At 56.9% G+C, this 64,415-nt stretch overlaps 8 protein-coding genes across 10 annotated transcripts; 2 read left to right on the plus strand and 6 right to left on the minus strand.

The window, feature by feature from the left end:
* Nucleotides 1-4,629: 4,629 nt before the first annotated feature.
* On the minus strand, nt 4,630-10,011 carry SCN2B (sodium voltage-gated channel beta subunit 2). Its single transcript, XM_041458168.1, has 4 exons — nt 9,788-10,011; nt 6,576-6,742; nt 6,205-6,415; nt 4,630-6,097 (listed from the first exon to the last, which is right to left on the minus strand). The coding sequence occupies exons 1-4, from the start codon at nt 9,855-9,857 to the stop codon at nt 5,898-5,900; spliced, it is 648 nt and encodes a 215-aa protein (XP_041314102.1). The 5' UTR covers nt 9,858-10,011; the 3' UTR covers nt 4,630-5,897.
* A 1,607-nt stretch (nt 10,012-11,618) lies between these two features.
* LOC121348527 (junctional adhesion molecule-like) lies at nt 11,619-16,934 on the minus strand. Of its 2 annotated transcripts, XM_041458167.1 has the most exons (8): nt 16,803-16,934; nt 15,125-15,343; nt 13,721-13,878; nt 13,138-13,363; nt 12,934-13,045; nt 12,573-12,633; nt 12,271-12,366; nt 11,619-12,095 (listed from the first exon to the last, which is right to left on the minus strand). In XM_041458167.1, exons 2-8 carry the CDS (start codon nt 15,198-15,200, stop codon nt 11,934-11,936), a joined length of 891 nt encoding a protein of 296 aa, XP_041314101.1. In that variant the 5' UTR covers nt 15,201-15,343; nt 16,803-16,934; the 3' UTR covers nt 11,619-11,933. The 2 variants fall into 2 exon arrangements, with proteins under 2 accessions (XP_041314101.1, XP_041314100.1); XM_041458166.1 differs by lacking the exon at nt 16,803-16,934 and having other exon boundaries at nt 15,125-15,845.
* Nucleotides 16,935-18,598: 1,664 nt separating this feature from the next.
* MPZL3 (myelin protein zero like 3) lies at nt 18,599-25,776 on the minus strand. The gene is made up of 6 exons (XM_041458155.1): nt 25,695-25,776; nt 24,463-24,629; nt 23,803-24,013; nt 22,446-22,611; nt 21,673-21,736; nt 18,599-19,535 (listed from the first exon to the last, which is right to left on the minus strand). Exons 1-6 carry the CDS (start codon nt 25,774-25,776, stop codon nt 19,509-19,511), a joined length of 717 nt encoding a protein of 238 aa, XP_041314089.1. The 3' UTR covers nt 18,599-19,508.
* A 1,246-nt stretch (nt 25,777-27,022) lies between these two features.
* Nucleotides 27,023-31,822, minus strand: MPZL2 (myelin protein zero like 2). Its single transcript, XM_041458154.1, has 6 exons — nt 31,536-31,822; nt 30,005-30,171; nt 29,452-29,662; nt 28,829-28,973; nt 28,338-28,425; nt 27,023-27,830 (listed from the first exon to the last, which is right to left on the minus strand). The coding sequence occupies exons 1-5, from the start codon at nt 31,588-31,590 to the stop codon at nt 28,365-28,367; spliced, it is 639 nt and encodes a 212-aa protein (XP_041314088.1). The 5' UTR covers nt 31,591-31,822; the 3' UTR covers nt 27,023-27,830; nt 28,338-28,364.
* Nucleotides 31,823-33,956: 2,134 nt separating this feature from the next.
* On the plus strand, nt 33,957-37,178 carry CD3E (CD3e molecule). Of its 2 annotated transcripts, XM_041458148.1 has the most exons (8): nt 33,957-34,038; nt 34,135-34,234; nt 35,195-35,215; nt 35,477-35,491; nt 35,617-35,817; nt 36,056-36,208; nt 36,558-36,604; nt 36,892-37,178. In XM_041458148.1, the coding sequence occupies exons 2-8, from the start codon at nt 34,186-34,188 to the stop codon at nt 36,946-36,948; spliced, it is 543 nt and encodes a 180-aa protein (XP_041314082.1). In that variant the 5' UTR covers nt 33,957-34,038; nt 34,135-34,185; the 3' UTR covers nt 36,949-37,178. The 2 variants fall into 2 exon arrangements, with proteins under 2 accessions (XP_041314082.1, XP_041314083.1); XM_041458149.1 differs by lacking the exon at nt 33,957-34,038 and having other exon boundaries at nt 34,066-34,234.
* Nucleotides 37,179-38,412: 1,234 nt separating this feature from the next.
* Nucleotides 38,413-40,085, minus strand: LOC121348519 (T-cell surface glycoprotein CD3 gamma chain-like). The gene is made up of 5 exons (XM_041458157.1): nt 39,956-40,085; nt 39,482-39,685; nt 39,028-39,159; nt 38,859-38,899; nt 38,413-38,619 (listed from the first exon to the last, which is right to left on the minus strand). Exons 1-5 carry the CDS (start codon nt 40,026-40,028, stop codon nt 38,557-38,559), a joined length of 513 nt encoding a protein of 170 aa, XP_041314091.1. The 5' UTR covers nt 40,029-40,085; the 3' UTR covers nt 38,413-38,556.
* Nucleotides 40,086-40,548: 463 nt separating this feature from the next.
* Nucleotides 40,549-49,242, plus strand: ZW10 (zw10 kinetochore protein). Its single transcript, XM_041458188.1, has 16 exons — nt 40,549-40,671; nt 41,225-41,359; nt 41,849-41,950; nt 42,322-42,399; nt 42,502-42,661; nt 42,839-42,988; nt 43,405-43,596; nt 43,787-43,950; nt 44,135-44,317; nt 44,495-44,733; nt 45,496-45,567; nt 46,174-46,343; nt 46,902-47,032; nt 47,269-47,400; nt 47,604-47,806; nt 48,003-49,242. Exons 1-16 carry the CDS (start codon nt 40,555-40,557, stop codon nt 48,121-48,123), a joined length of 2,349 nt encoding a protein of 782 aa, XP_041314122.1. The 5' UTR covers nt 40,549-40,554; the 3' UTR covers nt 48,124-49,242.
* Nucleotides 49,243-49,354: 112 nt separating this feature from the next.
* On the minus strand, nt 49,355-53,740 carry TMPRSS5 (transmembrane serine protease 5). Its single transcript, XM_041458094.1, has 11 exons — nt 53,716-53,740; nt 53,367-53,489; nt 52,898-53,033; nt 52,540-52,653; nt 52,326-52,369; nt 52,040-52,202; nt 51,168-51,340; nt 50,550-50,648; nt 50,252-50,394; nt 49,514-49,666; nt 49,355-49,363 (listed from the first exon to the last, which is right to left on the minus strand). The coding sequence occupies exons 1-11, from the start codon at nt 53,738-53,740 to the stop codon at nt 49,355-49,357; spliced, it is 1,182 nt and encodes a 393-aa protein (XP_041314028.1).
* Between the last annotated feature and the right edge of the window lie 10,675 nt (nt 53,741-64,415).

Genomic DNA, 64,415 nt, shown 5'->3' on the forward strand with positions numbered 1-64,415 from the left:
GGAAGCCCGGGGCGTGGTGCGGGCAGGCAGAGCCTCACCTCCGTGCCCAGGTCCATTAGCTAGCGAGCCCCGTGCCGAGAGCGGCGTTTGCGGGAGGTGCCGTGTCCCAAAACAGCGGTGACGGGAAGGGGAGGAGGTGCTGCCGCACTCCTGGAGCAGGAACGGCGCTGAATTTTCTCTGGGCTGCAGTGACACAGGGCACACGTCCTGGCAAAGCTCACCCCAGGGACCGGGCATGGCTTCCCCGAACTGGACTGATTGGTTTTTGGGTGTGAGAGCAGCTCACCTGCAGCGATGCTGCCTGCACATCTAAGGTGCCACAGCCTGTCACCTTCAGGGCCCCTTAAATGCTCCCCATCCCCATCCCGCCCCCTCTGCAGCGCTCCCGGCCCGCAGCACGAAGCAGCAGAGAGGAGGGGAAGCAGGAGGCTTTGCAGGGCACGGGGACATCCCAGGGGAGCCTGAGAGGATGCCAGCAGTGCCTGTGGGTTGAGGCGTTAGGGCTGCAGAGCTGGCAAGAGAGGCAGGAAAAATACCGGCGGAGCGGGCAGGGCAGCGCTGCGGGAGCGGCGTGCGCGGCTCTGCTGATGCAGCAGAAGGTGCCTTGGCGGGCGGCGGGGAGGGATTCAGGGAGGGGAGGGATTCAGGGAGGGGATGGATCCAGGGAAGGGATGGATTCAGGAAGGGGAGAGATTCGGGGAGGGGATGGATTAAGGGAGGGGATGGATTCAGGGAGGGGATGGATTCAGGGAGGATGGATACAGCAAGGTGATGGACACAGCGAGGGGAGAGGAGCTGCAGGCACTGTGTGGGGACGGAAGGAGGAGCGCAGCGTTTGCTGGAGCATCACTAATTGTGAGGGGGCAGGCAGAGGGATCCTCGGGGCTGCAGGGACGCCTGTCACCCCCGCAGGGCTGCCTGGTGGCTGCTGGGGCCAGAGGCACAGGTGCAGGTGAGTTTGAGACCAGCATGCAGCACACAGGACCTGCAGCAACGGGGACCTGGAAGAGCAGCACCCCTACCCTGGTGCAGGGGAAGGTGTGGTGCAGCCCCTCACAGGATGCTCAGGTGCCTGCCAAGTTCGCTTGCATTTGGGATGCAAGTTGGGATGCATTTGGCTAAACTGCCACTGAGAATCTTGCCAGCAGAGCCCTAAATCCTTCTCGAGGCAGGAAGGCTGGGAAACCTGGCTGCAAGGGTTGGCCAGTAAACATGACAGAGCTCCTGCGGGCATGGCACAAGCGGGGTGCACTGGGCAGGTGGGCACCCCGCTAATTCCGTGCTGACATGGCCCTGCAGCCACATCTCCCTGCTGAGCAGGGTGGCAGCCTGGCATCCCCGTGCCTGGGGAGCTGTGCCCATGCAGCCCCGGGGCTGGCAGCAGGACGCTGGCTGTCACCAGCCTGATGGAGCTGTCACACTCGGCAGCTCCAGCCGGTCTCCTCGGCCGACTGATCCCGTGGGACAGCTGCCACTGCCGCGGGCCGGGGCAGGGCTCTGCTCTCCCCAGCCCTGTGACAGGAAGGGCACCGGCAGCAGCTGGCCCTGGCATTTCGGCAGGACACAGATGTCCGGTGTGGGACCTGGGGCTCCTGCGGCTCAGCGGAAACTTGTCCTGCTGAGCCCAGCACCAGGCTGCTGCATCTGCTTCCAGGGAGAGCGAGCACCCTGTGCTCGGGCACTGTCACCTCCCGGGGGACAGGAAGGAGGGCTCAGGGTGTGCTGCCAGCTGGCTCACAGCCTGCCGGGGGCACAGTGGCTGCCTGTGTACCCTCAGTCCCTCTCACCTTGCACTGGCGGGGCTGGGAGGGTTAATGCCTGCTCTCCGAGGAGGGCTCCTGCCTCCCTCCACGTGGCCACCGACCAGGTAGGGCTGAGCAGAGCAGTTGGGCTGCAGCTCCAGCGCAGCAGGCACAGCGCTGGCCCCGGCTGCCCTGGAGCATCCCGCTTTCCCCGGAGGACAGCCCCAGCCTCCTCCCAAACGTGCCCGAGCCAGACGATGCTGTGCTCCCGGAGCAGGCAGAGCCCTCCTGCCGATGGAGGGGGAGGAGGAGGTGGCAGCGCTGGAACAGAGCTTCCCATCAGCACCTTATATTTACTGCAAGGTCCTCTGGCTGTGACCTTTAAAAGACAAAGTGGCCTGGCATCCCGGCAGCTGGCGGTGGGCAGGAGGCACCGCAGGGATCAGGCTCTGCAGGACTGTCCTGGCCGGGCTGGAAGCTGAGCGAGAAGTCCCGGGCACAGACTGCGGGTGAGTACCCGGCTGCTGCTTTTGTCATTCCAGCTCTCGGCTGCCCGCAGCTCTCCCTCGGAGCGGTGCTTTCCCCTCTCCCTGCGCTGCCGCTGCCTGCTCGCCCCCGCCCGCGGAGCTGCCTGCCCTCCGGAGCGCACAGCCTCCTCACCCCCTTCCACCGGCCCTTTGAACAGGCAGGGGAAGAGCGGCCGCGTCCCCCGGCAGCCACTGCAGAGCATCTGCAAGAATCGCTCAGGCAGCCCTGCTGTATCCCAGGAGAAAGTTTGATCCTGACCCGGCAGAGCCCGCGGCCACCTCCACAGAACCCTCGCTATTCTGTCCCCTCAGAGCTGCCCTTCACACCCCTCACTGCCCCGACCTCACTGCCCCAGGCTGTTCCCTTGCCAGGTGCTCTCTTTACTTCCCAGCCCCTTTCCAGGTGCTCTGTTTACTTCCCAGCCCCGGGAGCAGGGCAGCGTTGCAGGGACCGTGGCTCTGGGCTCTCCCTGAGACACCCCAGCAGTCCCCTGTGACTGCACAACACCAGGCAGAAGTCCCTGCTGCCTCCCAGCCCCTCTCGTGCTCTTTAACACCTGTAATCCCAGCTGGCCCAGGGAATTTCAGTGTTCTGTAACAAGGAATGTCCACGGTTCTGGAGAAGCTGTGAAGCCCCAGTGCTGGGGGGTTCTGTCACTGCCCTCAGTCCCCTGCAGTGAGGGGAACTCACCCTTGTTGTGTCCCACGGGGTCTCCTCTGTGATCCCACTGCTCTCCTCAAGTTTTTTGCCAGCAACATCCTAACGAGCATCCTAAAAGTGCTGAGGGGTCCCCCACCCCTTTGCCCGTGGCTGTATTGACCCCTGAAGCTGGGTGGGGATAACCCCACGTCCTCCTCCCTGCATGGCAAAGTTGTTCCAAGGGATCGATTTGCTGCACTCCCCAGCGCTGCAGGACTGTGTCAGCAGGACAGTAGAGGTGATTTGGGTGCCCTTCCTCGGGGAGGGAGAGGTGCCACGGGGAGCTGGAGGTTTTCCGCAGCGCTGACCCCACGCTGAGGTGCCCAGAGCGCAGTGCCCGGCAGGGACAGGGACAGGGACACCGGGAGAGCTCATCCCACTGCCACTTCTGCTGGGGACGTAGGGGGCTGAGCGAGGCAGGGGGCTGGGGAGGGGGCAAGGCAGGGCTGGAAGGTGGTAAGAGGTGCTGGCAGTGCCTTGGGGCCAGACCCTGCCTGTGTGAGGAATTGGGATGCACTGGAGCCCGGAGTGAAGGGCAGCAGAGAGAGGCAGGGTGGAGGGCAGCTCTCAGAGCTTCCCTCGTGTCTCCAGGGTGGCTGAGCTGATGGATGTGTCCATTAACTGTGCCCCAGTTGTGTCGTGCTGCTCCGGAGCATCCCCACGGCGTTGCTGGAGCAGGAGAACAATCAGTTATGGGTGTCCATCATCCAGTGCATGCCCTGGGCTCTGCTGGAGCTTGCTGAGCCTTACCTGCCACGAGCTGCCATCAATGCCAGCTCTGTACAAGCACAGTGGAGAGGCTGACAGGCCACAGGTCCTGGAAGCCCCACAGTGGGTGTGGAGCACCCCTGGAATCTCCCTGTGGGAAGGCTGGGGCAGCACTGGCTGCGCTCCCACCCCCGGGGCCACCTCCCAGGGACAGAGCTGTGGACACACAGGGTGCCCTGGGCTCCCTCAGCACCCAAAACACCCCAGCAGGACCAAGCTCCACTCCGGAGCGGGCTCACCCCCCAGGCAGAGCAGGTGAGGGGCCTGTCCTGCCCCTCCAGGCTGCGTCACAAAAGCATCGAGGGCAAAGTCGGTGTTTTGTTGTTCTTTTGTTTGTTTGACTGTACAAAGAGCAATAAAAACATCCCACGCTCGGCAGGGTGCTCGGCCAGAGAAGCCTGGGGAAGGCGCAGAGGCAGAGCAGCCCCTCCCGTGTGAACAGATCTGTATTTGTCAGCTCTGCTGGGCACAGCCACGTACAGACAGATGCATTGGCAAGTTGCAATCCAAGGATAGTGCACGAGAAGAAATGAAAGGCAGATGCAAGACTGGTCGTGTGCAACACTCGGAGGCCTCCGTGCCCCCGAGGTGCTGGCTCAGCCCACCAGGAGCCGGGGACAGCCCGGTGCTGGCGGAAAGTGGCGCGGAGCCCTGCGGCACCGCTGGCACTGTGCGGGGTGGGGACAGCCCGGCCCTCCCGGGGCAGCGGGGCCCAGGGAAGGGAGGCAGGCGTGGGACACGGCACATTCCTGCTGCGGATGGGAGGGGAGCAGCGTGGAGCTCAGCGGGGTCGAGTGGGATGGACGGGGCACGTGGGGCCGGGGTGGAAAGCGATGGGGCAGAGCGGGGAGGGCACAGCTGTCCCACCATCCCTGGGGCCTGATGGCAGTGCCAGGGTGGCACCTACACAGGGACGTGGCAAAGGTGTCCCTTCTCCCCTGGCAGTGCTGCTCGTGGGTGACAGGACCTCCATCACCTGTCCCTGGGCAGTGTCCCCTGTGGCTCCGGGCACTGTCCCCCTCCTGGCAGCCACGGGAAGAGAAAAGCTCAGGCCTGGTGCCACAGGGGACACTGCCCTGGGTCATTCCCTGCTTGAAGCCCCGTTGCTGCAGCCAGCATAGCTCACCTGCCAGGTGAGGCAGGTGGCACAGGGGGCTGGGCACGCTGGCAGTGCATTGCCATGGCAGTTACAGTGTGCAGTGCTCTGCAGGGAGGCTGCAGGAGGCAGTCTCAGCATCGCAGGGCTGCTCCAGGGTGACAGAGCTGTCCTAACTCTGGGCCTGCTCTTGTGCCCAGTCCTTCCCAGCAAGTGCCCAAAAGCTCCTCTCCCTTTCAGCAGCTCCTTGTCCCGAGCAGCCTCACCCCAGGACTCCCCACCACCCCAGTTTGACATCAGCAGGACATTTTCCACCACAATCACCCTTCCCAAGAAGGAAACGAGCACAAAAAGGTCAGCCCAGCATCTTGGGCTGAGATGCTCAGACCCCAAACCAGCCCGAAAGGCGGAAGGGTCCATCCCTCACACACCAAGGGCTGTTAATGGTTCCAAAACACTGCAAAGATCCAAGACACTGGGTGGGCTCATGGCCTTGACTCCTGAGCGGCCCGGGACAGTCCCTGAGGAGCACGAGCTTGCAAGGAGGAGACTGGCAGCTCTCAGGATCCCTCGGGATGGGAACACCAGTGCCAGTGGCTCAGGCACAGCAGGAGCACCTGGGGATAAGTCCTGACCCCAAGGGCAGACTGCTGGCTCCTGCTCACATTTTCTACTGGGACAGAGAGCAGACAATGGGGCACGGGGCTGGCCAGACCCCTCTGTCCCTCCAGGCACCCCCTGCTCCAGGCCCTCCATGTGTGGGGGCTGCACAGGGCCCCCCCTCACCCACCCCAGCCCGTCCCCAGCACCTCCTCACAACGCTGGCACTCAGAGCAGGGGACAGGCTGGTCCCAGCTCAGCCTCAGGGGCTTCAGCCCCCCTCCCCAGCCCTGCCCAGCACAGCCAGGCTCCAGGGACCTTCTCTCTGCGCCCTGCTCCAGGCTGGGTTGGGTGTTTGCATGGAAGGAGGGATGCTCTGGGGAGACAGAAATCCTTGCTCTGGGAAGCACATCAAGAGGGTCACACTGTACAGGGGACAGGAGGGAGGGGCGGGCAGGGGGCCTTTACTTGGTGCCCTCATCCGGGTTGCCTTCGCCGTCCGTCTTCCCTTCCTCCTCTGTCTTCTGGTCGTCCGTGTTGAGCCTCTGCTGCTTTTTCCGGCGCACGCATTTCACCACCATCAGCACCAGGATCACCACGGCCAGGAAGCCGCCCACCGAGGCGCCCACGATCACGGCCACCGTCGAGTCGTGCTTCGGGGGCTCTGGGGACACAGGGCACGGGCTCAGGGCGCGCAGTGGCCGTGGGGACACCAGAGCTCTGCGAGCAAACCCTGCCCCCGCGGGTGCCCCCAGCGCGGGCACCACTGACCTTTGGTGAGCACCTTCAGGCTGATCTTGCCGTGGCCCCGGTGCCGGTCCGGGGGGTTCAGCACGTAGCAGTTGTAGGTGCCCTCGTCCTCCAGCTGCACGTTTTTGAGGGTGAAGGACACGTCGTACTTGGCGGGGTTGCCAGTGAACTCCACGCGGTTCCCGAAGCGGTCCAGCTGCTTGTTCATGATCTTGGTGCGGAACTGCAGGAACTGGGCAGCCGTGGGGACAGCAGGTGAGGCAGCGTGTGGCACCCCACGGGCTCATTTCCCAGCCAGCACCCCCTCCCTGCACATGCTGCCCTGTAAGAAACCCTGAGCAACGCCCCTCGAGCTGGTGCCAGGACCCCAGCAGATCCCCAGTGAGACTCACCAGCTCCTCCGAGCAGTTACTGCACTCCTGGTACGTCCAGTTGAGGGAAAACTGCTTGTTCTCCACCTTGTAGCAAGAGTTGAAGGTGCAGGAGAGCTTCACAGAGGAGCCATTCAGGGCATTGATGATGGCAGGGGCCATGACCTCCATGCCCAGTCTCGGGGGCGCTGCCGAATGCAGATGGATTTGGGGGTGTCACAGGCAGCCACCCTGGCAGCTGAGCCCACGTCCCCATGCTGCCCTGCCTGCACAGAGCTCTCCTTGGGGCCTGGCATTGCCTTCCAGGCACACCCACACACTCTGCATCCAGCCAGGACCGGAATTTCCCTCCTCAGCAGGAACAAGGGGAGCAGCCCTGGCACCGTCCCCGGGCTGGACGGGCAGAGCATCGTCCCTGCCGTGCCAGGGCTGATGACCCTGCTGTGCCATGCCGGTGCTGCCTGCAGGCCAGCCCTGCTCCCGGCCGTCCCCCGAGGCTGTGCTGCTGCGGGATCGATGGCGCTGTGCGAGGCTGCAGCGTCAGCACGCGGGGCCGGCGCCACAGCCACAGGCAAATGACGGCTGAGCTCATCACATTGCATTCCCAGCAGGACACAGCGAGGGCTGGCATCTGCCAGGGCCGCCCCCGGCGCTCCCGGGGAATGCAGATGCTTTCCTCTGCCAGCAAGGATTCTCCAGCTGGAAATGACCAGCAGGAGATCCAGGTCTCTGCTGGGGAGCAAGGCCAGTCCCTGATCCCTGGCCTTGCTGGGGAACAAGGCCAGTCCCTGATCCCTGGCCTTGCTGAGAAAGAGGGGCAGTACCTGGTGCAGCTGGCAGGGCAGGACTCACCTGGGGAGGGCAGGGATGGGGGTCTGTGCCCTGCTGCCTCCTCCACTCCTTCCCTGCAGCTCCCCTCAGCAGCACCCAAACCCAACACCTGCATTGGTCCCCAGGCTGGGCAAGGGGAACAGGCTCCTGTGCAGCCAAGCTGGCTGCAAACACCAGGCCAGGCCCTGAGGAGCACAGGGACACGGGGACAGCGAGCCCTGGGAGGGACCAGAATGTCCTGGGGGGGCCGTGACACCCTCCAGGGCAGGCACAGGGACACTGCCACCGGGTGCTTTATTGATCACCTCACCTCTCCCCTTGGGCTGCTGCTCTTTGCTCTCAAACCTTCTTGCCGAGGCCAAGCTGGGCGCATGTCAGGGCTGCTCCGCTGCGCTCCGCCTGCAAGCAGGGCAGGAAAGGGGCCAGGCTCTGCAGCCAGGGACAGGAGCCTTGCCTGAGCTGCAGGCACAGCCGTGCCAAGCAGCTCCCACTGCCACCCAGCAGCACCCTGAGGCTCCTGGGGGCACAGCGGTGCCCTCGGGTATGGCCAAGCCCTGGGATAGCTCCTGGCTGTGCTGGCAGCCATGGGGACACCCCACATCCAGCCCCAGAGCAGGGAGGGCTCCCACGGGGCTCAGGGACACAGGGATGGGCACAGCTGGTGAACGGGGATGGGTCACAGCACCGCAGGCAGGAAGAAGTGTCCCGAGGCAGTGTCACAGCCTTGCTGCCCCGTGGCAGCCACCGCCTTTGATGCCTCCAAGAAAACCTTGCAGGTATGGGACAGAAGAGCCAGGAGCTGGCCTGTCCCAGCAGGAGTGGTTGGAGGGGATCCCTGCATGGAATCATTGTCTGAGTGGCCCTGACACGGGGCCCTGTGTGCCTGCAGGTGGGTGACCTGGCCTTGTCCCCTGTCCTCAGGGCTCTACAGAGGGATGAGGTGCCACCAGCAGCAAACCTGTCACCACTCCAGGCAAGGACACTACGGCCTGGCAGGACCTAGGGGCACCCAAGTGGGTCCAAACTTTTCTACTGGCCAGGCACTCAGCCCTGGGGGACAACAGAGGTGGGGGAAGAAACCTCCAAAACCGATGGGACAGAAGAGCCAGGAGCTGGAGTGGTTGGAGGGGATCCCTGCATGGAATCATTGTCTGAGTGGCCCTGACACGGGGCCCTGTGTGCCTGCAGGTGGGTGACCTGGCCTTGTCCCCTGTCCTCAGGGCTCTACAGAGGGATGAGGTGCCACCAGCAGCAAACCTGTCACCACTCCAGGCAAGGACACTACGGCCTGGCAGGACCTAGGGGCACCCAAGTGGGTCCAAACTTTTCTACTGGCCAGGCACTCAGCCCTGGGGGACAACAGAGGTGGGGGAAGAAACCTCCAAAACCCCAGGGACCATCCAGGCCGTGTCCTGCAGCGCTGTGCAGGCTCCCAACGCTCTGTCAAGCTGCACCCAGGCTGGGGGGACAACTACAGCAGCCCTGACCGGGTTTTGTACCCTCCTTTCCCAGGCTCTCTCCTCGGGGACAAGCAGCCCGGCAGGAGCTCCGGGATGGTGTTCAGAGGAGCGACCGATGCGGCCGCGGAGGGAGCTGCTGACACAGCGCTGCTGCTGCTGCTGCTGCTGCTGCTGCTGCTGCAGGGCATGCACAGAGCACGGCCCCAGCACGGCCACCAGCCCGGGGACAGCCACAGCCACAGCGCCCCTGCAGCGCCCAAAGGACAGCCACAAGGCAGCACAGCCCACCTGGCAGCACCCAAAGGGCTGGCACAGGGCAGCACAGCCACTGCCAGCACCCAAAGGACAGCCACAAGGCAGACAACCCACGGGCAGCCCCCAAAGGACAGGCACAGGGCAGCACAGCCCCCAAAGGACAGGCATAAGGCAGCACAGCCCGCTGGCAGCCGCGACAAGGCAGCAGAGCCCACCTAGCAGCACCCAAAGGATGGGCACAGGGCAGCACAGCTCCCAAAGGACAGGCACAGGGCAGCACAGCCCCTGGCAGCACCCAAGGGACAGGCACAGGGCAGCACAGCCCCCGAAGGACAGGCACAGGGCAGCACAGCCCCTGGCAGCACCCAAGGGACAGGCACAGGGCAGCACAGCCCCTGGCAGCCCAGCCCTGTCCCCACGCAGCCCGCTCCCCTGGCCGGCACGCCAAGGGCTCTGTGCTCTGGACGCAGGGCGTTTTCAGGAGGAGATGCAGTGGCAGCAGAGCCCCCACCCCGCCCGAAAGCAGGTCACCCTGGCTGGTGGCTCTCCGCAGGGTGCACGCCAGACCACCATCCCCACCCCTGCGGCACGGTGCCACCCGGGCTGGCACACGGGCAGGGGCTCCTGGCCAGGGCACGGCTGTCTCCCCACCTGGGCACATGCAAGGGGGCTCAAGCCGACACTTACCCAGCGAGAGCAGCAAGGTGAGGCCAGTGAGGAACAAGGTGGGCTGCGGGAGCCAGGCTTCCGGGCTCATTTTGACGGACTTTTGTGTGTGGAGAGGACGTGGTGTTGGTGTGGATTGTGGAGGTGGTGGAGGTGCTTTTTCGAGCCCTGCCCGGGTTATTTGCAGGTGACATAGAACATTAGAGCCGCTCGCTCCCCACAGCCCAATATGGCTGGAGCGGTGCTGAGGGGAAAAAAAGCAGTAAATGCTGTGGTTGGTGGATTGCAGCCGCCGGAGTGGGAGGGCGGAAAAATTTTCCCCTGAACTGCAGGCGACAGCTCCTGGCACTGCCAGCTCCCTGCTCTGTGGCACACGGTGGGTTCTGAGCCCCCGGGGGACACTGGGGACATGCAGGGGTGTCCCCTGTGCCCCGCTGGAGGCTGGCGGCCAGCCCTGCTCACACCATCCACGGCAGCAGCTCCTGTTCTGGAGAGCCCCGGGGGCTCCAGAGGGTTGGAAATGCCCTCCTGGAGGCAGGCAGAGGGCAGAGGGGCTGCTCCAGGCTGGCAGCAGCAGAGCGGCCCGAGCAGCCCAGCCAGGATGCCCCAGGTAGGCTGCAGCAGGTGGAAGTGCTCCTGGTCACCTGCCTTCTCCTGGACAGCTCCATCGCTTCCCAGGGCTGCCAAACTGCTGCAGGTTCCTTCCCCTTCTCCAGCAGCCTGTTGTCCCGGGATAACAGCTCTCCTCTCCCAGCCCCGGGACCGGGAGGCTCTGCCCAGCAGCAACAGGGCAGGAGAAAGTCTCTGCTCCCCTTTGCAGCCCCAAGGAAGCCTTTGGGCCCTGGGCCCACACCTGGGTTCCAGCTGCAGGGATGGGGGCAGGAAGACAAGGAGTGACCTCCTGGAGCCCAGAGGGGCAGTGACAGCGCTGCTCAGGCCCCGGGACACGGCGTGTTTGCTGGGACAGCATCCCTGGGCACAGAGGCGAGGATTGCCCCAGAGCCAGGGCAGCGCTCTGTGCAGCAGAGCCAGGGAGGCAGGAGGGATGCAGAGGGGAGCGATGCAGAGGGGAGCGATGCAGAGGGGAGCGATGCAGAGGGGCTCTGCTGCCTGACCACAGCCAGGAGGGGAAGCAGGACAGCCGGGAGAGGAGGCACGGCAGCGTCCTGGCAGCGCTGCTCAGCAAACACTGCACGCACAGCACTTTGCCACCCGTCCTGGGCAGGAAAAGCCCGCTGTGCTCTGCTGCTACGGCTGCCACGACCCTCCAAAGGCCCTGTGCGACCCCCGGCCCCCGACCCCCAGCTCCGGGGCTGGCTGCTCCCGAACTGGGTCCCGCGGCTGCCTGCGGGAAAAGAGAGCAGGGTGTCAACGAGAACCAAGGAGCGCAGCGCGGCGCTGCAGTGAGGCGGCGGCGGTGCGAGCTGAGGGGTCCCGGCTCCCTCCGCACCTGGAGGTGTCAAACATCTATAGATAGCGCCCGGCTCCCGACACAGCGCCCGGCTCCCAGAGACAGAGCGGGAGCAGCGCCAGCGCCCGCCCCGGCGCTGCCCCGGGGCCCCGGGAGGGGCGGCCGCGCTCCCCCGGCCTGCGCTGCCCCTCACCGGCGGCTCGCCCGTGGGCAGGGGACGCACGGCGGGGACCCCCGTGTGCTGCTCCCCTCAGTCCCCATCCTGCTGCCACGGCACCCCTTTATTGCTTTATTGCCCCGTTTGGCTGTGCTGCCGCCTGGGGCTGGCGGGTGCCCCGTGCCAGGCTGCGCTTGGGTTCAGGGGCTCCCAGGCCCTGGGCCAGGCAGATTTTGGCACGCTTGGACATCACATGCTCAGGCTGGAGGTAAAACGAAGACGGCATCAGGGAAGGCTCCCTGAGTTTTATTATCTACAGAAAAATACTGTGACGGCTCCTGCTGCGTCTCCCGCCTTGGGGATCCTCACCCTGGGCCAGGATCAGAGCTGGAGCGTGAGCTGTGCCCACCCTCTCGAGTCCAGGGGGCAAGAGCTGGAGGGACAGGGGTCCCCTGGTCCCCTGCAGACAGCTGGGGTGGGCTGTGCCCCAGCAGTGCCCTGGCACGGGGCACACAGTGACGTGTCACCAGTTCTCAGTCCTCACAGGGACAGATGTGTCTCGGGCACACCTGGAAAGGGGCTGCCATGCCACAGCACAGCTACTTCTGCCGCTCTGGGGGCTGGGGAAGTGCCTCCTCTGGCCTGCTGTGGGGCTCCTGGCTGTGTCCATGCCCCTGTGCCCCCTCTGCCATCCATTCTGACGGGATGGCCCTCTTGGCCAGCTCCACGTAGACGCCGTTGTCCCGGCAGTGAGATGGGTGCTGCAGGGAGCAAGGGAAAGGTGTGAGCCTCACCACAGGTACCAGGGTGACTTTGGAGGGGGCAGGGGGCACGGGATGCTGGGGCCTGGCACAGGGAGTGAGGCCCTGTGTGCCATGGCCCTGACGAGGGGGGCAGTGGTGTGGGGGTCCCACCACGCCTGCTGCAGCTCCTCACCATGGTTATGTACGTGTCCTCAGCTCTCCTCTTCTTCTTTGCTTCCGGCTCAGCCTTGGGCACCTCGGCTCCAGGGATTGAGGAGTAAAGTGCTTCCTGCGAGGGGCAGATCAGGCTCTTTGGGACTGAGCAGCCCCCAAACACACAGGGGCTGCCTGAGCCCAGCCACAGGACAAGCTGCAGGAGCCATGGCTTGAGCTGGCCAGCAAACGGCCCCCGGTGCCTGGGCAGGGTGGGATCCCCTCCCTGGCCTCCCCAGCCCCGAGCTCACACCCCCAGCCCTGTGACCCCTCAGCTCTCACCTCTGCTTTGCCCTTGCTGCTGCTCTTCCCCATCCTCTCCAGGGCTGTCACGGTTGCGAACCTCGAGGGAAGGCAGCGGCAGTGTCACCTCCGGCCAGAGCATCACCCGCTGCTCCTGTCCCTCCCTGCCTCTCCCGGGACACTGACATCCCTTAGCACACGCCCGGACCAGGCTATCCGTGCTGCTGGCACAGCCCAGGAGGTTTGGGAGCCGAGGGGACACGCCGGGGCACGGTGACACTAGATGGCAGCAGGAGGCTGGCACCCCAAACCTGGGGAGCACCAGGGCAAAGCCTGGCCGGGGAGGGAGGGCAGCAGGGAGCTGCTTCCTCACCCCCTCAACCCAGAGCAGCGTTTTTACCTCTTCCTCACGCACAGCCCGGCCAGGAACGCCACCACCACGGCCACGCAGCCACAGCCCACCACTGCCGGCCAAAACCCGGAGTCTCTCGGGGACGCGACATCCTCGGCACCTGCCGGGGGGACACCGAGCGGGGGATGGCACCGCGGGGACGCGCAGAGCCGGGGCAGCCCCGGGAGGCGGCGGGCGGGGAGCATCGCGCACCTCTGGGTGCCGCGGGGCTGACGAGCAGCACCGTGCGGCTCCTGAAGACGCTGCTGGTCTCCAGCAGCCGCAGCTCGCACTCGTAGGTGCCGCTGTCGTTGAGACGCAGGTCCTGCAGCAGGATGGAGCCGTCCCAGCGGGAGGTGTTCCCCCGCCACTGCACCCGGTGCTTGAAGCGGCCCGCGGGGACGCCGTGGTTGCTGTAGTAGAAAAACACCATCTCCTCCTGCCAGGGCAGGTGCGGGATGGCAGGTGCGGGATGGCAGGTGCCTGGTCCTCCTCAAGAGCTCTCAGTTCACACTTTCTCTGTGTCCCGTGCGCTCCCAGAGCCCGGCACTCCCAGGGAAAGCCCCAGGATGCAGCACCCGGAGCGGAGCTCCCCGTCTGCTGTGAGAACTGCCCCCACACGGGCACCCTTCTTCCTCTCATGAAAACTTCCTCTCCTCATGGCCTGGTGACCACGATGGGCTTCCCCACAGCCTCCTCTCGGCTACTTCCCCACAGCCTCCCCACGGCTGTCTCACCCTCCCTCCCCTGCCACCAGCCCCGTGTCCCCTCTCCTGCCAGCCCCGTCCTGACCCACCTGCGTGCCAGCTCCTGCCTTGTGCAGCCAGTCCACCTTGTGCAGGGTCCATCCCTTGCTGTCGGGGTCCAGGAAGAGGCACTGCAGCAGCACGGAGTCTCCAGCCCTAGCTCGGAGCTGGGGCTCCGTGAACACCTCGGCAGCGCTGCTGCACCGCCCTGCCGGGGACAAGGACAGCAGGATGAGCCCAGGGAGGACGGCCAGCTGCAGCCTGCCTGTCCCCATCGCTCTCTGCTCTCCAGGGAAGCCTGGGGCTCACGGCCCTGAGCGGGGCAGAGGCCCGGCCCGTGCCTGACCCCTGCTCGTGGCGTGCCTGGGATGTGGGGCAGCACATCCTGCCGCCGCCACACCAAGGGCTGCTGCCCGTGATGCAGCCGAAGGGGAGTTGGGAAGCACAACCCCTGCCCTCTCCACGCCTCGGAGCCAAAGCCTGCAGCTCCTGCAGGGCTGTGCCTGTGACTCACAGGCTGGGAGAACCTGTGCTGATCTCATCTGCACCAGGCCAGGGGCGATTCGAGGTGCTTCACACGAATTTCAGTTCCTCCCTCACTACCCATTTGGCTTCTTTCCCCTTTGCTCACAGGCTCCAGACCTGGGCTTGTGCTTGTCTGGCCAGGTAGCAACAGCTTTCTAGAGTAGCTGGACAGTGGGGAAAAAAGCAAACCAGGGGAACATCAAAGAGCACAGAGCTGACAACATTCACAAAGCAGCTGCGGCTGACTGGGCTGCAGACTGTGTGGCAAGAAGGGGATTAAAAGTCTTCTCTGTACCAGAAGATTTTCTGAAATGACTGGGGCAGAAAACGTCACTGGAGCTCGTCAGCCCCACCTGCCCCAGCCTGCAGTGGCCCTGCAAGGGGGGATGAGGCTCTGGTGCTGTTTGCTGAGAGCTGGCTGAGCTGATTCAGCTCAGGGGAGCTGCTCAGACAGGTAGGCTCGTCCTCGTGGCTGAGCCCAGCCTGTCCACAACCACCGAGGGCTGGGCCCTGGCCAAGCACCAAGTGTTTGTCTGAAACCCTGTAAATAATGAACGCAAAGTGCTGCAGCTTCCCAAACAAGTTCTGTTGGTCTTGACCAGCTGAGGAGCTGAAAATGACAAATATTTGCCAGCGGTGAAGACCAAGGGAGCTGCCTGCCTCGAGCAGAGCCAAAATCAATACCTTGGAAACCTCTCCCTGTGTTTAGACTTGGTGAAGCAGTTCTGCTTCTTTCAAAGCCTTGGAGCCTCAATCCAGGGCACGTCCAGGGATGGCAGTGCAGTTTGCAGCACACGCAGGGCCAGAGAGGGACTGGCACCCAGGAGAGGAGCAGCTCCACGGGGTTCTCACCACAGGAGGAGAGACACTGATGGCTCTGAGAGCAAAGGCAGAGGGGAAAGCAGAAGGGAATAAAACTCAGAGCTTACCCAGCCATGTCAGCACCAGGGCCAGGCTCAGCAACACCTTCATCTCCCTCTGAAAAGAACAGCACAGGTGACACATGCTCCAGTGTCCCTGGGGCAGGACACCGAGGACTGGCAGCCAGCTCAAGGTCAGAGGAAGACTCTGGTGTGCAACCTCCAAGGCTGGGAGGTTGGAATTCAGCACAGCACAGAGGGCAGGGACAGGGCTCTGGTTTGTGAGACCTGGAAAGGAAGAGTGAACATGGGGGACAGGGCTCAGCCCCCTCATCTTTTCCTCTAAGTAAGTCACGATGCTTTCCGGTGGTTTAGTGGTCAAGCCTCTGACATCTGAGCTGAGATGTTCACAGGTGTTGACTGTGCTCATCAGAGAAGCTGGGTCCTAAATCAAGACCCCCTACTTCAGATCTAATCCTTGCTCCTGGGTGCTGCACACCGTGACAGGCTCTGCTGGAGCAGCGCCACGTCTGATCTCTGGGTTCAGAGATCTGAGCTCCACATCTCTCAGGATAAAGCTGACATCTTTCTGCAGCCTGGATTTACCCTGCAGCCCGGGGAAGGACTGGCTGCCACCACCAGGAGCGTGCCAGGCAGTGTCCCGAGGCAGGCAGGGCTCAGCACCCTGCTGCCCTGTCCCTGCTCCACGACTCCCAGCTGTGCCCTGCTTTTAAGGGTGAGTGGTTACTGAGAGCAGCTCTCCTGCCTGAGAGCCCTCAGTGGAGCTGCAATTGAGGCTGCATTACAGCAGGTATTTTCCAATAATGCAGAAATGAAATAATAGAAAGACAAGAGCTGAATCATCTCTGGCATTTTGGTGGCTTCTCTCGTTTTGCTCCACTGTGCGAGTGAGAGGCTCAGACAGGGATTCCAGACTCAGAATCAGCTGCTGGGGACCCTTGGATCAGTTCTAGGCTGAGAAAATCACTACAGCTTTGCACCTTCATCACCCTGCCCTTTGCACAAACAAAAAAATCCTGAGAAGTGGCAGCAAACCTTCTGGAATTCTCTGCCATCTGCCTCTCCAAGCACAGGACCCCTCTGGGCTGGGTTTTTGCGTGCTTTGCTGTGCTCTGTGCAGCTCTGCCGTGACACACTTGGCTGCACAGCCGACCTACAAACACAGCTCCTGCTCAGCCCCAGGCACAGCACCCTGCTTTCCCAGAGCCACTGCCAAAACCTGCAGAGCTGCACCTCCCAGGACCACCCCCCTGCAGCAGCCAAAAGAGCAGCCAGCTCAAACCCAGTCCTGTCTGACTGCAGAGAGCTGAGATTTCTGTACCCAGAGCCTCCCAAAGCTCCCGGGGCTCTGGGCTGTATTTGCCACCGGGTCCTTGCTGGATTTATTGCCCTGGTTTCGAGGAGGATTTCTGGTCCTGGCTGGGAGCACGTTTTTGCAGGGTCTCCCCCTGTGACACACAGCAGGGAGAGGGTGCTGGGAGGCACCAGCTGGAGCCAGCACCCACTCACCAGGCTGCTCTGTGTGTGCCAGTGCTGACACATCCAGATTGCCTCTCCCAAACAGACTGGGGGAAAGGGGCACAGCCACCACATGGCCTTCACATCCCCTGCTTTTGCACATGGCACCGAGTCACCAGCACTTCTGCTCCCCCGGTTCTCTTCTCAGGAAAAACAAATGAAAAAAAAAAACCATCCAGAAATAAATATTACAGCAAAAATCACTCACCTAGAGTGGCCTGGAAAAGTCAGCTCGCCTTGCGTTCTTCAGCAGCTGATTCAGTGTCTGAATTGGGAATATCTGAATCAGTTGCTAAATCATCAGGAGGTTGCATATGCAAGGTCTTTCTTGGCAGGTTGTGTCTGATGGTCACTTTCACACGCAAGAGGAAGCAGAACGAGAAATTAGGATGTGCAACAGAGAGGGGAAACCAGCTGCAGACGCATCGGCCCGAGAGGGGTGATGGGGCAGCTCCAGGAGGCACCTGACAGGGAGAGCTGGGGCTCAGGCCCGGCTGAGGGACTGGCCTGACCAGTCACAATGACCAGTCCTGGACACAGAGGTTCCTGGCACACACCCTGTGCTCCCTCCTGCGTTGTTTTGGGACCGGAGCTGCTCAGAGAACTGTCAGTGCTGCACCCTGGATCCTGTCCCAGTGAGGCAGCAGCTCTGGGTGACGTGGCTGTGCCTTCCTCCTGGGGCTGCCAGGGCCCTCAGCCTGCCTGGCACAGCACGGGCAGCTGCCTCCTTCTGAAACACAGCCCAGACTCTGATTTGCCTCTGCTGCAACCCCCCTGGCCACTTTGAAAGCTCATTCTCACCCTTCCTTTTTCCTTGAAACACCAGAGCAGATGCTGTGTTCCATTCCAGCATCCCACTGTTCCCCATTCCAGAATCCCCTCCCTCCATTCCAGCATCCCACTGCTCCCCATTCCAGCACCCCATTTTTACCCATTCCAGAATTCCCTCTCTCCATTCCAGTACCAGTGGCTCCCATGGCACGCTGCTGCAATAAAGCAGACAGGACTCAGTTTTTTTCATGCAGAAAAGCCCCTTCTTTACTCACATAACTCATTTTTCACAGACCCTCTGTTCAGTTCCAACTGGCTAGCAGATTCCTTGCTACATTCCTTGGTTGGTAAATGGCATTTTACCTTTCCATCAAATCTCTCTATTCTTGGAATGTTTACATATTTTGTTCACTGATTCTCACAGGACAAATTTCTTGTTATTACAAGTGCAGCCTGTTTTCCTCACTAGAATAGGTTGTTTGGTTAACTTATGAGAACTTAGGAGCTAGCTGCACTTAGGAGTATCAGGCCAGCTGGTAATTTAGCCTGATTTTAGGTAATTTAGGCCGGATTTTCTAAGGCCTTTCTTTTATAATATCTCTACTTGTATGCATCACCACACCAAGAAATCTCCATATGGGTGGCAGAGGAGGAGAAAGCCCAGCACCACTCACAGCTCCAAGGTGGCAGCTCAGCTTTGCACCAGGAATATTTGCCCAGAATCCACACACTCATGGCCAAGGAGGCAGAGCTGAAATGCAGCGTTTTTCAGCAAAAAAAGAGCCTTTGGTGCCCCAGGGGAAGTCGTGAGTGCTGAGAGGGGAACAAAGCCACTTCCCCCGGGCTGTGTGATCCCCCAGCAGCCTTTCCCAGGAAAGTTTGGCTGACAGAGATGTGTCACCAGCGAGCACAAACACTTGAAATATTGCTTTTTTAGTAGACAGGGGAAAAATGTATTTATCTGGAGGCACAGATCTACAGCTGACCTACTTCTCAGGGAGAGCTTCACCACACCTGAAAGCTGCAGAGATGCTGAAGGGGGGCCTGGTACTTGCCCTCTTTAGGGTTAAATCTGCTCCCTAAAAATCTTTACCCATCATCAAACCATTTGTATAATTTTTACACCTCAGCATGGAAGTTTTATGGGTTCAGCTGTATTTAGCCAAATGAACAGACCCACAGCCCAGAATGGAATAATGCAATTTATTGGTAATTGCACAGCAAAGTCAGCAGTAAACCTGGAGCACATCTGTAAAAAGAGAATATTTGACTGATACAGAAAGAAAGCAGCTTTTTAGGGATTGAGTGGATGAATTCCACTGCTCTCTGCCATTCCTTGGTGGATAAGGCTGTTGAAAGAGGAAATGCCCTTCATTGAGGGGAAGTAATGCTGCACAGTGAATCATTTCCCTAAAACAGGTCCTAGAAGGGAGGAAGAAAACAACTACTGCAAAGAGAACATTCCTTTGGGCAGTGCTTGAGTCCGTGGCTGAGGTAGATGGGGTTGTGTGTCCCCAGAAACAGAGTCCCCATTTGCATTTCTGATTTCAAAAAAGAAAAATAAATTGGTTTTTAATGAATTGTGCTTCGCTTCTACAGGTAGAAGGAGCGGTAGCCAGTGATGCAGCTGAATAAAAAAATAAAAAAATACTTCAAAAGCAGTAGGTTCTCTTCACTCCAGCACAGAGGATGCCAGATATCATTTCATCAAACTGGTGTGAGTCAGCATGTTCCAAAAACCTGAGGATAAACCTTGGCAGTGCCCAGAGAGTTGGAGCAACCTTTACTTCAAAAAGTTGGATTTCCAGGGCTCAGGAAAAGAGAGATGTCACCAAAAAACCAAACCAATGAACCAAAGCAGCTTGCAGGAAAACCAAGGCACATTGGCACTGCAGGCCCTGGGGCTTCTCTGGGCCCCACAGATCCGAGGGCAAGAGATTTTCTTTTCCCCAGTAAATGAGAAAGATTCTTAGAAAATCGTTATTTTGTGTTTAAATAGAAGTGAATTATCCCATCAGCATTATTCCTCCAATCCACCAAGAGCAGAGCACGTCCTTCAATCTGCACTGGTTAGCCAGCAGCCTCTGGGGGGTCTAACCACGATTTTCAGTGCTGTAATTTTAGTCTTTTTCCACAGCTTCAGTCAGTAGGGATCTTCCTCATCTGTGTCCTAAACGGGGAACAGGAGAGAAACTGAGATTATGTGTGAAGAAATGAACCAAACCATGAGTTCAGCCACAGGCTGAGCCTGGCTGGGCTCCTGGCAAGAGCCTAAACCCTTCCCAAAAATCCTGCTGTGCTTGAACAAGCCAGAGGACTTGCAAAATCACTGGTAGAAATAAATATAAACATAAATATAAATATAAAGCTATAGAAATATAGAAATATAGACACATAGAAATATAAATATAGATATGAATATAATTATGAACATATGTATAAATATAAACATCAATATAACTATAAATATTAATATATAAATACAAATATATAAATATAAATATAAGTAAAAGCACTGAATCTGTTTGACCTCTCCCAACTATAGAAATATAGAAACATAGAAATATAGACATGAATATAATTATGAATATAGATATAAATATAAAGATAACTATAACTATAAATATTTATAATTATATAAATACAAATATATAAATATAAGTAAAAGCACTGAATCTGTTTGACCTCTCCCAGACACAATCACCATGCTGTAACCCACAGGTGAAAAGTGTTTTAAGAGAAGCAGCAGCTAAAGATGAGGCAGAAAGTGCAGCACAGCCCTGCAGAGACAGCCCTGAGCAGCCCCAATTTTTGGTTTTCAGCCACTTTTAGAAGCCCCCGGTTGCTGTGACCACAGCAGGTGTTTGATGGTGTCCCCACAAGCAGCTCTGAGCTGGGAGCTCACCCAAACACCTCAGCTCTGCAAGGCTGACACTGACACCCCGACATTGCAGGCTAAAGAGATTTTCCATTGGCTTCACGATTTTAATTGTTTGGTCACATACGAAGCACGAAAAAGCACATTAGAGAAACCTCAAAACTGCAGGATTGTTAAAAGTGAGAGGGCAGCATTCTCAGACCTGAGCAGGTAAATATTTCAGTAGCAGACAGCAAAGGATCACACCTGACAGAGCACTGCTCTCAGGGTTTTATCCCTCCAATCCGACTCCTCCCAGGGGATCAGAGGACAGTTTTCAACTTTTAAGATCTCCCATGTCCTGACGGCATTTCCTCACCGAGCTGGGGCTCCATCCTTCCCCCTCTCTCCTGCGGGCACCTCCCTGATCCCAGAACATCCCCTGGCACAGCCCTCCCACCTCCCGAGGCGCTTTCCTGCATCCCTCACCTCTCCAAAACCTCGTTCCCAGCCCCCAGCTCTGCGCCTGCCGTGTCTCATGCAGAACTGTAAATATTTCATGTACAACTTACGTAATTGCCTGTTTTTCATCCTGTACCTAATAGAAACCATCAGCACACGCCTGTCTGAAGGCTGGGGCATTTAGGACGTTTAAAATCACTGGCATTAGGAGAGAGGATCAAACAACACATATTTAAACCCTCCTTAACTCACGTCCCGAGCGTGTGCATGAGAGGCAAAGGTGCCCCAGAGGGAAATGTGCCCTGTGGGACACCCAAAGAATGAAAGCCCTCTCGAACTGGGCATTACTCTGGAATGTGGCTGCCCATTCCAGCAGGCAGGACTCACACAAAACAAGGGCAGCAGCTGGCAAAAGCACTCAGGGGCTGGAGCACAGGCACTGATTAACAGGAGCTGCTGCTGGGCTGGGGAGGGAAGCAGCAGAATTAGAAGGCGCGACAGACAAAAGGCTTCAGAGAGCGCGACGAACAAAAAGCAGAAACAAACAAACAAACCGCGAGGGTTTCGCAAGGCTCTGCTGGATGAGAAGGAGGTAAAAGGAGGAAGATGTGCAGCAGCTCTGCAGAAACACAGAGGGCTGGGGGGTCACTGCCTGCCTTCCCCACCACAGCACCGCCAGCCCCAAGCTGCTCGGGCAGAGCCCCTGAATAAACCCCAGAGCAGCTGGCACTTCCACCCTGATTTGTCATCTCAAAGTGGCAGCTTTGACTCAATCAAGCCCAGAAAAATCGGTTTGATGGATCTCAGGACAGCTTCCCCAGCAGTTCCACCAGCAGCTCTCACTCCCTGCAGCCGAGGAAGCTCCGAGGAGCCTTTGGCACAGCCTTGGACACCCAGAGGTGTTGGGACACTCCACCTGCCGCTCTCAGCACCTCCTCTGAGCACCCAAGTTGGCAAAAGCGCTGTGAAAACACCAACTTTCACTTACCACGCAGTTCAGGCACCACTCCTTGAGTTTCCCCCCGCAGCCAGCTGTGTCTGAGGGCTCAGGCCTGCAGGGAAAGCACAGCATCAGCTTGGACTTTCCCCCCAGACACTCCAGTGCCTCCTCTGGACTGTGAATTCTGGTGGCACCACACGGAACCGAAGGTTTTCCATGGTGAGGAAAAGCCTTTAAGTCAGCACAGCAAAGCCAAAAGGACTGAGAGCTGCCAGGTGTCTCATTTTGAAGGTGGCACTTCAGTGCCACAAAGATTCAAACAGAAGTTGCTTTTTGTCTGGTAAATCTTACACCACCAATCAAATCATTAAAAGACTGCAGTAAAAAAAAAAATAAAATCATTCTGCAAGGGGTTGAGCAGAAGGGAGTTCAGCACCTGGCATCCCTGCTCAGCCCACCACAGACAGCTTTATTTGGTTTATTTTGCTGTTGTGGGGACTTCACCCCAAAACGCAGCACACAGAGCACACACATGCAAAACACCCTGCTGACTCAGGCTCAAATAAACCTCATTACAGAAGTGAAATATGTCTGACCCCAAACTGCCTCAGTTCCATGGCATTCCTCACGCCAATGGCAGCAAAAAGGGGATGTGCAGCACTTGGTCTGGGCTCCAGCTCGGGGATCTCCCAAAGCTGGGTGAGCAGCAGACACCAGTGACTGAACTGCACTCGGTTTGTGCCGAAGGACGGTGGGGAAATCATCCCTCGTGCCTGAGCCAACACCCCAAAGTGGAAATACAGGCTCCAGCCGGGACTCACTCATCAGACACTTCGATGGAGGATTTCTTGTAGCCACATTTTCCTTTCTCCTTCAGCACCCGGCATTTCCTCCTCATCCTCAGCAGCAGCAGAATGACCACGAGGGCAGAAGGGAGGAACACCAGGATGGACAGCAGCTCAGCTGAGCTCAGCTGGAAGGTCAGGCCTGAAACACAGCGAGGCACGGCTTGGCTGAGCCTCTGGGACAAACACAGCCAGGGCACAGCCTGGTGGCCCTCCCATGTGACACACGGGGCTGGCAGGCTGCAAACAGCCTGTCCCCACACCTGCAGGGCTCCTGTCCCCACACCTGCGGTCCCCAAACCTGTGGGGCTCCTGTCCCCAAACCTGAGGTCCCCAAATCTTAGGGGCTCCTGTCCCCACACCTGTGGTCCCAAAACCTGAGGTCCCCAAATCTGTGGGGCTCCTGTCCCCAAACCTGAGATCCCCAAATCTGAGGTCCCCAAACCTGTGGGGCTCCTGACCCGAAACCTGTGGTCCCCAAATCCGTGGGGCTCTTGTCCCCAAGCCTGCAGTCCCCAAATCTGTGTGATGCCTGACCCCAAACCTGTGGGGCTCCTGACCCCAAACCTGAGGTCCCCAAATCTGTGGGGCTTCTGTCCCCAAAACTGGGGTCCCCAAATCGGAGGTCCCCAAATCTGGGGCTCCAGTCCCCAAACCTGAGGTCCCCAAATCTGTGGGCTCCTGTCCCCAAACCTGTGGGGCTCCTGTCCCCAAATCCGCAGTCCCCAAACCTGTGGGGCTCCTGTCCCCAAATCTGTGGGCTCCTGTCCCCAAACCTGCGGAGCTCCTGACCCCAAATCTGCAGTCCCAAAGCCGTGGGGCTCCTGTCCCCAGCCCTGTGTTCCCCAAACCTGCAGGGTTCCTGTCCCCAAGGCCAGCCCAGGCTCAGGTGCAGAGGGAGGGAGCTGCAGAGGGAGGCACGCCACAGCTCCATCAGCACGGCTGAGCTGGGAATTTGGGGCAGGGCTGGCACGCAGGGCAGATGAGGAAATTGGTACTGACAATCAGCGCTGTGATGTGGAGATTATTTTTAGGCCAGCGTTTCCTCAATGTTTAACTTGTTCTGCCGCAATTTGCGGAGGCTGAAAACTTCTGAACAAAGGGACACTTTTGATTTCTGCTGTCACCACAGCTCCCCCCGTCCCTTCCTGCCCCAAATCAATTCAGCAGTTCACAAAGTTCTGGGCTCAGAGAGCGGGGCTGAGGCAACCCCTGCTGAAACTCCAGCGTGGAAGTCCAGGGAGCATTTCCCACGTGATGCTCAGAATTCCGAGATCCCACAAAGCAGCTCTTGTCACAGAGGTGAGGCCAAAGAGAGGGCAGGGAGCCTTACCCCGCTCTGTAACCACCAGCACGGTCTGGGGAATGTTGTGATAAACATCTGGAGGGTTCTTCACGCTGCAGATGAACGTCCCGTTGTCACTGAGCACTGGGTTCAGGATGGCGATGGAGGCGTCACCATTAGCAACATTCCCGACCCAGGAAATCCTGTCCTTGAACCTCCCCCCTGTTGTGGGGTGTGGGACGGACTGATAATGAAAAACCTGCGAGGAGGGAAAGGCAGGGATTGTGGCAATAGAACACACAGAGCGAACTGCTTTTGCATTGCAAAAATGAAGGAATTTTGCTTTGTAAAAAGAAAGGAATAATGTCACATTAAGAAGTCAGGAAGAATATTTCCTATATTCTTCTATATTTCCTTATATATCCTATAAGAGAAATAAAGCAACAAACTGAATTTTTACAGCTATCCTGTGCAGTGCCCAGTGCAGCACTTGTGACAACCCCCTGAATTTATCTACTTTAGCATTATTATGCTATTTTGTATTTACCTGCAACATTTTTTTCCCCCGAGAGAACACCAAAGAAATTTTACAGAGGAAAGAAGACAACAACGAGCATCCCAAACCGCAAAGCGAGGCAGCAGCCCCGCAAAGCAAACAGAAAATTCCGATTTTCAGCATGCCCAGAGGCCTGGCCCTGTTCCACCTACGGTCTCCATCTGGCCCCCAGTGAGGGGCCGGTAGGTCCAGTCCACCAGCAGGCTCTCGGTGATGGGCGAGCTGGATTTGAAGGAGCATTTCAGCAGCACTTGCTCACCCACAAAAGCTCGGACTTTAGGACTGGCTTTAATTTCCAGGGAAAGAGCATTGCAGACACCTGATGGGACAGGCACAAAAGGCAGGGATTCATTTCTTGCTACCTGAGAGGTGCAAAAATCGTCCCAAAAATGTGCAGGTCAGCCAGAATTCAGGGACTAAAGCACAGCAGTGTTTCCTCCCCAGCACTGAAATTTGCAGAAAAGCAGAAAACTTCCCTGCCCTGTTCTCCGTGGAACTGGAACCGGCTCCAAATGAGGTACCGGGGCAGCACCACCGGGGGTGTTTGGATGTGGAGACAAGGAGCTGAGAAAGGGAATCAGCTGGGTCTCTGACGAGTTACCAAGTACCAGCTTTAGGGACTTAAAGCAATTCTGCTCTGCGGTTCTGGCCACAGCGCCTGAATTTCACCGGCAGAGGTGAAATTTACTCTCCCCACAGCAGCAAATACTCTCAGTTCTTGTTTCCAGGGTGCGCAGCCGCCTCTGTCCCGTTCAGCTCCGGCCGTTCCCGAGTCTCCCTCCGCCCCGGGACACCCGCCGCTCCGGGCAGACCTTTGCCCGAGCCTCCCACGGCTCCGGGACGGCTCTTCCCGAGCTTCCCCAGTCCCCCAGAGTACCGGGACCACCCTTCCCGAGCTTCCCCAGTCCCCCAGAGCACCGGGACCACCCTTCCCGAGCCTCTCCAATCCCTCAGAGTACCGGGACCACCCTTCCCGAGCCTCTCCAATCCCTCAGAGCACCGGGACCACCCTTTCCGAGCCTCCCCCTGCCCCGGGACCACCCTTCCCGAGCTTCCCCAGTCCCCCAGAGCACCGGGACCACCCTTCCCGAGCTTCCCCAGTCCCCCAGAGCACCGGGACCACCCTTCCCGAGCCTCTCCAATCCCCCAGAGTACCGGGACCGCCTTTCCCGAGCTTCCCCAGTCCCCCAGAGCACCGGGACCACCCTTCCCGAGCCTCTCCAATCCCTCAGAGCACCGGGACCACCCTTTCCGAGCCTCCCCCTGCCCCGGGACCACCCACGGCCGCCGCAGCCGCATCCCGAGCGCTGCCGGCCCGGCTCCAGCGCGGGACCCCCGGGCACCGCCGCTCCCGGCCCCTCCCGGCCCCGGAGCCCCCCGTTACCGAGCAGCAGCAGCAGAGCCCCCCGCGGCAGGACGAGGAGGAGGAGGCGGCCGCGGGCCCCCGCCGGCCCTGGGCGCCGCATCCCGGCCGGGCTCAGCCCCGGAACATGGCGCTCACCTGGCGCAGGTGAGGGCGGGGCAGCCCCGAAATGGCCGCGGCGCCTGGGTACGGCTGGGAGGGAACAGCTGGGAACACCTGGGATGGAACACCTGGGTGGGAACACCTGGGTACACCTGGGATGGAACACCTGGGAACACCTGGAAGGGACCACCTGGGTGGGAACACCTGGGTAAACCTGGGAACATCTGGGTGGGAACACCTGGGTACACCTGGGAACACCTGGGAGGGAACACCTGGGAGCGAACACCTGGAACACCTGGGTACGAACACCTGGGAGGGAACACCTGGGTGGGCATACCTGGGCACACCTGGGCAGCCCTGCTGGGAAAGGCCAGCGCAGCCACCGTGGTTGTCCCCAAATCCCTGAGGCTCCTGTCACCGCCAGCCTGCTTGCTGAGCTTTGGGGACTTTTTTGGGTGCCCACAGATCGAGGAATGTGTCAGGATTACATTACTAAGTCAGGATGTTCCTCGCTGTGAGATCTGTGTAGATTTTCAAGCACAATCAGGAAAAAAAAAAGAGACCTAATCAGGGGAACAGGGAGCATCCCTTAGCCAAGGACACCGTGGAACACACAAGTTTTAGGGATGCAATAAATCAAGATGTTGATGTGTGTCTGTGTGTACATTGCAAACTGGGCTAAACACCCGAGGTTTATATATCCTAGAGCTGAACTATCTTGGTTATAATACCAAAAATCACAGCTACAGGTCAAAAAGACCCCGGCCAGGTGAAGAGCCTGTCCCTGAGCAGGGGTAGAAGTTGGCTGGGGTGACACAACTTGTATGGGAATTAATAATCCATTGTAAGAGAGGGGCTGGAAACTTGTATGGGAACTAATAATCCATTGTAAGAGAGGGGCTGGAAACCTGTATGGGAATTAATAATCCATTGTAAGAGAGGGGCTGGACTTGGAGAGTTACTAACTCTGAATTCTGTGCACAAATGGTGGTAGAAGTCCAGTGGATGTGCTGGATTTGTGGGACACCACCAAGCACCTGGGACTGGGCTCCTCTGCAATCAGTAATCAATGTCTCCCTGAAGTATTTCATTATTGGTTTGTTGCACACCGGGTAACAAATCTGATTTTGGGGACAAACAGTGCAAATCTGCTCATTTCAGGTGTCAGGGGTCCCCAGTCACAGCCCACTCCACACCAGCACAGCTCTCAGCAAGGTGCCTTTATTTACAACACAGGCGAGTGCAAATGAAAACAGACAGCCAGGGAGGAGCCAGGGAACGCTGGCACTTCACAGGTTATAAAGCCATAAAGACACTCTACAAACAAACAGGCCAATGCTGTGATTTGGGGCTGGGTAAATACTGTAACAGGATCGGTTTGGGGCTGCTTAGACACCGTTAGAAATCCATGGGTTCCAGTTCTGGGGACCAGAGGGGAGCACTGGGATAGCAAGAGTGGGAATGGGAATGGGGGGGAGCTGCTGAGCCCAGGCAGAAAACTCCCCTCAACCCCCAAAGCTGCCAGAGAAGGATGTGCAAAGCACCCTGGCTGGTGAATGTCATCCCTGATAACAAACAGCAGACCTTGCCCAGCTCTAACACTGTCCATCTAACATACAAAAGGGATTCCAAGGACGTTTGTTGCACCAGCTGAGACCTCACTGCTCAGTCTTCCTTCTCAGGATGCCAGGGAGGAGTGTCAGGGAATAAAACCAGGGCAGCACAAAGGCACGTTGTGGTTTCTAAGGTGCAGGAGTGCATCTGCTCAAACACCTCCCAGCCCTCTGTTCAGTCAGCCTTGGCACTTTCATCTTCCAGAGGAGCCGTGCTCCCGTTCCACAGGTGAGAAGATGAAGGGAAGTTCTTTGTTCATGGGGCAAGATCCTCCTGCTTTGCTTCACTGGAGGGAATTCACAGCTCATGTAAAGTCACCCTCTTTCCATGCAAGACTTTCAGGTTGAGCAGAGGTTCCACACTGGCAGCGTGGGGCGTCTGTAATCCAGCTTTGTTCTAACACCCCAAATTACAAGCTTTCACCAGCTGCTTTGGAAGAACCTGAGAAGAAAGATTGGAAGAAAAACAAACAGCCATTACTCAGGGTTATTGTCAAAAACCAAAATAATAGAGGCAACTGCTGACCTCAGAAAGTGTGGGTAAAATTTGTGCTGACATGTTTAAGCAAAGACAATGAATATGGAAACAGTGCCAGACTTCCTGTTGCAATTTTAAAACAATAAAGGTTAAAGTAATCAAAAAGCAGATTCTACACTGACAAAAGGTAAGTTATTCATCCCTGTTCACCTACAAAGCAGGCATGCCATGGAAAGCAGCAACAATGGCTTTCCTACAAATGCTCCTCAACGCCAGGGTGGAGAAATCTCTTGTACATGAAAAGGCTGTGATTGTTCAGGGATTGTGCAGCTGTCTCTGAAGGATCCTCAACAGCAAAGTGTGACTGTGGCCTCAGTTCTGACTGTGAACAGCAGGGAAATACCCGAGGGAATGTCTTGGGGAGTCCACAGGAGCACTGAGACATTAATTAGAGAAGGTTTGGATGGGTACCTGCATTGTGCACACCAGCAAAGACCTTTAATCTTCCAATGGAATGGGTTCCTTTTCTTCCCCCATCTTCAGGCTCTCCTTTTCTTTACTGTTATAAAAATGGAAGGAGGAAAAAAAAAAAAAGAGAAAAAAAGCCCAAATCAGTGTCAGGCAGATCAGCAGGATGTCCTGAGTCACACACAGCACACCCAAGGTGATATGGTGAGTGTGCCACACGAGTGGTGACCACAGCTCGGGGGACAGGGTGGTCATCTGCCTGCCACCACCTCAGCAGCTGTGTCCTTCTGAGTGAGGAGCCACTGAGAAGGGCAAGAGGCAATGAGGATCCAGAGCTTGTCCATCCCGGGGCTCTGTTCTGCCTGCACGCCGCCAATTATCGCTAATTGGGTTGGCAGTTTCCCATCCGTGCAGGGTCCACGCCAAGGATTCAGAAGGGCCGTGGAGATAAATTCCAGGCTGTCCCAGGAGCCTCCCCCGTGCCGTGGCCTCACCGCTCGGTGTCTGCCGCCTCCAGCCTCCTGTCTCGCGCCTTCCTGCGGCGCTGCCGGCAGATAATCACGGCTGTCACCACGATGATCATCAGCGCCGAGGCAGACCCGATGGCCACGGCCAGGAAATGGATTTCTGAGAAGCTCACTGCGTGGGGAGAGACAGAGGAATGAAGCAGAGAGGCGCACAGGAGGAACGAGGCTGGGGTCCTGTATCTGTGAATAAAACCTGTCCTCGGGCTCCTCTTTTCCCCTCGTGCTTTCTGCTTACCACCCCTTTTCTCCCATGATTTCCACGTGGGAAATCCATGTGGGAAATCCCACGATTTTCCCAGGTGTGGAAGAATCACAGAATCACACAGAATCACAGAATATTGAGGTTGGAAGAGACCTCTAAGGTCTTCAAGTCCAACCTATGTCCCAACACCTCAACTCAGAATCTAGACTACAGCACCAAGTGCCATGTCCAGCCTTTTTTTAAAACACATCCTGAGATGGTGATTCCACCACCTCTCTGGGAAGAGCATTCCAGTGCTTTATTATTCTTTCGGTGAAAATTTTTTTCCTAAAAGAATGCCACTCTGCTTAAACCCACACGACCCCTGGGGGGTTTCTTGGCCTCTCACCTTTCTGCACAACCCGGAGTCGCACCTCCCCGATGGTGCCATAGACGTCTGGCCAGTTTGTCACCTGGCAGGTGAAGGTCCCGTTGTCACTGGGCTTCAGGTTCCAGACGATGATGGAAACGTCGTGGCGCTCAATGTTCCCATCCCAGGTGACTCGGTCCTTAAACCTGCCCGAGGGGGGCTCGTAGGGCTCCTTCAGGTAGTAAAATACCTGCAAAAGTCACAGGAACATCCAATGGCCTGGGCTGGAAGGGACCTGGGAGATTCCTGAAGTCTCATCAGGTGCAGGATGTCACCTAAGACAGAGCTCAGCCGTGGTGTCAGCAGGTCCAGCTTTGTAAAGCCACAAATATTTTAACCTGACCACCCAAAACTAAACATGAGAGTGTTTTTTAGGCAGAGTCTACAAACAGGACTCGGATTAATCACCGCAAGTGACGAAGGCCCGGGTGTACCTGTGGGTTTGGGTGTGCCTGTACCACTCACTGCTCACCCAGCGCTGGGTTTTGGGGTGAGGGGAGCCCCTGGAAGGGAGCACGGAGATCTCACTCACCGGCTCGTGGGCGCTCAGGTCCTCGGGCTGGAAGTTCCAGCTCACTGAGAGCTGCTGGCTCACGGGGCTGCTGCTGGAGAAGGTGCATTTCAGCCGCTGGTTGGTCCCGTTCACGGCCACCACCTCCTTGGCAGTGTGAACTTCCACTGCTGCCGCCAGCCACAGCGCTGCAGGGCAAACACAGGGGGAAATCACAGTCCGGAGCGAGCTCATCGCTGCTCTTATCAGCTTTAGCTCCCCGGGAGCCTCATCTGTGCTGGCAAGGGATCGCCTGAGTGTCTCATGCATTCCAAGGGGGGTGGTCCTGCCGGTTTATTCAGAAAAACCCTTTCAAACTGGACTGGACCCACCCAATAATTGCTATTTCCCATGCTGGAACTTCCCTTTCTACACTTTCTACTCAGCCTCGTGCACACCACGGTGAAACTGCTCTTACTGGTACATCCAGAGCCGGCTTTAGATGCTTTACAACTCAGCTGAGCAACTGCGGGTAAATTCAATCAGGTCTAGAGGAAATCCTCAAGATAAATGTGGATTTGTTTTTCCAAGAAACATCCCCACAACCACCATGGCTGCTGCTTTAGAAATAAGCGAGCATCGCTCACTCGATGCTCCCCTGGAAGAGGGACAAGCAGCAAGAAGGAGAGCAAGGAAAAGACAGGAGGAAAATGAAAAAGAAGAAAAATTAATGGTTTGCTGGTGAATGAAATAGAAAGTATCAATATCCTGTCACATTAGGAAGATAACTCACCCCAGTATGATTCAAGCCAAAAAAAAGCTTATACAGGGTTGTAAAATACAGCTTCAGAATAAAGACGTATTTTAAAATAATTTATGACTAAATACTTCCTTCCAAATAATTCCTTATCTCAAAGGGAAAAAGACTTGGAATGCCAAAGCATTGAGAGTATTCACACGTGAAAAACCTCATTGGCAGAGATCACGTTGCTCATACATGGATTCGGTGCCAAATCTTTTCATTCTAAACTCCTTGAAAAGAACTAAGCGAGAAATAAGAGTAAAATGCTTTTTTTCCAAGGCAGATTACATCCGTGTGCTGATGCATTTGGGACAGGAAGATGTGTTGTTATTAAAGTCCAGGTGTTTTGATAGAAACCACTGAAAATTCAGGTGAGTTTCGTGTCAGCCTGGAGCCTTTGCTGTGTAAAGGATCTGAAGCCGGAGCTCCTGGACAATCCCCGACTGTTTAGGAACAAAGGTAGCAAAAAAAAAAAAAAAAAAAAAAAGAAGAAGAAGAAGAAAGGCTGGGAGTAAAGTTCAGATTCCTGGCAGGAGGGAAAAAGACTTTGAAAGCGGAGCCGAGGAGGAAATCAGGGAGGAGATCGGTGCTCTTCCTCCGGAATACGCCCGAACCTGTTGGGGAAGAAACTCAACGGCTTCGTGCCGCTTCCAGCGAACCCCGAGCAGGAAGAATGGCAGCGAGGACGGGGCGGGGGAAAGCCTCATCCTTGGGGATAATTTAGGATCGGAAGAGGGGAGTGAGGCGGCAGCACGGGACAGGTTTCCTTACCTCGGAGCTGCGCCCCAAGGACGAGCGCAGCGCCCAGCCAGGCGCGGCCGCGCATCGGGGCGACAAATCCGGGCTGCAGAGGCAAATCCGCTTCGGCTTCTCCGTGACCGGGTAGAAGATGAGTTTCTCGAAGTCTTCCCAGCACAACGGGGCGGATTCCTTGCCCCCAGCTCGGCCTGCGAGGGAAGGTGGGCGCTCCCCTGCCCGAGTCGGGGCGCGCTCCGTGCCAAGGTGTGCCCGGCCCCGCTCAGTCCTGCCGTAAATCAGCGATTCCCAAGGTAAGATGAATTTCTTCTCCCTCCCATATTCCCCTGCTCTTTGGTGTTGCAATCATTCCTCCTCCCAGCCGCCACCCGAAACCACTCCCCTCTTGTGGGAGGTAAAAGAACAACTTTGCCTGGAGGTGTTCATAGGTGGCTCCAAGGAATGAGGGCCATTTGTTCGGCAAAAAGCCTGCAAACGATCCTAAAAAGAGCCGCCCAAAACTGACAGTCCGTGGCTGCAGTGCGGGCCCTCACCCAGAGGATGGAAACGTCCCACCAAGCACAGACACCTACCCTAAAGTGATGTGAACGTTCCTTGGTTGTAGCCAACTTCCCAAGCTTGGGAAGTTCTGGGGAAAATCAGGTGGGAAATGGGCCCAGCCCGGCCATATTCCAGTAAGTGAGAAATTCCGTGGGACACAAAACATCCCGCAGTCGGCGCGTGGCTGTTGTGAGAGTGTGAAACCGATCAGAGCCTGTGTGTTGGCAAAATGAGGATGTTTGCACTCGAGGGCCATAAATCCCCGGAGTGGCGGTGTTTGTGTTCACCATCCGTCCCGAGAAGTCATCCCAGGTCACCGCTTCCACTTGTGCCTGCTGCCGATTTCCCTTGCAGGCTGCAAGGGGAGGGTGCCTCAACCTCTGCGTGTTTGGGGGGGTTCCCTTCAGCGATTTGGAGATGGAAAACCAGCACCGAGGCCGCCAGCTCTCTGGATTGTCCCCAGAACAGAGCAGAGAATCCCGCTGAGCTAACACACCCCTGCTAACACCTCCGGGACACCAAGGATCTCCATTTTCCTGGAATGATTTGGTCCCGTGTTAGCCCTTCATCACTCCATCTCCCCAGGTTTCCACTCAGTTACAATTCCAGCATATCGCCTCCTTTTGTTTCCTCACACCGTGAATATTTATCACTCTGGGGCTTTGTTCAGGCTGCGATCAAAGTTTAGCAGCCAATTTGCTGCCACTTCCTAATCCTGGTTCTGCACAGGGCTGGGAACAGCCCCTTTGCCTGCAGACTTCTGCTGATCTTCATCCTTTTACGAAACACAAACTTTTAAGAGAAGAGCAAGTCCCTGGCACGCTCGCCAGTAACCTAAATTCTCTGACTTGGAAACATAAATGAGGAAAAGAAAGCCCTGACGGCCAAGGAATGCACCCCAATAAAGGAAATGGGGCACAGCAGCCTCCCCCCTTGTGCCTTTAGAGCCTTTACAGGCACTCTGCACTTCATCCCAAACCAGCGGGCATCCCAGCAGCCCAGGTGGGAGCTGCCACCACAGCCCGGGTGTCCCACCAAGCCTGAATCACTTACCCAGCATCACCAAACGGTGATTGCTGCCAGCAGCCCGCGGGCAGAGCCCGGAGCGGCCCTGGCCCGGTGCCCGGGGTCTGTGCGTGCCCAAGCCCCGGCTGGCACGGACCGTGCCCTGGTGCGGCGCTGGCCGGGCCAGGAGCCCCCTCTAGTGGGCCAGCCACTTCCACCGGGAGCGCCCGAGAGGGAGAACCTCCCAAAAATGCTGCCGGGATAGGGCCTGGATAGGGGCTGATGGGCAGGGGATGGGCAGGGGGCCATGGCCTGTGCCCGGGCAGGGCTCGGGGTGCTCAGCTTTGGGTGGAGCTCCTGGTTCCTTCCTTCCAGCCTGCCAGTGCCTGGAGGGACCTGCAGGGAAGATGGAGAGGAGCCCTTGGTCAGCAGCTGGAGGGTAGGACAGTGGGAGTGGGTTCACACTGCCAGAGGGCAGGGATGGATGGGATGTTGGGAGTTGGGAATTGTTCCCTGGGAGTGGGGGGTGCCTGCCACAGGGTGCCCAGAGCAGCTGTGGCTGCCCCTGGATCCCTGGCAGTGCCCAAGGCCAGGCTGGACAGGGCTGGGAGCAGCCTGGGACAGTGGAGGGTGTCCCTCATGGCAGGGGTGGGATGGGATGGGCTTTGTAGTTGGGCTTTATGGTCCCTTCCCACCCAAACCATGCTGGGATTCCACGTGAAGTCCTTTGCCACAGTTGGAGCCTCTCAAGCTCTCACTTTGAGAAGCTGTTGGGAAGGTCCTGATGGCAAATCTGATTCCAGCTCGTTTCTCTCTCCTCGCAGGAGCTGTCCCGAGCCCTGCAGAGCTGCTGCAGAGCAGAGCAGCCACCCCTTGCTGGCAGTGACGTCCCACGAAGACATTTTGAGCCTCTGCACTTCCTGACCTGGGCTGATTTCACGTGTCTGCGTCTGCCTTGGCTGCTCTGGAAACAGTGAGTCCCCCAGCCCTGCTCGGGTCGGTAGCAATTCTGGGAAAAACAATCCCGGGCTTCTTTCTAGAAAAGCCACCGTGTTCTTTCCTGCCACAGCCACGCCAGTCTGATGTGGTGGAGAGGAGCAGCAGGAGGAGGAACACGAGGATGAGGCTGGAGCAGTGCCTGCCCCTCCTGGGGCTCCTCCTGTGTGCAGGTGAGTCCCCAAACTTCAGGCAGCAGGGTCGGTGCAGTGTGAGCTGCAAGGTTCCACGCTCCTAATTTTGGTTTTATCCTTTATCCCTGCCCTTTTCTCCAAGTTTGGTGATCCTGGGTAAGTGATTCTGGCTTGGTGGGATGTCAGGGGTGTGGTGGCAGTTGGGATGCCCCTGGTTTGGGATGAAGTGCAGAGTACCTGTAAAGGCTCTAAGGAACCCAGTAATGAGGAGAGATGAGTGTGCAAGGTAATGCATTTAGAGATGTTACAATACTCCAACTACTCTGCCAAAGTGCTGCAAATACCAACCTTTGAAGACAGAAAACGTGGTTTATCAGTGGCCTGTCCTTTTCCAGATTTAAATGTATCTATGTAAAATAAAAACCATCAGGTCACCTTCTCTCCAGCCAAGTCTGCTGTGGAATTCAAATCTGCAGTAGTTTATTTTTGTTACTTTTTGCAAAAGGACAAATGTCTTTAAAGGAAATCACAAATACGATTCACACCTCTTAAAAGCTCTTTCTTTATATCCCAGCTCCAGAGCCTCTCATGGAGCAAAGCTGTTTCTTACAAGGCAGAAAACCCACACAGATAAACTGGTTTACAGCGAGTTCTCTTGCTGAGGACAGAGGTTCTTACCAGGATTTCCCAGCAGTGTTTGCTCCGTGATAACAAAGCAGAATTTCGGGGTTTGCATCTTGCAATAACAGCCCTTTTCTCTGAGCTGGGTTGGAAAATGATTCAAGTTTCCATTCTGCGTTAGGCTGCGCTGAAAATGGCTTCCAAGTTCACAACAACATCCTGTCTCACCACCAGAATATTTGATGTCTTCAGCATGAATGTGAGATTATAGACATCTCTTTCGAGCAGCTGAGCTCAGAAAGGGTGTCCTGGGAGTAGGAAAGGTGTGTGATATCTGAAGCTCAATTAATTAACATTTCTTATTCTTTTTTTTTGCAGTTGGCACCACAGCTCAGCAGGGTAAGTGTATTTTACTGCCATCCTTGACTATTTATCATGCTAAAACCCCCAAATATGCCTCAAAAGTGAGGACTAGGAGTCAAATAGAAAGATTTGAATTTTGTAAATATTGCAGGACAGGAAAAATTCATGGTTCATTGATTAACACTGGTCTTACTGATTGGAGAAATTGGTCCCTAATTATTACCAGTGTTGGGCATTTCCAACACTGTGAGGCAATGGTGAGATGATTTTTAACACTTCTTGTTTTCTGTTTTGCAGGTGAAGAACTGGAGGGTAAGTGAATTTTACCAGCATTCTTTAGTATTTAGCGGGACATAAAGACTGTACTGACTAAAAATCAGGTAGAAATATTTGACTTTTGCCCCCGGTTTCCTTTCTCATTGGTGTGTCTTCCCAAGGGGAATTCCTGGTGGAGATTTCTGGCACCACGGTGACCATCACGTGTCCCTTGGAGGACGAGGACATCCGGTGGGACCTGTTTGGGAAAACCCAGGACACCAAGGAGAGGAAGTTCATTATAAAGGACCATGACAGCACTCCTGCCAACCTCAGCTGTTCCTTGGGTAACAAGAAGCATCAGCTGTACCTGAACGCCAAAGGTGAGCGCAGCCCCCTCACCTGCACGTGGCAGTGGCAGGTTTTGGGGCTGACACTGATTTTCCAGTGCTGGGTGAATGTGGTGCTGCTGAGGCCAGTCCCAGAGCCCATTTTTGGCAGAAGGACTCTCCCCTTTCCCCTCAGTTTGCCCTTTTCCCCTTCCCGGCTGCCCGTAGCCCTGTGCCACCCTCGGCTGAGCCAGGCCTGGGCTCTGAGCATCCCCTGCCCTCATCCCCGCAGTGTGTGCCACCTGTGAGGAGCTGGATGCCCTGACTGTGGCAGGGATCATCACTGCAGACCTCCTCATCACCCTGGGCGTGCTGATCCTGGTCTATTACTTCAGCAAAGGCAGGAAGGGACGAGCCAGCACTGCTGGGGACAGTCGGCCACGAGGTGAGAGCCATTGCAGGCATCCCTGCTGCCTGTGCCTCCTTCTGAGCAGTGAGAAAACCCTCTCATTGCATCCTCTGCTCCCCACGAGCTTCCAGGCGATGCTCCTGCTCCCCACGGGTGTTCTCCAGGCTGTGTCTGTGCAGGGATGGGCTGGCTGCTGCAATGGAACCCATTTCCCTGGCCGCTGTGCTGGAGCCAGCCCTGCACCTCCCGGCAGCAGCTGGCTCTTCAGGAGCTCAGGATAAATCCATGGGAGGTGATCCGTGGTGTGCCTGGCCCTGGGATCAGCCTGGAGGCCCCTCGTGGCAGGAATCCCCAGGGATTCACCCTCTCTGTGCCTCTGTTTCAGGTCAGAAGATGCAGCGGCCTCCCCCTGTCCCGAACCCGGACTATGAGGTGAGGACAGTCCCTTTCCATCCCCGGGGAGGGACAGCCAGGGCTGGGGCTGTTTCAGGTCAATTATCCGTGAAGAAGCATCCAGCCAAGCTCCCAGATTTCCTGGCAGGAAAAGGGAGAAGGGTGGTGAGGGCACAGCCCCTTTCCCTGGTGCTGCCATGGGATTTATGTGGGGGCAGAGCTGCAGCTCCCTGGGCACTGCCCCTGCTCTGCTGTGCTCTTCTCCATGCCCTGTGGGCTCAGGTGAGCATTCCTGACCCGGGGTCTCTGCTCGTCTCTCCCCACAGCCCATCCGGAAGGGCCAGCGGGAGGTGTACGCAGGCCTGGCACCCAGGGGCCTCTGAACCTCCTGTGATGGCAGCCTGGCACCAGCAGCTCTGCGGGAAACGCTTCTGCCCAGCTTGTTCCCAGCTCCCTGCAGCTCTGCTGAGCCTCTGGCATTTTGGGCTCAGCCAGGTGGCCACAGGACAGGGATGTGCTGTCCCAGCCCGGGGTGTGCTTGGGTGTGCCAGCCCAGAACAGAAATGAGAACATTGGCAAGAGATTTCCTTCTCATTAAAGGCCTGCAGCCTCACTGGGCGTTCCTGGTCTCCTTTTCCCCTCACACTTCTCTCTGCTCCTGCTGCTTTTCCCTCAGGTTTAATTTCTGCCCTCAGTGCCCCCATTTGTTTCTGGTGTTCCCTGGGCCGAGAGTGGATCCTCCTCTGGGGGATTTGCTCCTGCTGCTTTTCCCTCAGGTTTAATTTCTATCCTGAGTATTTCCACTTGCTTTTGGTGTTCCCTGGGCCAAGAGTGGATCCTCCTCACGGGATTTGCTCCTGCTGCTTTTCCTGAGTTTCTACCCTGAGTGTTCCCACTTGCTTTTGGTGTTCCCTGGGCTGAGAGCGGATCCTTCTCAGGGGGATTTGCCTCTGACCTGGTCCTGCTCTCCCCTCACAGCCTGGCCTCCGTTTCCAGCCCTGCAGGCAGTGAAACCCCACAAGTGGGTGTGCAGCACGGGTTAAGAGGGGCCCGTGGGTTGTTTTGGTGCCTGCTCCAGCTCAAAGCCTGGCTGAGGCAGCCCCGAGCAGAGGAAGCAGCAGCGGAGCAGGGCTGGGGGGGTTCAGCTGCACCCCAGCAGCTCCAGGATGCGGTTTAGAGGCACAGCTGGGCTCGTTTACCACAGCAGGCCCCACGCCCGAGCAGGGAGATGGAGAGATACATGCGGCACAACCATCCCCCAGAGCTCCAAACCCACGCAGGGCCACGCTCTCACCTTCTGCAAGCCAGCACTGCTCAGCCACCACTGGGCTGCGAGAAGCTTGCACTGCTCTGGGTGTACACAGCCTACATTTTGCTTCAAAAAACCCCTAAATTTTCCTACACCCCAGTGCTGCTCTCACCATTTTTGGGGTACATCAATGTAGGAGTGTGTCCCAATGTTTGTCCCAGCCAGTGCCATCTCACAGAGCAGGACCAGCACCCAGGCAGTGGCAGCCCTGCCTCTGTGCTTACCTGCACCAGGGGAATATTTCCTTGTCCTTCCAGGGTGAGGTGATGCTGCCTGGCCCTGTCTGTGTCCCATTTTGGGGACTCAGACCACATGAGCTGTTTCTGCTTTGGGGCTGGGGAGTGGAGACCTGGCATTGCCATCCTAAATCCCATCCCTGTGCCCCTTCCCAGTGACCAGACCCCATCCCTGTGCCCCTTCCCAGTGACCAGACCCCATCCCACTGACCAGATCCCATCCCTGTGCTCCTTCCCAGTGACCAGACCCCATCCCTGTGCCCCTTCCCCAGGAGCTGGACACAGCAGATGGAGCAGGGAGCCCGTGGGACAGGCTCATCTTTAATGGCAGGAATTTAGAAGTGCAAGAGGTGATGGAATGAGCACAGGGCTGCAAGCAGCCCACCCTGGAGGGTCCCCCAAGCAAAGGCAGCACGCTGATGAAGGCAGTCTCAGAGTCTTCCTCTTCACCTGCGGGCACGGGTGGGAGCCAGCCGGCTGTACTGCTCCTCCTCCCGCTCCCCCAGGGGCTGTGAGGGGGAAAAAAGGGGAGATGAGCCCAAACTGTACCTGCCCAGCCCTGGGAGGGCGAGCTGGGTCAGCCTTTGGCAAGATTCTCTCCACACTGAGGGGCTGAAGGTACCCCAAACACACACACAGAGGGGCTGAAGGTGCCCCAAACACATGCAGAGGGGCTGAAAGTGTCCCCACGCACACAGGGTGGGGGTTAAACGTGTCCCCCCACACAGAGGGGTGCCCCCACACTCACCTGGTAGAGCTCATTGGAGATCAGGTTCTGCTTGTCAGAAGCTGAAGGAAGAAAGAAGGACAAGCTCAGGGGAGCCACGGGCAACGTGGGGAACACTTCCAAACAAACCCAAGAGCTGGCTGCAGCGCCTGGGTGCCGCACAGAGCCCCCAGGGGTGCCAGGCACTCACCTCGCGAGGTGTGTCCCCTGTCGTGGCCAGTGATGCAGAACACGGCCACTGCCAGGAGCAGCGTGGCCACCACGTCGGCGATGACGATGCCCGAGATGGTGGGAGCGTCCACCTCGATGCAGTTCTGGCACACTGCAAGCCCAAAAGGACACGGACACTGAGGGCAGGGGCACTTCCAGAGGGCTCAGCCAGCTCTGCCAGTCCAACAGAGAGCAGCTGGGTTTGCTGTGTGACCCACAAGCTGCCACGTGTCCCCCACAGCCCGTGCAGGGCCAGAGGAGCAGGTCGTGGCACTGAACAGGGCTGCAGGGCTGTCACAGTGACACCACACGCACAGGAACCTGCAGCAAACCCGTGGAGACACTCCCAGATGAGGGGAAATTCCCTCAAGACTTGGCTGGGGGGAAAACTCCAAGCAGTTCTGGCTCTGGCAAAGCAGGAGTGCAGCACTTACTGCGATAGTGCACCTGGAGGCTGCTCTTTTTGTTCCCTGTCTTACACACGTAGAGACCCCTGGGGTCGTCGTAGACCCCGCTCAGGTCCAGCTGTGCCTCGTGTCCAACAGTGCTCCCATCTCTCCACCATGTGATGTTGCTGCCTTGGCTCCTCACACACTCCAGGAACACCTTCCCGCTGAATTCCTTCACGAATATCTGCCCTGTGCAAGGAGAAGGGAGCAGAGCTTCACCTCTGAGTGATGAACAGCAGCGCAGAGCTCGGAGCTCCTTCCTGGGGAGGAAGCATCACATCAGGCTGCCCCAAAACAGCTCTGGGCTAAGCAGGCTGCCCCATCCTCCTGCACTGACTCCCTTTTCCCCATGGACGTTCCAAACCTTTCCTGCTGGAAAACCTCACCAATCCCCGGGGTTCCTTCCCAGCAGGGACCACGGCGAGTGTCCGGCCGCTGACCCCGCACCTCTGGACTCACCTCGGACGCCCGAGCTGGCCACGGCCAGGCTGGCCAGCAGTGCCCAGGCACTCAGGGCCGTTCCCCCCGGCATGGCACGGCGGCGCTGGCTCTGTCCCCCTGGCAGGACGTGGGGAGAGCTGTCACCACAAGGCACCTCCCGCCCGGGCTGCGTCAGGCACCGGATGCCGGGGGCTGATGCTGCCTCCCCCGGGAGGGATGGGGGCACCCACGGAACCCTGCAGGAGCCACTGAGCCCCACATCTCCCTGTCCCCCTGGAGCCATGGACCCCTGGCACCTACTGGTGCCCCCCAGCCAGGAAACACTGCAGAGCTGGGGAGTCCCCAAAATTTCCACATCCCCCTGCGGTCACTGATCCCCCATAGCCACTGACCCCAGCATCCACTGCTAGCCATAGACCTTCAGCATCCACTGGTGTCCTCCTGCAGCCACAATTCACTCCACCCACGGATCCCCCGGCATCTCCGTGTCCCCACAATCGCGGTCCCCGATCCCCCCCATTTCCAGTTGTCCCCGCGCAGTCTCGAACCCGCGGCCCGCCGCTCGAGCTCCGCGCCGCGGTCCCGTGTCCCTCGCGGCCACCGTAGGGCGCGCAGCCATGGCGGCGCGGGCGGGCTCGCTGGTGGCGGCCGTGCTGGCTCACTCGGGCCGGCTGGACAAGGAGCACCTGGGAGCCCGCGTCGGGCGCCTCTCCCGCCGCGTCGAGGAGCTCAAGGCAAGGCTCGGGGAACGGAAGGGGCGCGGGGAGACACGCGGGGGCGGCGCTGCGGCGGAGCCGGTCAGGACCGGGTGTCCAGCCCTGGGTCAGTTCGGGTGTCCAGCCCTGGTTGGAGCGGGTGTCCAGCCCTGGTTTGGGCCGGGTGTCCAGCCCTGGGTCAGCTGGATCGGGGTGTCCAGCCCTGCTTTGGGCCGGGTGTCCAGCCTTGGTTCAGCCCCGGGTGTCAGTCCTGGTTCGTCCCGGAGTGCCCCAGCCCTGGCAAGGGTGCCCAGCCCTGGTCAGGGGTATCCCAGCCCTCTTCATCCCGGGGTACCCAGGGGTGCCCAGCCCTGGCAGGGGTGCCCAGCCCTCTCCATCCCGGGGTACCCAGGGGTGCCCAGCCCTCTCCATCCTGGGGTGCCCCAGCCCTAGCCCGGGGTGCCCAGCCCTCTCCATCCTGGGGTGCCCCAGCCCTAGCCCGGGGTGCCCAGCCCTGCCCTGCTCTCTCACCCCGTCCCGGCTGTCCTGTCCCTCTGTCGCCGAGGTGACGCTGTCCCCCTGCTCTCCTCAGGGAGAGGTGTGCACCATGATCAACAAGAAGTACAGCGAGTTCCTGCCCAGCATGCAGAGCGCAGAGGAGCTGGTGGCACAGGTGGAGGGGCTGTCCAACAACATCGACCTGCTCAAGGCTGGCATTGAGAACGAGGTGACTCCCCGGGGACATTCTGCTCCATTTCATCCCAAATTTGGAGCCCCCCACCCCATCGTGGGGTGTTTGGTCACAGCCCCAAACCTGCCAGAGCTCAAGGAGTGTTCAGAAAACACTTTCATGATGGGATTTTCGGGTTTGTGGCAGGACCCTTCCAGCTCAGGAGGTTCTGTGGTTCTGTGGCTGGGATCCCTGGGTGATATCAGCCCTAAAGAATGCCTTGAGGTGACACCAGGGTGTACAGTAAGGCTGTCATTAAGGGATTGTCACTCTGGCGTGGATGGAAAAGCGTGTCACTGTGTCCTTCAGGGAGAAGGACCAGCCTTGGCTGGGGCAGGGGGTGGGACACAGGGATAAAAAGGTTGGAGTTTTTTCCCTCCTCACTAAATCATTCTATGAACAGAAATAAATGATAAATGAAATTTAAGAGGAAAAGGTGTGTGCTAACCAGTGCTGTCAGTGAACTGAAAGCTGCTGTTGTTTTAGGTCCAGCGAGATCTAGACGTGGCTGTTGCTGAGTTCACAGAGCTGAAGCAGCAGCTGGACAGGGACACGCTGGTCCTGAGTGTCCTGAAAAAGCTGCAGGAGGTGAGGAGGGGGAGCAAAATAATCCTGCTCCTCAGTGTGGGACATTGTTCTGGGCTTCTGTTTTGGATGAGTGTCTGTAGCTCACAGATTGGGTGTCTGTAGCTCACAGATTGGGTGAGTGTCTGTAGTTTCCCAGTTTGGGTGTCTGTCTGTAGCTCACAGTTTCGGGTTGTTGTCTGTCTGTAACTCCCAGTTTGGGTGTCTGTAGCTCACAGGTTTGGGTATCTGTAACTCACAGTTTGGGTCTCTGTAGCTCACAGGTTTGGGTGTCTGTAGCTCCCAGTTTGGGTGTCTGTAGCTCCCAGTTTGGGTGTCTGTCTGTGGTGTCAGAGCAGAGCTGCAGTGACACCAGGTGTGTTTGGCCTTTGCAGTTCGATGCCACTATCAAGGAGTGCAGCTGTGCCCTGCAGGAAGGGCAGTACGTGGCGGCAGCTCAGCGGCTGGAGAAGGTAGCGGTGGCCCCTGGCAGGGTGCTGAATGCCCTGCCTGGGTTCCAGAGGATGGTTCCTGGCAGGGGCCGTGCTCACTGAGCCGTGTCTGCTCTCCCCCAGGCACGGAGCACCCTCAGGAGCCTGGAGTCCCGCAAGGGCTTTGAGCTGAAGATCCTGAAGGCCCTGAGCACAGAGCTCACAGTGCAGACACAGAACGTCATCTACCACCTCGGGGAGGAGTGGCAGAAGCTCATTGTGTGGAAGCTTCCCCCTTCCAAAGGTGCTCACAGGGGTTTTTTCTCTCTTCTGCCCCACTGAAGTGCCTGTTGTCACCTGCAGGGTGGGACACGCAGCGAAGCTGTTGGGCTGAGGGGGTTGAAGGAGCTCGTGCTCTGGGGAGGGTGGATCTCTGCTTCTGCTGTGCCCTGTGACAGCCCTGGGTGTGCTTTGTGTGCAGGAAGCAGCAGCCTGGAGGCCGTGGTGCTCTCGGAGCTGCACCTGCACACGGTGCCAGCCCAGGACAAGGACGCTGCTGTCCCCCCCGTGGCTGCTGTGCTGCAGGCCTTGGCTGTCCTGGGAGAGCTGCACTCCAAGCTCAAAGATTTTGGTAAGACAGACCCCAGAAACAGCCCCAGTAGCTCAGGGCGATACTTCAGGCTTGTTTTAATGTGGATAGTGAGATCCACTTCACTCCAGCAGGACACTGGAAAACTTCTTCCTCTTCCTGGCTTGTGTTTCCTGCTGAGGTGAATGCTGGAGCTCTTACTAATAGGAAAATATTTATTCTCATTATCTACCTGGAATTATTTCTGCTTTCCTGACAATGCAGTGTACTTCTGATCTGTGACTATGTGGTTTCATAGCCTGATGCTTGAACAGTTTACCTCATTAGTAATTCCCTGACAGAGCTGATCAAGGGATTATTCCTCCTACTCCTTGCAGTCTCTAAATCCAGAACAGTCAGGGCTGGACCTCACTGGAGCAATCTGCTGTTGGAAAACCTCTGTTTTTCCCTTTCCTCAGGCCACTTGTTGCTGCAGTACATCCTGAAGCCTCTGATCTCACACCCATCCCTGGAGCCAGTCCCAGAGGAACAGCCAGATGTGTTCATCCTGAGGTTCAGGTCCCAGGAGCTTGCTCTGGATGAGTCCTCTCCTATGGAGGTGTTTGAGAAGATCAAGCTGGTGTTTGAAGTTCTGCACAAATACCTGCTCAGTATGTAGTTCCTCTCTTCTGGAGTTAGTTAATGATCAGTACCTTGTTCATTTAATGGGAGTTTTCTAGAATATCTGATTGTTAATCAGCATTGTGTGCAAGGAAAATGGAGGAAAGGCTTTTGTGCTGATGGAGGGTCTGGCCCAGGAAGCAGCTGTATTAAAATCTGTTTTTCTTCTCTGGGATGCAGATGTGCCTCTGGAGCAGCCTGGGGAAGGCAGAAAGGAAGGCAGAGTCACCCTGGCAGAGCTGCTGGGGGAGCTCATCTGGGAGGAGCTCTCAGACTGCCTCATCCACAACTGCCTGGTGAACTCCATCCCAACCAACAGCAGCAAACTGGAGCAGTACAAAGAGGTGGGTCTCAAAAAGCCCCTCAGGCTTGAACACAGAGCCCAGGCACTCCAGTGGGATGGCATTCCAGTGGTCAGTGCCCTCCAAAACCTCGTTCATCCTTTGCTTTCGGCCTTTATACCCAATTTAACTTTGTTCCCTGGTTTTTGGAGACTGTGCTAACATGGAAAACATCTGCTCTCCTCAGGTGATCGAGTCCACAGAGGAGTTTGAGAAGGCCCTGAAGAAGATGCAGTTTTTGAAGGAAGACACGACTGCCTTGCTGAAATACGCCTGCAATGTCGATTCCCACTTTGCCAACAAGAAGTGCCAGGATGTGATCATGGCAGCCAGGAGCCTGATGACCTCAGAAATACACAACACTGTGAAGGTGACTGGGGATGCCTCACACAGTTTTTCCATCTGGAAAACAATCTCTAAATATTTTTTAATAGTGCTGCAGTGTTGTGTTTATCTTGAGTCTTAAATCTCTGCCATTGAGTCTTTTTAATCCTGCAGATTCTCCTTTCAGAGCTCCAAATTCTCTTACCCTCTCTCTTTGCCTTAGATCACACCTGATTCCAGCGTTGCCATCCCAGAGCTCCCTGATCCTGGCTCAGGAGACCACGTGAAGCTGCACAGAGCCTCCAGCCTGCTGCACAATGGCACAGTGCACGTGGGGAGTGAGAGCAGGCTGAGCCCCTTCACGCTGAGCCTGCCCACCTGCCGCATCAGCTGCTCCGTGCAGCAGCTCGTGGAGCTGGCTTACCACACCCTGCTGGAGGCCACAACCAGCACAGACCTCTGGTAGGGCTTGTTGGCCATTCCTCTGTTAGCATTATTTATCAAAACTGTATTTATTTATTTAGTAGCTTGTGTGTCAGCCTCTAGCAACACCAAGCATCTGGTAGTAGATTTAAAGAACTTGAAAAATTAGACTCGGTCATTGCTCTTGTTTTGGCTGGAGGATGTATGCCTGGGTTTGGGCAGGAGACTGACACTGCTGCAGGCTGTTCCTTCAGGTTTTTAGGAAAATCAAACCTGTCTTCTTTTTCCCAAAACCAAGTGCTGGCCTCAGTGTGAACAGAGTTCTTTGTGCTGGGGAAAACAAAGAACTCCAGCCTGCAGCTGGCAGGGCTCTTGGGGAAAAACAAACAGGATCCACGTAAACTTAACTTTAACCACAGCCCTGAAGCAGGAGAGTTGCCCAGGTAACAGCTGCCCTCGAGGGGCAGAGAGGGGGCTGAGTGTTCCTGCACACCTGGAGGGGCAGGGACAGTGTCCCCTTTGTTCTGGGCTGTCATGGATCTCCCTTCCACACTGACCCTCAAGGTCACCACAGCCTTTGAGAGTTTTCCAGAGTGTTGACAGTGCTGTCATTGATCCTGACAATCCCCTCTTTGTGCCAGTGCTTCACTGCTCATAAAACCTTGTTGAGGGGCAGGCTGAGGGTCAGCTGTGAGCAGGGTATGAGTGCCAGGCTGACATGAGCCCTGTTTGGGCAGGCTGAGGGGCAGCTGTGAGCAGGGCATGGGTGCCAGGCTGACATGAGCTCTCTTGCCCTTGTAGCTGTGTGCAGCTCTTTGACTGCGTCAGGAACATCTTCCAGCTCTTCTATGAGGTAGTGCCCACATACCACAGGTGAGTGTGTCCACATTTCCTGTTCTGAGGGGGAATACTGCTGTTGGAACAGTCCCACTTGTCCACTACAGCTCCATCAGCAAAAATCAACTGCCCAATCTCTAATTAAACCATACCTGTGCAAAGCAGGTGCTTGAGAGCTTCTGTGTCGTCAGTCTATGATCAAGGGTGTGGGTGAAGTTCTCACACAGCTGTATTTGTTTCCAGCCATGTAACTTTGACCTCAGATCTGATGCACAGATTTTTCAGGATGTTTCTCCTGTGAAGAAGCAGCAATGAGGATGGAAAGTTCACAATCCTGTCAGAGGCCTTCCCTCTCTTTTCCTCACTGCGACTTTGCTCTAACAAAGTATATTCCTGTTTGAATGGCTGGAAACAGAGTGGGATAACACAGGGTTCAAATGCCTTGGTGCCATTTCAGACCCTTTTCCTGCCAGTTCCTGTGGGTTTGTGAGACGTTACATGTTTTTACTCTGATGTCAGTCAGGCCTTGCCAGCACCACCTGCTGACAGACCGTGCGTTTCTCTAGGATAGACGCGAGCATTTTTTTACCAGAACCAGCTCTAAATAAACCCATTTCTCCTTTTCCCTCCTTGCTGGGCCAGGGAGAACCTGCAGAAGCTGCCCCAGCTGGCTGCCATCCACCACAACAACTGCATGTACATCGCCCACCACCTGCTGACGCTGGGCCACCAGTTCCGCTACCGCAGCACCAGCGTGCTCAGCAACGGCGCTGCCACCTTCGTGGACCTGGTGCCTGGCTTCAGGAGGCTGGGTAACTCCCCTCCCCCCTTCCCCTCTCCAGATGTGTTTGTGGATCACCTGGGAGTTCACCCTGGCGCTTGCTGAGTGGTTTCTCAGAGGTGTGGCTGCTCGCTCAGTGTGTGCAGTGGATTGGTGGTGTTTGGACAAGTGGCAGAAACATTTTCTGAGTTAGGAAGTTTTGGCTCTTTGAAACCTTTATTTCTTGTGAACTTAGTCCCAAGAAGAGCTCAGTATCCAGCAAGATGTGTTCTGGGATCTGCTGCTCAGTCCTTTGATATTTTCATTAGTTATTCCACAGAAATAAATTCAGAGATAGGTTTGTGTGGGCTAACAGGAGTCATCCACAATTCGTTCTGCTGCTCTGCTTTTTTCCAGCAGTGTTGTAGCAATGCAAGCTGCACAAGAGCTCACTGGTTAAACTGGCCCTGAGAGACTGTTTGGAGACTGGAAATTTGATTAAAAATAAAACATAATAGCAAGTTCATTATTCAGCACTTGCAGTCATAAATAGGCAGAGCAAATTTAGTAATTGTTTAATTGCTTCTCTCTGCTTGTTTTGCTCCTAAAGGGATGGAGTGTTTTCTGGCCCAGATGCGAGTGCAGAAAGGAGAAATCCTGGAGAGGCTCTCGAGTGCCAGGAATTTTTCCAACATGGATGATGAGGAGAATTACTGTGCAGCAAATAAAGCCATAAAGCAGGTGAGGAAGGCAGAGAAAGAGCATCCAGTGCCTGCAGGTATCCTGGGGAAGTGCAGTGTGGAATCTCAGCCCTGACAGCTATGCAACTGCTAAAACTATTTTCTGACGTGATGGTTTGGGTTTTTTGTCCTGGGCTGTGTCCTTAGCAGGATTGCTCCATTGTTTCTCCCCATTTGTACTCTCCTGGTGCCTTTCCCAGGCTTCTGTCTGGTGTCACACTCTGCTGTTCCTTGCAGGTGCTGCACCAGCTGAGGAGGCTGGGCATGGTGTGGCAGGATGTGCTCCCTGTGAACGTGTACTGCAAGGCCATGGGGGCCTTACTGAACACAGCCCTGGCAGAGATTGTCACCAGGATTGCTGCCCTGGAGGTAACAGCCGTGGGGGGTGTTGGGGACAGCGTTTGTCACCTCCAGAAACTCTCCCCAAAATCACATTTCAGGGGAGCAGTTCATCCACACAGAAATTCTAATCATGTGTCCACAGGAAATGTTCACAATCCCAATATTTCATTTCACTTGGCACTGCAGAAATAAACCTCACTTGAGCTCTGTTCATGTTCTCCCCATTCCAGGATATCTCTGCAGAGGATGCAGACAGGCTGTACTCACTCTGCAGGATCATGGTGGAGGAGGGACCCCAAGTTTTCACCCCTCTGCTTGAAGAAGACAAAAACAAGAAGTACCAAGAGGAAGTTCCAGTCTATGTGCAGAAGTGGATGACATTCAAGGAGCTGATGATCATCCTGCAGGCCAACCTCCAAGAAATCGTGGATCAGTAGGTGTTTTCCTTTCCAGCTGCTTCTCCAGGCCTGTGCCAGGGAGCTGCAGTTCACAGGAAGAGCAGGAACTTTTCCTTTCCTTTTCCAGAGGAAAGGGTCAGGATCAGCTGCTGGCACAGGTCCTTGGAGGCTTGTTGGAGGTGCCATTTCGGGCAGGTTGGTGACATAAAGCTCTCCCTGTCTCCCATCCAGGTGGGCAGATGGCAAGGGGCCTCTGGCAGAGGAGTTTTCAGCAGCTGAGGTGAAGAGTCTGATCCGAGCCCTGTTCCAGAACACAGAGAGGAGAGCAGCAGCACTGGCCAAGATCAAGTGACTCCAGTTTACACCTGCATCTTGTGACACAGCAAGAGCAAACTGACACTTCCAAATACTTTTTTGATTTCACTTTTCTTATTTCTACTGCTCTGGGAAATGTTGGGATTGGGTAAGTGCTTCCTGGAGCTCGCCTGGGGGAAGGAGCATTTCCTGGCTCAGTGTTCCTGTAACCTCATCTCAGGCTGGGCCTTTCCAGTGCTCAGCTGGGACTCTTCTATGCACTTCTACATCTGGACCTGCAGCCCCTCTGTGACCTCTTCTGTCCCCCAAAGCACACATGGAACCCACAGACTTGGAGAGCTCTTGATATCCCTCCAGGAAGTGCCAAAGTTTCCCACCTCAGCTTCCCCTGAGGAGCAGACCTCAAGGGAGAGACACTTCAGAGGGGCACGTGGGGAAAGAGATCCTGTGCTGAATGAACCATTGATCACAGGATTTCTCACAAGTAGGAAAATTCTATTCTCTTGGAAAATATCCTCAAACTGATTTAGAGCTTTTCAGTGTCACTTTCCCAAGTGCAGAAGCCAGTTCACCTCCCTTTTCTGTTTGTGTTGGGTGTGCACTTCATAACTCTGTCTTTCTGTGTTGTATTTTCTGTCCTTCAAGAGTGATCAGAGAAATGTAAACCAATATACAAAGGGAATGAAAGGTGCTCTCACAGCATGAAGTCACAAAAGGCCGTGTTTGATGCTTGGATTATTGTACATTTCTTTTAATTGAAAAACTCCCTGAGAGCATTCACTGAGCTCAGCCCAGAGACCAAGGTGCTGCACACCTGGAGCAAAGTCCTGCCTGCCCTGTAGTGCTTAGAAGAGTTTCAGTCCCAGTTTAATGTTTTAATCTGTTGTCTCCTGTTGTCTCCTCGTCATTGGCACTTCTGTCCCACTCCTGTTCCCATTTCCAGGCATTTGTGCAGGGGCTGAGGCTTTCCTGTCACCCCAGAACATTTGTGTTTTTATGTTTCCCCCCTCCAAGTGTTCCCAGAACACCTCATGGGATCCCCTGTCCCTTCACACACAGTAATCCAAAATGGTCTATTTTGAAAAACACTTCTCCCCTGTTGATTGTTCACAGAATTGGAATTTGCTATTTTCTTTAATAAACTATTTATACTGAGCACGTTTGGGAGTCTGTGTGGGTACAGTGAGGCAGGAGGAGCCAGTCCTGGGCTGTCCTTCACTTGTGGGAGGGCAGAGTGTTGCTATGTGCAGTCTGTCCTTTCCTGATTCCTAGTGGATCTAAGAAGATCAGTAAAACAGGAAACAAAAAAAGCAATCAGTACCATAAGAAAGGTTGTCCTAAAGGCTTGTGCATGCAGGGAAGGAGTTCAACAGGATCCTGGGATTTGTCTGAGGAACCAGCAAGGCTGGGCACAGAGCTGGGCTCACCTGGGTGACCTGGTGGATCCAGGGCAGCAGCTGAGCCACGTTGGTGTAGACCCCGGGGTGGTTGGGCTCAGCACAGCCCTGGCCCCAGCTCACAACCCCCACCAGGCGCCACGTGGACCCATCCCAGCACACCAGCGGGCCCCCACTGTCCCCCTGGGGGCAGAGTGACAGAACACCCCAGTCACAGCCTGCTTTGGGTCCCTGGGGCTCACCCAGTGCCACCCCTGCCCGGTGCCACCACCCCAGGCTGCTCCAGGCCCCGTCCAGCCCAGCCTCGAGCTGCTCAGGGAGCACCCAAACCTCAGGGCAGGCTCTGTCTCACCAGGAGTGTCCCCAGGGCGGCTGCAGACACCCCTGGCTGTCCCTGTTCCTCTCCAGGGCTGTCCCCAGGGTGGCTGCAGACACCCCCAGCTGTCCCTGTTCCTCTCCAGGGCTGTCCCCAGGGTGGTGCAGGTACCCAGGGGTGTCCCTGTGCCTCTCCAGGGGTGTTCCCAGGGTGGTGCAGGTACCCAGGGGTGTCCCTGTTCCTCTCCAAGGCTGTCCCCAGGGTGGTGCAGGTACCCGGGGGTGTCCCTGTTCCTCCCCAGGGCTGTCCCCAGGGTGATGCAGGTACCCAGGGGTGTCCCTGTGCCTCTCCAGGGCTGTCCCCCGGGTGGTGCAGGTACCCAGGGGTGTCCCTGTTCCTCCCCAGGGCTGTCCCCAGGGTGGTGCAGGCACCCCCAGCTGTCCCAGCCCTACCTGGCAGGCGTCCACGTGTCCCCGCAGGTGTCCTGCACACAGCATCCTGGCCGTGAGCTCACCCTTGTACACGCAGGAGCTGTTGCACCTCCGGGTGCCAATCAGGGGCACCAGCGCCTCTTTCAGCGTCCCGGCCACCTGTGCTGGGGACAGGGACACAGAGGAGCCAGGAGGGAAACCAGAGGGAGCAGAAAGGATGGCAGGGGAAGGTGGCAGTGCCCCCAGGAGCAGGGCTGGGATGAGGGCAGGGAGAGTGGCACGGGAGGGGCTGGCAGGGCAGGGAAGGGGCACAGCTCACCTTGGCCAGGTGCGGTGTGGCCCCAGCCCGACACCCAGCACTGCGTGCCCTGCAGCAGGTCCCGCGGGGCGGGCGGCAGGCACACGGCTCGGACGGCACCTGCGGCGACAGCGACAGCTCACAGGGGACAGCAGGGACGGGCTGCAGAGCCCTCAGCCTGGCTCGGGGACGGGAAAGGCTCCTGGCGCAGGGGCTGTGACACTGCAGAGCCACAGCCACCCCCGGGACTGCCAGCTCGGGGCATGCTGTGCTGCCCGTGCCAGCCGGGCCGTCCCGCAGCAGGGTCAGGGACCTGGAGCCCCCCGGGACAGTGGGCGGTGTCCGTGCCACCCTGGGTGGAACTGGATGAGCCTTCAGGCCCCTTCCAACCCAAACCGCCCTGCGATTCTTCTGCCAGCAGGCTCAGAAGAGGCTGGGGTTGGGCAAATTGATACTGGGGGGTAGGACAGAAAACAACGGGGAAGAACAGGACAGGACTGGGACGGGATCGGGACAGCAGTGGGACAGCACTAGGACAGGATCGGGATGGAACCGGGACAGCACCAGGACGGGATCGGGACAGCAGTGGGACAGCCCTGGTACAGAACCGGGACAACACCGGGACAGCCCCTTCCTTACGTGAGAAGTTGAGCGGCACCTGGAGCCTGATCAGGGCCATGTCGTAGTCCAGGCTGCTGTCGTTGTAGAGCGGGTGGGGGATGATGGCCCGGACTGGCACGCCCGCCTCCGGCCGCAGCGAGCCGTGCGTGACAATTCCCGCAAACACCAGCCAGGCTGGGGCTGGCAGCTGCCTGCAACCGCGGCACCGGCAGTGCGGGCTACCGGCACCGGGCTGCGGGCTAGCAGCGGGCACGGGAGCCGGGATGGGCACGGGGAGCCGGGGATGGGCACGGGGAGCTCGAGATTGGCACACAGAGACCTCGGGATGGGGACAGAGAGCCGGGGATGGGCACACAGGGAACCCGGTGATGGGGACAGAGAGCCTGGGGATGGGCACAGGGAGCCGGGATGGGCACACAATAAGCCCGGGATGGGCACACAGGGAGCTCGGGATTGACACACAGAGACCTCGGGATGGGCACAGGGAGCCGGGATGGGCACACAGGGAACCCGGTGATGGGGACAGAGAGCCTGGGGATGGGCACAGGGAGCCGGGATGGGCACACAATAAGCCCGGGATGGGCACACAGGGAGCTCGGGATGGGGACAGAGAGCCAGGGATGGGCACACAGGGAAACCAGTGATGGGTATGGGGAGCCCGGGATGGGGACAAGAAACCCGGGGATGGGGACAGGGAGCCTGGATGGGCACACAAGGAGCTGGGGATGGGGACAGGGAGCCCGGGATAGGCACAGGGAGCCTGAATGGGCACATAGAGACCCGGGGATGGGCACAGGGAGCCCGGGATAGACACAGGGAGCCTGGATGGGCACACAGGGAGCCTGGGATGGGCACAGGGAGCTCAGGATGGGCACAGGGAGCCGGGGTACCTGTGCACGCAGTGAGCTGCCGTCAGGATCCACTCGGGGGCCAGCACGGAGCCCCCACAGCGGTGCTGGGAGCCCTGGCACACACTGACCTGCCAGGGCCAGCGCCCGGGGGACACGTCTGTGCCCCCCACCACCCTGACAGCCCCTGCCTGCAGCCCACACTCTGCAAGGAACGGGGGAGGCTCCAGCTCAGCCCTTCCTGCTGGGGGGAGCAGGGGCACTGGGGGAAGGAGCTGCTGCCTCCAGGCAGAGACCCTGGGGCTCAGGCGGGGAGGAAATCGCTCACCTGAGCACTGCAGAGCCACGATGCGCCCCGACCGGCAGCTGCTCCTGTGTGGGCAGGCTCTGGTCAGGATAAACACCGGCCAAAGCCCTGGGGAGCCCCAGGGCAGCTGCAGCAGCTCCCCAAGGGGTGTTTGCTGCACAGCACCAGCACATCTCCGGGGTTCAGCCTGAGGAAAGGCTCCAGCAAGCCCTGCTTGTCCCAGAGCCGCCCTTACCTGACCTGCCACATGTCCTCCAGGCTGCCTTCCTGCCGGGCTCTCACCTGCAGGAACTGCTGCCCAGCACTCACCTGGACATCCCTCAGGTTCACTCCTTTCTGCTGGGTCATGCTGCAGAGTGACAGAAACGTCCCGGGAAGGGGTCAGGGTTGTGCCCCTGCCACAGTCCCACAGCTGTGGCAGCTGGGAATGACCTGCTGGGCTGGAAGGAGCTTCTGGAGCTGCTCCTGCAGGTCCCAGGCCCGGTTTCCCCAGGGAATGCTGTGGCCTGGCTCTGCCCTGCCAAAGCCCAGCTGGTTTTGCCAAGGCCATCCCCCTGGAAAGGGGCAGCAGGAGCAGCCTGTGCCGTGCCCACCTGAGGTAGCCGAGCTGCTGGCAGAGCAGGGTGCCCAGGGAGGGGTCCCAGTGCCCGTGGCACACCAGGAGCCAGCCAGGGTGTGCCTCCACCTGTGCTTCCAGCAAGGAATTGGCTGTGCTGATCCTGAAAGACACTGAAGGCATTCCATTGCAGACAACCTGTGAGCTCTCTCCCCCTGTGCAGGGTCATGCACAGCCAAAAACCCACCCTAAACCCCAGGAAAAAAACCACCTGAGGAGTTGGAAACCCTAAATGAGCCCAGCCAGAGGGGTCCCAGGCAAAGGAGTCATGGAAGAGCTCCCTTTGCTGTGGGATCCCTGTGTGCAGTGAAGCTGCAGTGCTGGGGGTTCAGAGAAAAGCAAAGCTGCAAAATGCAGCAGGAACTGATTTTTAAAGAGTCTCTTTTGTGCCCTTGCCAGGTCGGGCTCCCCTCTCCCCACATGGGACACCAATCCAAGGTGCAAACCTGTGCTGGGAGCCCCCCGGACCACGGGCTCCTCCTCCTCCTCATCATCACATGCTGGGGTCACCTCCAGATCCTGCTCCTGGGGGGAGCCCTGCTCGGGCTGGGGCTCCTTCAGGTGCTTCACTTCAGGATACAGAGCAGGTGAGAGGTGAGGGTGGGCTCCCACAGCCTGGCAGCACCCAGAGATGCCCAGAGCTGGGCACAGCCCTGCCCGCTGCCACAGGTGCAGAGCCTCTCCAGGAGCACAGCCACCCCAGGCAGGGCTGACCAGGGGGCTGCCACCCCCACCGCACTGCTGGCAGCCCCAGCTGGCTCTCAGAGGGCAGCAGGGCTGTGCTGGGGCACTGACCGAGCTGCCACGTCCCAGCTGCCATCGCTGCCAGCAGCCCCGCCAGCCCCAGCAGCAGCAGCAGCCTCCTGGCGCTGCACAGAGCCCCCAGGGACACCTCGGCAGGGTCTGCAAGGGAGGGACAGGGGGTCAGCGGGGCTGCAGGGCCTCCCCCAGCTCTGCCAAGGCCCTGCACTGATTTCCAGGGCTCAGCTGCTCCCTTCTTGCAGGAGGGGCTGAAATGAGCCTGGGTTCTGCCAGAGCCTGGGACCCAGAGCCTGGGACCCAGCAGCCAGAGCCCAGAATCCAGAGCCAGAGCCCAGCACCCAGAGCCAGAGCCGAGAGCCCAGAGTCAGAGCCCAGAATCCAGAATCCAGAGCCCACACCCAGAGCCCAGTACCCAGAGCACAGAGCCCAGCACACAGAGCCCAGCATCCAGAGCCTGGGACCCAGAGCCAGAGCCCTGAGCCCCAAACCCAGCACCCAGATCCCAGAGCCCTAGCACCCAGTGCCCAGAGCCAGATACCCAGCACCCAGAGCCCCATGACCAGCACCCAGAGGCAGAGCCCCAAGACCAGCACCCAGAGACCAGCACCCAGAGCCCAGCACCCAGATCTCAGGACCCAGAGCCCCAAGACCATCACCCAGAGCCCCCCGTTCCCAAAGGCCAGCAGCAGCTCACCCACCGTGCCCCGGGCAGGGCTGTGTCCCCCTCCTGGGCTCGGCCATGCCGGCACCCTCAGGCTGAGCTCTGGGGCAGAGCAGAGCCGGGAAGAGCCGGAGCAGAGCCGGAGCAGCCCGGCAGGGCCGGCACCCTCAGGCTGAGCTCTGGGGCAGAGCAGAGCCGGGAAGACCCGGGCAGGGCCGGCACCCTCAGGCTGAGCTCTGGGGCAGAGCAGAGCCGGGAAGAGCCGGAGCAGAGCCCGAGCAGCCCGGCAGGGCCGAGCTGTGGGCTCAGCACGGCAGGAGCAGCAGCCAGCTCAGGTTGCTGTGCATGCGCCGCAGGCTCGGCCTGTCCCCAGACCCCCTCCTCCTGCTGCCGGGGCCCTGCAGCCCCAGGTGTCCCCAGGTGTCCCCAGGGGATGCTCCTGTCCCCCGCTGGGCCCAGAGCAGCAGCTATGGGGCTGCTCAGCGCCCGGAGCCATCTCCCACCTGCTGCCCCCTTCCCCTCCCGTTCCTGCCACATGAGAAACCCCAGGGGCAGCTGAGGGGCTGCAGCTCCAGCCAGCTCCGAGTCCTTTGGGGGTCAAAACTTCCTAAAGAGGGAAAAAAAACAGGGAAAAAAAACCTCCAGGTGCTTTGTAGCACCCCCACACCTGCAGCCAGGTGCAGGTGAAGGAAGGTGAGGGCTGCTGGCTGCCCTCCCCACCCTGAGTGCCCCTGGATCAGCTCACCTCCCCAGGAGCTGGGTTTGCCTGCCTGGAGCCCACAGGGAGCAGCAGGGCCAGGCAGCGGCTCCCAGCTGGCTCCTGACTCTCCAGGTAATTTCTTGCTGCTGAAAAAGGAGTTCCCAGCCCGTGGCTGGGCCGTGCTGGGACAGGGGATGATTTTCTGTTCTGGAGGAACAGAAATCCCTCGGGCTGCCCCAGCCCCCCAAACCAAGAGCAGCTGAGCAGACTGGAAGAGCTGTCCCATGGAATAAAGGCTTTCCCCCCCTATTTCTCCATCCCTGACAGCCACAGCTGCCGGCTCGGTGCTCCAGTGAAGCACCAATGAATTTTTAATGCTATTTAACCAAAGGAACTCCCATGAATGTTTCATGACCTGTCCTGCAGGTTCAGGGCGGGATTTGTTCTCCCTCTGAGCAGCACCAGGTGTCTTGTGGCACAAACCCACCCTGTGCTGGGCAGCTGCTGGGAAAACGGGGGGGTTTGGGCTTGGTTTGGATTGTTTTTCTCCAAGCTCCCTGTCTCATTTAGAGTTCAGGCCAGAAAAGCTGCAAATATCCCCCAGATCACTGGCTCAGCTCTGACCCCTTCCTGTGCCTCTGGAGCATCCTGGCAGGACTGTAGATGGTGCTGGAGCACCGGTGGGAAAGGAGGGAAGAGCCCAGGCACAGAATCCAGCCCGAGCATCCTTTGACAGCTTTTCTGGGCACACAGGGACTCACCAGGGCTGCTCCTCCAGCCCGGGGCTGCTGCTGGACCAGTTCAGGGCATCTCCCCTCCCAGAACCTGCCAGAAACTCAACCTTTTCAGAGTGAAACGAAGATGAAAAGCTAACCAGAGGTGTGAGCACAGCCAGCAGGGCACAAACACCTTCCCCGGCAGCAAAACCCGGCAGGCAAGGGCTGGTCCTGGCAGGGGAGGGGAGGAACCAGGGCAGGATCCAAAAGGATTCACCAGGAACGGGTTAAAAAGCCAGGACACCTCCCCCAGGCTGCGCTGCCTCTGCTCTGAGTCACGATCCTCCCTCCTTCCAGGCTCATCCCAGCACATCAGTAATTCCATCACCCTGCAGGGAGGGCAGGGACTGAGGGGGCTCCAAACCCTTCCTGGGGCAGGGCAGCAGCAGCACAGCTCCTTCCTCCATTCCCATCACCTTCCCTGGCTCTGGAGGGCAGAGAAGCAAAGGGGAGCGGCAGCAGCAGTGCCAGAGCCTGGCAGTGGGTACCCACACATGGCAGAGGTGCTGTGGGGCAGCAAACATTCCCTCTGCCACTTTTCTGATTTATTCCCATGGGAACAACCTTCCCTGTCCCCCGGGAGCAGAGCAGAGCCCAGCTGTGCAGCGCCCAGCCAGATGTGGGCTCTGCTGGAAGCCAGAGCTGGCGAGGTCAGGGCAGCATGGGGAGGGCACGGCCGAGGCTGGGCAGGTTCTGGGCAGCAGCAAACAAACAAACAAACAAACTGTGTGCAATTCTTCTGCTGGAATCAGCAGGAAAGAGTCAGTAATTTGCTCATAAAACTCTGCATTCCACGCCTGCCCTGGTGCTGCTCCCAATTTGGAGATCTCAGAGCAGCTTTAGCAGCCTTGCTGAGCTGTGTTTGATTTAATTGTGGTTTGGGCTGTGCTGATTCCTCCATCCCTCTCCAAGGAAAAGCTGAGCCCTTCCTGGGGTTTGGGCTGTGCTGATGGCTCCATCCTTTCCCCAAGAAAAGCTGAGCCCCTCCTGGGGTTTGGGCTGTGCTGATGGCTCCATCCCTTCCCCAGGAAAAGCTGAGCCCTTCCTGGGGGTGTTTTACCAGAGCAAGGCCAGGACAAGGGGGATGGCTTCAGACAGGCAAAGCAGGGTTAGGTGGGATTTTGGGAAAACATTCCTCACTCTAGGGTGAGGTTTTCTTCTGGAAAACAACAAGTGAGCTCCTCTCCTGTGCTCTGAGGGACACCTGGAGTTTAAGTTCTAAGTGTGAGGGGTGAAGTTAAAGGTGACTGGAGCCTGAAAAATTCCTGTGCTCACCCCAGGGGAAGCTGTGGCATTAAAGGGAGCTTGGCAGAGCAGGGTTAGGTGGGATTTTGGGAAAACATTCCTCACTCTAGGGTGAGGTTTTCTTCTGGAAAACAACAAGTGAGCTCCTCTCCTGTGCTCTGAGGGACACCTGGAGTTTAAGTTCTAAGTGTGAGGGGTGAAGTTAAAGGTGACTGGAGCCTGAAAAATCCCTGTGCTCACCCCAGGGGAAGCTGTGGCATTAAAGGGAGCTCTGGGGACAGTGGGTGACAAGAGGCACAGGCAGCTCATCCCCTCCCCAGGCCTCTTGCCCTCTCCTGGACCATTTCCTTCCTCAGCTCGTCTCCTCCCTCCCCTTTGGCTCCTCTCTCATCCAAGTCCCTCTCTGAGTTGCTGGGAACCTACAATGAGAGAAATGGCCCAAAGCAGCACCTACACCTGCCTGAGCCTGGCAGGACTCATGATGGAGAAAAAATCCTGGAGTGCGTTTTCCCAGCTCAAAATAAAGAAAATAAAATTAAAAAGAAAAAAAAAAAAGATAAAGAGGAATTAATAATAAGCTCTGAAACAGCCTTCCATGCCTCCCCACCTGAGGCTGATGTGAAGGAAGGGAGTTTAAACCCCTGGACAGAGCCAGGAGCATCCTTGGTGTGGGCTGTGAGTCCCAGGACAGGCACAGCTCCCAGCACAGCCCCTGCTGGATTTTCCTGCTCCCTCTCCCACTGCAGAGCAGCCCCCAGCCCCTGCCCTGCTCCAGCCTCTCTCCCGAGGCAATTTGCCGGGTAATGATCATGGAGCTGAGAAGGCAATTTCAGGAAAACTGGTTTCTGCCTGGAAGGAACTGACTGCAGGCACTGCTATAACCGGGTACAATAATCTGTTTAAAAAGCAGTTGGCACGGTGTGAAGCACAGACAATTTCCAGGCAATTCCCCGCAGGGATGGTGCCAACCTCCCCAGAGGCAGGGAATGGGCACGCTGCTGCTCTCCTGACCCCTGTGACACCGTGACTGTGATGGGGACACCTCAGTGCTCGCCCTGAGCAGGGCACTGTCACCTCCCACCTGGCACAGGTGAGGGCAGGGATCTGATGTCCCTCTGTTCGTGTTTCTGCAGAGCATGGACAGCCAGGAGAGGCTGGGCCCTGGATTCTCATCCATCAGCCAATAAATAGAGAATTTAAGGATGTCAGGGATGAAATGTTTTCATTCTCTGTACCGTGTTCCAGCACAAAGATATCCCGAGGGATTTATTCTCGGAGATGAGTCAAAGAAGAAGAATAATTGTTAGAGAGAAATTAATTTATGCTCTTTTTCCTCCCATTTCCAAACAGTTTATTTGTCACTTGTCAGCTGAACCTTTGCCCTTGCAAGCTGCTGAGGACCCAAATCCCAGGAACGGAAGAGGAAAAGCTTTGTCAGGAGGCTGGATGGCATTTCTGCCTTGTCGTACCTCACTGCCTGCATTGAAACCAGAGCTTTTAACCGCGGGGGGGTCACCCCGGGGTGGCACTCGCCACCCTGGGAGGGAGCAGAGCCAGCCCAGACAGGTCCCCGGGCTGTGACACTCGGGGCCACTCGCCCTCCCCCGCAGCCCGCATGAAGTCACAGCTGATGTCACCGGGGCTGGCGGGTCCTGCAGCATCACCGTGTGCAGGAGCCGGGCTGCTCTGCCCAGCCCTTCCCCTTCAGAGCCAAAAACCCAGCAGAAACCCCCCAGCCCTGGGGTTCTCAGCGGTTCCTCAGGCTCTGAACGGCCCCGGGTGCAGCAGAGGGGAAATCCGACAGAGCCCAGTGAGCAGGCTGAGCAGGAGCCCAGACGTGTGCCAGTCCCGAGGTGCCACCCCCGGCAGGGGACATCCCAGCCTCGGCAAACCCAGCAGCGAGGGGTCCCTGGGAGCCCCGAGCCTGCACACAGAGCTTCCACCCCAGGGACTGCTCCTGTCCCCGGGCAGGGCAGGCACAGCCAGGGATGCTCCTGGGCTGCACCTGCAGCAGATGTTGGCCCTGAGCCCCTGCCCTGCTCTCCCTGAGCTGCATTTCCAGCAGATGCTGTCCCTGAGCTGCAGGGTTGCATTTCCAGCAGATGATCTCCCCGAGCCCCTGCCCTGCTCTCCACGGGGCTGTTCTCCAGCCTCTCACCCCAGCAGTAAAGCAGGTGCTGGGCTGGGTTTTCTCACTGAAATCCACACAGGATTTTCCCTGTCTGGCTCTTCCTGGAGAGGCATCGCCTTTGGAGAACCTTCCAGTGCTTCCCTGGGGCACATCCCTGGCAGGGCTCGGGCTCTGCGAGGCACCAAACGGAGCTGCAGTCAGAAACTCAACCTGCCAAGGTCTGCGGCTCTCCGGGTGCTCTCTAGAGGCTGCTAAACACCCGATAAAATGAACTCCATGGGCAGTCAAGCATTCCCGGGAAATCTGTCACTGCTCAGGAAAAGAACCCAGGAGCGGCAGGATCTTCCTGCCAGCCTTTGCTCTGAGATATTCCAGTGAGAGGTTGCTAACCCCACCTCCTCCTTCGGGACAGAAATCCAGGTTTCCCCAGCCACAGCAGCATTTTTCCTGCGCTCAGCTCCTGGCTGCACCCTCCTGTATCCCGACTTTCTTCCCCTCCACAAAGCACAAAGCCTTGGCCAGTGCTGCTCACCAAGAACGTCTGCCTCCGAGCTCCCTCCCACAGCCTCATTATGGATCCTAATTAAATAATTACACATTTGCATTCTCTGTAATTACAGCCATTGCTGATGTAAATAAATACGCTGCCTGCAATTATGAAGTTATGAAAAGCTATTAGAAAATATAGATTTGGTTAAAGAGAAAATCACTTCAGGGAGCTCCTGCCCAGGCCCAAGCAGGTCCCCTTCACACCCTGACACCTCCTTTAGCACCAGGAACCCCCTTCCCACCTGGAATTCTCTGCATTTCTCCAGGCTGCAAAGTGAAACACCTTTAATGCATCTTGGCAGAGAAATAACTCCCCTTGTGCCAGCGTTTACCAGCAGCCATGCTGCAAGGCACGGCATTCAGGGAGTGAAGGTCCAAAATAGCTTTTCCTTCAGCTTTCTTATTTATTTCCTCCACCTTCCTTATTCATTTCCTCCCATAAATTCACTCGGGGGTGTTCCTCAGCACTTTAAAGCAGCGGCCTCGATATCTCCCTGAAGGATCACCTAAAGAACATCCCACTTTTCTCTTTCTGTTTCGTTCCTGCAGCAGTTTGGCAATCACAGTCTTTCCCGGGGCACACAGCTTCTGCAGCTCGGGAATGCTCAGGTTTGCAAAGCAGCCCGTGCCGACTGGAAAAGGGGGAAAAAAATAAAAGGAATTTTATTTAGGAAGTGCCTGAATGGGAGAACAACGATCCTGAGCCCTGGGATTGTGTCACCCCTTGTGGCCCAGGAGAGATTTTGTGCGGTGCTGAGAAGGTGCTTGGCTTCACAGAGCTGCCATCTGTGATTCAAAAATACCACATATTTTAGGAAGTCCCGGCAACCCAAATATATTCTTCTCCCTTGTGGCCCAGGAGAGATTTTGTGCGGTGCTGAGAAGGTGCTTGGCTTCACAGAGCTGCCATCTGTGATTCAAAAATACCACATATTTTAGGAAGTCCCGGCAACCCAAATATATTCTTCTCCTCTTCTCTTCTCTTCTCTTCTCTTCTCTTCTCTTCTCTTCTCTTCTCTTCTCTTCTCTTCTCTTCTCTTCTCTTCTCTTCTCTTCTCTTCTCTTCTCTTCTCTTCTCTTCTCTTCTCTTCTCTTCTCTTCTCTTCTCTTCTCTTCTCTTCTCTTCTCTTCTCTTCTCTTCTCTTCTCTTCTCTTCTCTTCTCTTCTCTTCTCTTCTCTTCTCTTCTCTTCTCTTCTCTTCTCTTCTCTTCTCTTCTCTTCTCTTCTCTTCTCTTCTCTTCTCTTCTCTTCTCTTCTCTTCTCTTCTCTTCTCTTCTCTTCTCTTCTCTTCTCTTCTCTTCTCTTCTCTTCTCTTCTCTTCTCTTCTCTTCTCTTCTCTTCTCTTCTCTTCTCTTCTCTTCTCTTCTCTTCTCTTCTCTTCTCTTCTCTTCTCTTCTCTTCTCTTCTCTTCTCTTCTCTTCTCTTCTCTTCTCTTCTCTTCTCTTCTCTTCTCTTCTCTTCTCTTCTCTTCTCTTCTCTTCTCTTCTCTTCTCTTCTCTTCTCTTCTCTTCTCTTCTCTTCTCTTCTCTTCTCTTCTCTTCTCTTCTCTTCTCTTCTCTTCTCTTCTCTTCTCTTCTCTTCTCTTCTCTTCTCTTCTCTTCTCTTCTCTTCTCTTCTCTTCTCTTCTCTTCTCTTCTCTTCTCTTCTCTTCTCTTCTCTTCTCTTCTCTTCTCTTCTCTTCTCTTCTCTTCTCTTCTCTTCTCTTCTCTTCTCTTCTCTTCTCTTCTCTTCTCTTCTCTTCTCTTCTCTTCTCTTCTCTTCTCTTCTCTTCTCTTCTCTTCTCTTCTCTTCTCTTCTCTTCTCTTCTCTTCTCTTCTCTTCTCTTCTCTTCTCTTCTCTTCTCTTCTCTTCTCTTCTCTTCTCTTCTCTTCTCTTCTCTTCTCTTCTCTTCTCTTCTCTTCTCTTCTCTTCTCTTCTCTTCTCTTCTCTTCTCTTCTCTTCTCTTCTCTTCTCTTCTCTTCTCTTCTCTTCTCTTCTCTTCTCTTCTCTTCTCTTCTCTTCTCTTCTCTTCTCTTCTCTTCTCTTCTCTTCTCTTCTCTTCTCTTCTCTTCTCTTCTCTTCTCTTCTCTTCTCTTCTCTTCTCTTCTCTTCTCTTCTCTTCTCTTCTCTTCTCTTCTCTTCTCTTCTCTTCTCTTCTCTTCTCTTCTCTTCTCTTCTCTTCTCTTCTCTTCTCTTCTCTTCTCTTCTCTTCTCTTCTCTTCTCTTCTCTTCTCTTCTCTTCTCTTCTCTTCTCTTCTCTTCTCTTCTCTTCTCTTCTCTTCTCTTCTCTTCTCTTCTCTTCTCTTCTCTTCTCTTCTCTTCTCTTCTCTTCTCTTCTCTTCTCTTCTCTTCTCTTCTCTTCTCTTCTCTTCTCTTCTCTTCTCTTCTCTTCTCTTCTCTTCTCTTCTCTTCTCTTCTCTTCTCTTCTCTTCTCTTCTCTTCTCTTCTCTTCTCTTCTCTTCTCTTCTCTTCTCTTCTCTTCTCTTCTCTTCTCTTCTCTTCTCTTCTCTTCTCTTCTCTTCTCTTCTCTTCTCTTCTCTTCTCTTCTCTTCTCTTCTCTTCTCTTCTCTTCTCTTCTCTTCTCTTCTCTTCTCTTCTCTTCTCTTCTCTTCTCTTCTCTTCTCTTCTCTTCTCTTCTCTTCTCTTCTCTTCTCTTCTCTTCTCTTCTCTTCTCTTCTCTTCTCTTCTCTTCTCTTCTCTTCTCTTCTCTTCTCTTCTCTTCTCTTCTCTTCTCTTCTCTTCTCTTCTCTTCTCTTCTCTTCTCTTCTCTTCTCTTCTCTTCTCTTCTCTTCTCTTCTCTTCTCTTCTCTTCTCTTCTCTTCTCTTCTCTTCTCTTCTTTCCTCTCATTGTAGCACTCTCAGCGCAGCCCTAAAGCCCCAAAGACGCCACGCTGACACACGTATAACGAACGGGCTGAAGTTTCTAACTCATTAATTCTGTTTTTCCAGCAGCTGGAGCTGCGCAGGGCTCAGGGCAGTGACTCAGCCCGGCTCACCCAGCTGTGAATCCTCATTAAACGCCGATGGAGCCGCGGGCAGCGCTGTCCGTCCAGCCCAGAACGGGGATTTTTTGGCCGCTCTGAACCCCCCGAGCACAACATCCTCACCCCATCACCAATATCGCTCCTCACTCACGTTTTGAGAAGCAGTTTGCAATAAATCACCCCAAACACAGCGCCGGGACAGAGCTCCCGTGTCGGAGCCCAAAGCTCGGATTTCTCAGCCCAGCCTCACAGAGATGCTCTGCATGTGGAAGAAAACATCATTTTCCCCAGCTCCGGGGGGATTTTCGCTTTTCTCACCCGCGAGGTGATGAGCCAGCCCGCGGGCAGGGAGGGGAGAGCGCCGCTCTCCATCTGCGCTCCGGGGCTGCTCTTCCCGCCCGCGTTTTGGGCAGGAGCAGGGATTTTGGGCACCCCTTCGGCAGCCGGGGTGGGCTCCTGGTTCTGCTCGCTCCGGGCTGCCCGGACCCATCACCGGGGCCGAGTTTCACTGCGGGAGGGTTTGGCATTCGCCTGGAGCGCAGGGAGGCGGCCAGGGGGGATTTTGGGGTTTGCTGCTGCTCCAGGGATGCTGCTCTCGCCACCCTCCGGAAAAATAAAATATAATTTTAAAAAGACATTTCCGCAGCTCACACGGATTTCTGCAGCAAAGGGGTGCCCCGTCCCCAGCGGCACCAGCGCTGCCTTCCTCCAGGTTTCACTTTAAAAGCCAAATTTGATCCCTCCCGAGTAAGGTGGAGAGCTGATTTACCCCTTTCACCCCTCAAAGAAAGCAGAATTCCGACCCTTCCTGCATCAGGATGATGTTTTTAACCCGCTGTGTCCCTGGACAGCCCCTCAGGAACCACCTCTGGAGGGGATTTGTGTCCCAAAACAATCCCAGCTCCCATCCCAGAGAACCAAAGCAGCCTCCAGAGCTGCCTGCCAGGCTTTCCTCAGAGCAGGTTTATTGCTTCCTCATTTCAGAGGTGATGCTCTAATGAGTCATTAAAGACAAACAAGAAATAGGAGAAAGCGTTTGACTTAGCACTTCTTCTTCCCAAAAAAATCCTGTAACTGCAGAATTTTAAGCAGAGCGAGCCAGAGCAATTTTAATAATATTAAGCTTAAATTGACAGCGAAAAGGGTGAATACAAATGGGTAACAAAAACCCAAATATATATAAGCCATAAGGCTTTGTGAAAAGAAGATGATTAAGCTTTCAAAGTTATACATTGAAAACTGAGGCAGCGCCGGGAGCGAGGGCTTGTTCTTCCCTGCCATGAACAAAGGCTGCAAGAATTCATCCAAAGGGACTTGCTGCCTTCTGCTTTCCATGTCCAGCTCTGGTGGCACAGCCTGCGTGTGCCCTGTGCCCCTGGGCACGTGTGGCATCACAATTGTCCCCTTTTCTGCCAGGGAAAGCAGGAATTGCTGCCCAGCAGTGAGCGCAGAGCCCAGCTCGGTGTGCCTTGGCTGCTCCCCCTCAGCCCCAGGTGGAAACTGCAGATTTACAGTAAAAACAAACGTGCACTTTTACCGTGCAAACTCACGTGAAGGTCCCCACGTGTGTTCCCTGCGTTAATTGTCACTGTTAATTGTCACTGTTAATTGTCGTTGTTAATTGTCGCTGTCGCAGCCCTGAAAACCAGAGCGGGCTGTCACACAGGCTGGCATTCCTCAGCAGCAGCAGCAGAGAGGCTGCAGAGCA

This window comes from Pyrgilauda ruficollis, unplaced genomic scaffold (assembly GCF_017590135.1).
Source record: "Pyrgilauda ruficollis isolate IOZ18807 unplaced genomic scaffold, ASM1759013v1 scaffold126, whole genome shotgun sequence".
Lineage (NCBI taxonomy): Eukaryota > Metazoa > Chordata > Aves > Passeriformes > Passeridae > Pyrgilauda > Pyrgilauda ruficollis.

What these genes read in the sequence shown, in the direction of transcription:
- MPZL3 (XM_041458155.1), bottom strand. Translation starts at nt 25,776, where the DNA reads ATGCGGCGCCCAGGGCCGGCGGGGGCCCGCGGCCGCCTCCTCCTCCTC. An exon ending in GCTGGTGGTTACAGAGCGGG is followed by an intron (nt 22,612 to 23,802) that starts GTAAGGCTCCCT and finishes GCTGTGTTTCAG; the next exon opens with GCCTGACCTTCCAGCTGAGC. An exon ending in AGTGGTGCCTGAACTGCGTG is followed by an intron (nt 19,536 to 21,672) that starts GTAAGTGAAAGT and finishes TTCCCCGTTTAG; the next exon opens with GACACAGATGAGGAAGATCC.
- CD3E (XM_041458148.1), top strand. Translation starts at nt 34,186, where the DNA reads ATGAGGCTGGAGCAGTGCCTGCCCCTCCTGGGGCTCCTCCTGTGTGCA. An exon ending in GCTGTACCTGAACGCCAAAG is followed by an intron (nt 35,818 to 36,055) that starts GTGAGCGCAGCC and finishes TCATCCCCGCAG; the next exon opens with TGTGTGCCACCTGTGAGGAG. An exon ending in TGGGGACAGTCGGCCACGAG is followed by an intron (nt 36,209 to 36,557) that starts GTGAGAGCCATT and finishes CCTCTGTTTCAG; the next exon opens with GTCAGAAGATGCAGCGGCCT.
- LOC121348519 (XM_041458157.1), bottom strand. Translation starts at nt 40,028, where the DNA reads ATGCCGGGGGGAACGGCCCTGAGTGCCTGGGCACTGCTGGCCAGCCTG. An exon ending in GGCCAGCTCGGGCGTCCGAG is followed by an intron (nt 39,686 to 39,955) that starts GTGAGTCCAGAG and finishes CTCCTTGCACAG; the next exon opens with GGCAGATATTCGTGAAGGAA. An exon ending in CAGGGGACACACCTCGCGAG is followed by an intron (nt 38,900 to 39,027) that starts GTGAGTGCCTGG and finishes TTCTTCCTTCAG; the next exon opens with CTTCTGACAAGCAGAACCTG.
- MPZL2 (XM_041458154.1), bottom strand. Translation starts at nt 31,590, where the DNA reads ATGCGCGGCCGCGCCTGGCTGGGCGCTGCGCTCGTCCTTGGGGCGCAG. An exon ending in ACTCCGGGTTGTGCAGAAAG is followed by an intron (nt 28,974 to 29,451) that starts GTGAGAGGCCAA and finishes CTCCCCACGCAG; the next exon opens with TGAGCTTCTCAGAAATCCAT. An exon ending in GAGGCGGCAGACACCGAGCG is followed by an intron (nt 28,426 to 28,828) that starts GTGAGGCCACGG and finishes TTTTTATAACAG; the next exon opens with TAAAGAAAAGGAGAGCCTGA.
- ZW10 (XM_041458188.1), top strand. Translation starts at nt 40,555, where the DNA reads ATGGCGGCGCGGGCGGGCTCGCTGGTGGCGGCCGTGCTGGCTCACTCG. An exon ending in GCCTGGCTTCAGGAGGCTGG is followed by an intron (nt 46,344 to 46,901) that starts GTAACTCCCCTC and finishes TTGCTCCTAAAG; the next exon opens with GGATGGAGTGTTTTCTGGCC. An exon ending in CAAATAAAGCCATAAAGCAG is followed by an intron (nt 47,033 to 47,268) that starts GTGAGGAAGGCA and finishes TGTTCCTTGCAG; the next exon opens with GTGCTGCACCAGCTGAGGAG.
- SCN2B (XM_041458168.1), bottom strand. Translation starts at nt 9,857, where the DNA reads ATGAGCCCGGAAGCCTGGCTCCCGCAGCCCACCTTGTTCCTCACTGGC. An exon ending in CACCTTGCTGCTCTCGCTGG is followed by an intron (nt 6,743 to 9,787) that starts GTAAGTGTCGGC and finishes TGCATTCGGCAG; the next exon opens with CGCCCCCGAGACTGGGCATG. An exon ending in CCTGAAGGTGCTCACCAAAG is followed by an intron (nt 6,098 to 6,204) that starts GTCAGTGGTGCC and finishes CTGTGTCCCCAG; the next exon opens with AGCCCCCGAAGCACGACTCG.
- LOC121348527 (XM_041458166.1), bottom strand. Translation starts at nt 15,485, where the DNA reads ATGAGCACAGTCAACACCTGTGAACATCTCAGCTCAGATGTCAGAGGC. An exon ending in GGGCTGTGCGTGAGGAAGAG is followed by an intron (nt 12,634 to 12,933) that starts GTAAAAACGCTG and finishes CCTTCCCTCGAG; the next exon opens with GTTCGCAACCGTGACAGCCC. An exon ending in GCAGCAAGGGCAAAGCAGAG is followed by an intron (nt 12,367 to 12,572) that starts GTGAGAGCTGAG and finishes TGCCCCTCGCAG; the next exon opens with GAAGCACTTTACTCCTCAAT.
- TMPRSS5 (XM_041458094.1), bottom strand. Translation starts at nt 53,740, where the DNA reads ATGGCAGCTGGGACGTGGCAGCTCG. An exon ending in CCGGGGGGCTCCCAGCACAG is followed by an intron (nt 53,034 to 53,366) that starts GTTTGCACCTTG and finishes GAATGCCTTCAG; the next exon opens with TGTCTTTCAGGATCAGCACA. An exon ending in GAGGACATGTGGCAGGTCAG is followed by an intron (nt 52,370 to 52,539) that starts GTAAGGGCGGCT and finishes CTGCCCACACAG; the next exon opens with GAGCAGCTGCCGGTCGGGGC.